General features: G+C 43.0%; 1 protein-coding gene across 1 annotated transcript; it reads right to left on the bottom strand.

The window, feature by feature from the left end:
• Window positions 1-47,238: 47,238 nt before the first annotated feature.
• LOC121003919 (CMP-N-acetylneuraminate-beta-galactosamide-alpha-2,3-sialyltransferase 4-like) lies at window positions 47,239-69,909 on the bottom strand. The gene is made up of 2 exons (XM_040435855.1): window positions 69,835-69,909; window positions 47,239-48,752 (listed from the first exon to the last, which is right to left on the bottom strand). Exon 2 carries the CDS (start codon window positions 48,676-48,678, stop codon window positions 47,668-47,670), a length of 1,011 nt encoding a protein of 336 aa, XP_040291789.1. The 5' UTR covers window positions 48,679-48,752; window positions 69,835-69,909; the 3' UTR covers window positions 47,239-47,667.
• Between the last annotated feature and the right edge of the window lie 2,180 nt (window positions 69,910-72,089).

Raw genomic sequence — 72,089 nt, 5'->3', positions numbered from 1 at the left:
CAGATACAAGTCTAATTCTGTGATTAAAGGTATATCTGTCACACAGCGCTTAAAAAATAGGCTTGACATTTCTATTCCTCCAAATCAGTACAGTTTTAGCTGGTCAAGTTATATTTAGTGACCGTAAAAGCACAGTTTTTGTTCTGGGTTGAAAAACTATTCCCAAATTTGCCATTCTCAAAATTAGTAGTTTCTGCTATATCAGGCCGACTTTAAATCTATCCCAAAAAGGATATCTTAGATTGAAGGTGCTGATAGTGTCATTCTGAAAAACTTAACACACACGCTACAGTGCAGATACAAGTCTAATTCTGTGATTAAAGGTATATCTGTCACACAGCGCGTAAAAAATAGGCCTGACATTTCTATTCAACCAAATCTGTACTGTTTTAGCTGGTCAAATTATTTGTAGTGACCGTAAAAGCACAGTTTTTGTTCTGGGTTGAAAAACTATTCCCAAATTTGCCATTCTCAAAATTAGTAGTTTCTGCTATATCAGGCCTACTTTAAATCTATCCCAAAAAGGATATCTTAGATTGAAGGTGCTGATAGTGTCATTCTAAAAAACTTAACACACACGCTACAATGCAGATACAAGTCTAATTCTGTGATTAAAGGTATATCTGTCACACAGCGCGTAAAAAATAGGCCTCACATTTATATTCAACCAAATCTGTACTGTTTTAGCTGGTCAAATTATTTGTAGTGACCGTAAAAGCACAGTTTTTGTTCTGGGTTGAAAAACTATTCCCAAATTTGCCATTCTCAAAATTAGTAGTTTCTGCTATATCAGGCCTACTTTAAATCTATCCCAAAAAGAATATCTTAGATTGAAGGTGCTGATAGTGTCATTCTGAAAAACTTAACACACATGCTACAGTGCAGATACAAGTCTAATTCTGTGATTAAAGGTATATCTGTCACACAGCGCGTAATAAATAGGCCTCACATTTATATTCATCCAAATCTGTACTGTTTTAGCTGGTCAAATTATTTGTAGTGACAGTAAAAGCACAGTTTTTGTTCTGGGTTGAAAAACTATTCCCAAATTTGCCATTCTCAAAATTAGTAGTTTCTGCTATATCAGGCCTACTTTAAATCTATCCCAAAAAGGATATCTTAGATTGAAGGTGCTGATAGTGTCATTCTGAAAAACTTAACACACACGCTACAGTGCAGATACAAGTCTAATTATGTGATTAAAGGTATATCTGTCACACAGCGCGTAAAAAATAGGCCTGACATTTTTATTCAACCAAATCTGTACTGTTTTAGCTGGTCAAATTATTTGTAGTGACCAAAAAAGCACAGTTTTTGTTCTGGGTTGAAAAACTATTCCCAAATTTGCTATTCTCAAAATTAGTAGTTTCTGCTATATCAGGCCTACTTTAAATCTATCCCAAAAAGGATATCTTAGATTGAAGATGCTGATAGTGTCATTCTGAAAAACCTAACACACACGCTACAGTGCAGATACAAGTCTAATTCTGTGATTAAAGGTATATCTGTCACACAGCGCTTAAAAAATAGGCTTGACATTTCTATTCCTCCAAATCAGTACAGTTTTAGCTGGTCAAGTTATATTTAGTGACCGTAAAAGCACAGTTTTTGTTCTGGGTTGAAAAACTATTCCCAAATTTGCCATTCTCAAAATTAGTAGTTTCTGCTATATCAGGCCTACTTTAAATCTATCCCAAAAAGGATATCTTAGATTGAAGGTGCTGATAGTGTCATTCTGAAAAACTTAACACACACGCTACAGTGCAGATACAAGTCTAATTCTGTGATTAAAGGTATATCTGTCACACAGCGAGTACAAAATAGGCCTGACATTTCTATTCAACCAAATCTGTACTGTTTTAGCTGGTCAAATTATTTGTAGTGACCGTAAAAGCACAGTTTTTGTTCTGGGTTGAAAAACTATTCCCAAATTTGCCATTCTCAAAATTAGTAGTTTCTGCTATTACAGGCCTACTTTAAATCTATCCCAAAAAGGATATCTTAGATTGAAGGTGCTGATAGTGTCATTCTAAAAAACTTAACACACACGCTACAATGCAGATACAAGTCTAATTCTGTGATTAAAGGTATATCTGTCACACAGCGCGTAAAAAATAGGCCTCACATTTATATTCAACCAAATCTGTACTGTTTTAGCTGGTCAAATTATTTGTAGTGACCGTAAAAGCACAGTTTTTGTTCTGGGTTGAAAAACTATTCCCAAATTTGCCATTCTCAAAATTAGTAGTTTCTGCTATATCAGGCCTACTTTAAATCTATCCCAAAAAGGATATCTTAGATTGAAGGTGCTGATAGTGTCATTCTGAAAAACTTAACACACACGCTACAGTGCAGATACAAGTCTAATTCTGTGATTAAAGGTATATCTGTCACACAGCGCGTAAAAAATAGGCTTGACATTTCTATTCCTCCAAATCAGTACAGTTTTAGCTGGTCAAGTTATATTTAGTGACCGTAAAAGCACAGTTTTTGTTCTGGGTTGAAAAACTATTCCCAAATTTGCCATTCTCAAAGTTAGTAGTTTCTGCTATATCAGGCCTACTTTAAATCTATCCCAAAAAGGATATCTTAGATTGAAGGTGCTGATAGTGTCATTCTGAAAAACTTAACACACACGCTACAGTGCAGATACAAGTCTAATTCTGTGATTAAAGGTATATCTGTCACACAGCGAGTAAAAAATAGGCCTGACATTTCTATTCAACCAAATCGGTACTGTTTTAGCTGGTCAAATTATTTGTAGTGACCGTAAAAGCACAGTTTTTGTTCTGGGTTGAAAAACTATTCCCAAATTTGCCATTCTCAAAATTAGTAGTTTCTGCTATATCAGGCCTACTTTAAATCTATCCCAAAAAGGATATCTTAGATTGAAGGTGCTGATAGTGTCATTGTAAAAAACTTAACACACACGCTACAATGCAGATACAAGTCTAATTCTGTGATTAAAGGTATATCTGTCACACAGCGCGTAAAAAATAGGCCTCACATTTATATTCAACCAAATCTGTACTGTTTTAGCTGGTCAAATTATTTGTAGTGACCGTAAAAGCACAGTTTTTGTTCTGGGTTGAAAAACTATTCCCAAATTTGCCATTCTCAAAATTAGTAGTTTCTGCTATATCAGGCCTACTTTAAATCTATCCCAAAAAGGATATCTTAGATTGAAGGTGCTGATAGTGTCATTCTGAAAAACTTAACACACACGCTACAGTGCAGATACAAGTCTAATTCTGTGATTAAAGGTATATCTGTCACACAGCGCGTAAAAAATAGGCTTGACATTTCTATTCCTCCAAATCAGTACAGTTTTAGCTGGTCAAGTTATATTTAGTGACCGTAAAAGCACAGTTTTTGTTCTGGGTTGAAAAACTATTCCCAAATTTGCCATTCTCAAAATTAGTAGTTTCTGCTATATCAGGCCTACTTTAAATCTATCCCAAAAAGGATATCTTAGATTGAAGGTGCTGATAGTGTCATTCTGAAAAACCTAACACACACGCTACAGTGCAGATACAAGTCTAATTCTGTGATTAAAGGTATATCTGTCACACAGCGCGTAAAAAATAGGCCTGACATTTCTATTTAACCAAATCTGTACTGTTTTTTTTTTTTTTTTTTTTATATTGACAATTTTTATTGTTTTTTTTTTGTAACAAACATACATAGCATTGGTCAGATAAATAGCACAGATGTTCACATTTGTTAGTTGTCGTTGGACCAAGTAATTAGACCTTTCAGTCTATGTTGAAATAGAGTAGAACAATTAAAGAACATAAAAGAAAATAAAATAACTCACACAGAGGACCAAAGGTCCTAAAGAATAGGTAGAACAAATTCAAGAACCTCTTTTTAGGTGAATTGCATAAGTGTCTCTGTATCGGAGGGCGTTGGTGTGTAAATAATTGCAAGTCAAGAGCTGTAAGTATATCATATAACTTATGTACCAATCGTGTGTGAACTAAGTATTGTGGAATGGATTTCAGTTTTTAAGTGAATTTTCTGTATTTTCTCCAGGGGGCCCAAATTTGGAGAAATACATTTCTAGTACGTAATTCCCAATGTGAAATCTCTTCCAAGCGATAGATTTGATCCAGTCTATTGATCCAATGTTCTAGACTAGGGACCTCTGTTGACAACCAGAGTTTGGGAATTAGTAGTCTGGCAGCTACTATCATGAAAGAGAAAAGTGTTGTTTTGCAGGATTTGGTTGTCTTCATACCAAGGCTAAGTAGTGACATTTCAGGGGTGCAGGGGAAGGAGGTTTGGCATATATGGTTACTGAGTTTAATGATCTCAGACCACCAGGGTTGAATTAATTCACACGTCCACCAAATGTGGAAGAAAGAGCCCCTCTCTTTACAACATCTCCAACAGGTGTCAGTGTAATGTGGATTGTAGAGGCAGGTTTTATCTGGGGTCTTGTACCAGCGCATCAGTATTTTGTAGCTGTTTTCTTGAATAAGAATACATCTAGATATCTTATGTGGCGCTATCAAGATCTTTAGTATGTCAGAGGGAGACAGTGTACGTTGCAAATCCCTTTCCCAGAGCCCAATTGCGGCAGGTTTAATAGCGGAGGGAGGAGATTTAAGTTGCTTGTAAATACTAGATATGGCCTTGGGGGGATAAAGAGAAGCTCCAATCATCTTGTCAAACCAAAGAAGATCTTGAGCTGGTGAGGTTTCTTTAGCAATAATGAGTGATTCCCTTCTAATAAAGCTTAAAAGAAAAGGGTTTTTGATTGTAACCTTAAGAAGGTCACAAATATCTTGATCCGAAAGGATACCTCCATCTTTGTCAAATAGTTTTGAAACCTTCAATTCTGTTTTTTCAAGAACAGAGGGGCAAGTGTCTCTTAGTTCTTTGGGAGCAAGGGTAATTATATCCTTTATGGAGATGAAAGGAGAAGGTAGTGTCAAAGCCCCCATGGTGGCCGAGAACCACCCCCAGACCTTTAGGGTGTTTCTGATCAAGGAATTCGGTATGGTGTTGAGGGCCGGGGGGGGTCTGTTAGCCAAAATGAGGGCTCTAATAGGGGAAGGTAAGAAAGCATCTTCTAGCATCAACCACAACTTATGAGGGGGGTTTCTAATCCAGTCCACTACTCTTGCGAGTTGAATAGCTTTCATATATATCTCCGGGTCAGGGAGTCCAATACCTCCCCCGGATCTCGGTCTAGTTAAAGTTTCATAAGAAATATGGGACTTCTTCCCCTGCCATATAAATTTACGTATATTCTTGTTAAGAGCGGAGAAATAAGATTTGGGGATTTCGATGGGAAGTACTTGCATCAAATATGTAAGTCTAGGTATTACCAGGGACATAAGTATGTTTTTCCTCCCGAACCAGGATAAATAAGGAAAGTTGAGGGAGTCAAGTTGTGTGATCATGGATGCTAAGAGAGGTTTATAATTAAGATTAAATAATTCTCCAAGACAAGGGGATAATTTTACTCCTAGATATGTCAATTGTTGGGTATGCCAATTAAAAGGGGATTTGTTCTGGAGAGATATGAGGGTATGTGGAGAGAGGCCCATGTAGATTATCTGGGATTTAGTTGCGTTAATTTTAAAGTTTGACAGGGAGCCGAAATAAGTGAGGCTGGATAAAATTACCGGTATGGATTTAAGTGGGTTGGTAGTGATTATTAAGAGATCATCCGCGAATGCGGCTAGTTTAAAGTCGTAACCATTAACCTGTAAACCTTTAATGTCAGGATCTTGTCTAAGGGATTGTAGTAGGGTCTCCATAACCAGGACAAAGAGAAGGGGAGAAAGTGGGCATCCCTGTCTTGTTCCATTGCTAATGGGAAAGCTAGAGGATAAGGTATCATTGACTGACACAGACGCCGAAGAGTGGGTATACATGGAAGAAACAGCATTAATGAATGGTATCGGTATTTGAAATTTTGATAGAGTCAGAGAGATGTAAGTCCAGTCCACTCTATCAAATGCTTTTTCGGCGTCTGTGCCAAGCAAAACCAAAGGAGAGGATCTATGAGAGGCATAATATAGGGCATTTAATACTTTAGTAGTATTGTCTTTGCCTTCTCTACCTCTGACAAATCCCACCTGATCTGGGTGGATCAGTTGGGGCAAAAAGCTCTGCAATCTAGTGGCTAGCATTTTTGAGAGTAGTTTAAGATCCACATTTAGGAGGGAAATGGGGCGAAAGTTCGAACATAAAGTGGGATCTTTGCCTTGTTTAGGGATAACTGTGATGGTGGCTTTTGTCATATCTGCGGTAAGTGGATTTTTGTCTAAGGCCTGATTGTAAATTGGGAGCAAAAAGGGGAGGAGAATTTCTTTAAATGTTGAGTAGTATGTTATGGGAAATCCATCCGGACCGGGGCATTTTCCTCTAGGAGTTGATTTGATGGCTATTAATAGTTCGGGGATAGTAAATGGTTTGGACAGAGACTCTCCCTGGGTTATAGATAATGTTGGCAGTTTTAGGGAAGATAGAAAGGTATTAATATTGGAATTTCTGTCTAATGAGGGGTCTGGAAGTATAGTAGAAGGGAGATTATATAGGGACTCGTAAAACTTCTTGAATTGGTCTGCAATTTCTTTTGCTTTAAACAGGAGGGTGTTTCCGGGTGACCTAATGCTCTGTATGTAACGGGAAGTCTTTCTCTGTTTAATTTTCTGCATTGCAAACTTAGATGCCTTATTTCCATGTGCAAAGACTTTTTGTTGTGCTGATAAATAGTATTTGGCAGACTTCTCATTGAGAAAGTTTTTTAGTTCTGTCCTGAGGGAGGTGAGTTCTGATAGTTGTTGGGCCAACAAGGATTGTTTGTGCGCTTTTTCTAGGGTATGGATTCTAGTTAATAAGTTGGAAAGTTTTTTCTCAGATTGTTTTTTAAGAAAAGAGCAAAGGCTAATTAGTCTGCCCCTTATAAAGGCCTTATGGGCGTCCCATAATATTTGGGGAGAAACATCTTTAGTGTTGTTAATTGAGAAGTATTCTTCTAGAAAGGAGGAAATTTGGGTTGTATGTTTCTCATTTCCCAGTAGAGATTCATTAAGTCTCCAATTAGATTTTTTATTGGATCTGTTGGGTGGGTGTATATCACAAAATATAGGAGAATGATCAGATAAAGTTATATCTCCTATTCTGGCGAGTGAACATAATTGTAGGTGCTCTTTTGAAATAAGGATATAATCTATCCTACTATAGGATCTGTTAGAAGAAGAATAGAAGGAATAGTCTAATTCCTGGGGATTTAGACAGCGCCAGATATCTGTAACTCCAAGGCTTAAAAGTTTAGTCTGGAGGAAGTTGAGGGCTTTTTGAGAAATAGCGGATTTCTTGGAGGTGGTGTCTAGTAGCGGGTTGAAGGCTATATTAAAATCCCCAGCCAGTATCAGTATGCCTTCTCTATGAATCTCTACTAGATCTATTAACGTGGAGAGCCAGGTGATTTGTTCCATATTTGGAGCATAAACATTCACTAAGGTATATAGTGAGCTTCCTATCAAACCTTTGAGTATGAGGAATCTGCCTTCTGGATCTTGTACATGTGAGTTGTATTGAAAGGGCAAGTTTCTATGGAAGCCAATACTGACTCCCCTCGAGGCGGCACCCCCAGCTCCACAGTGGTACCATGTGGGATATTTAGAAAAGGAGAGGTTGGGGTAATTTCCATGTTTAAAGTGTGTTTCCTGGAGGAAAACTAAGGAACATCTTTCTTTATTTAAAAGGGAAAAGATCTGGCATCTCTTTGATGGAGACCTTAACCCTTTAACATTATAAGATACTACTCTTAATTCTGACATACTTGTGAAGGTTGTAGGTAGTGGACACAGTTAAAGATCTGGGTGTTAAGTGTATATGTTTGACCAACCAGGATGGAGGGAGGGTACCGCCCCGAGGTAAGCGATGGCTCCGATGCAGGCAAGAGTCTTCACCGAATAGAAGATACATGTCAGTACATAGATAGTACAATCTAGAGTATTCCTGAGACCTATCAAAGGACACAAAGAGGTTATAAAGATAACAGAGTAAACAAAAACATAACAAAAAATAGCACCAGTATGCTAGTAAAAATTACGAGCAAACTAGCATTATAGGTAAAGGGGGGTATTGCATTACTTTCAGTAAAATGCAAACATGACGATTCCTCTTTAATGAAAAAAGTATTATGGGTTTATATTCCAGCTACTTATGAAGAAAAAGAACTAATTTCTTTTACTGGTCTGTCTGAGTGAACTTTGTAAAAATTAAACTATAGAGATATTAACAGCACGCAAATCAGACCAGGCAACTTTCTCACGGTAATGAGGTACATCCATCAGTCATCTGTAAGTGACAGTTGCTTAGAAGAAGGTGATCTGTAATTTCTTCTTATCTTACGAGACCTTTGGGCACGGGGGGTCTCCCATGGACCATCTGAAGTCAGAGTGGGTATATCAGAGGCGTCTCGGACAAATTCCCAGTTTTCAATTGGAAGTGGCAGAATTTGCAAGATGTCATATGCTTTGTCCAAATCTGTGTAAGATTGGATAGAGATTCTGCGTCCGTTATGAAAGAAGGACAAACCAAACGGGAATAACCATCTGTAGATGACTTTTTTATTTCTTAGCAGGTCAGTGAGGGGTTTCAAGAATTTTCGTTTTTTCAGAGTGGTTTGAGCTAAATCTTGATAAATGGAGATAGGATTGTCATCCCATGAAACCTGGGGAATACTTCTTGCGCCTTTTAGGATAGCTTCCTTGACAGGAAAGTGTAAAAATTTGCAGATTATGTCTCTAGGAGGTTCTGTGGATTGAGGCTTGGGGCGCAGGGCTCTGTGGGCTCTTTCTATAATCACTTCATGTGTGGAGTCAGGTCCCAGAAGTTTTAAACATATCTGCATCACCGTTTCAGGGATTTCATCTGGGCCTACCGTTTCTGGGACTCCTCTGAAGCGGAGGTTGTTCCTCCTGCCCCTGTTTTCTTGGTCCTCAAGCTGCATGTATAAGGTATTCAAGTGCTTTTGATGAACACTCAGGGTATCTGTGATCGCAAGCTGGTGGGTGGTAAGGGCAGTGTTCGCTTCTTCTAATGCTTCCACTCTTCTCCCTATATGCTTCACATCTTCCTTAATGAAGTTGAGGTCAGATTTAAGCGGTTCTAGGGCTTCAGCTAAGGCCTTCTTTAGGAAGGATCTGGAGAGCGAGAGTGTGTCCCTTTCAGGGGATTCGTCTCTCACCTTGTCAGCTGCGCATTCATCATGCCGCTTGTTCTTTGGTGTGCACGGAGGTTCCGGCGCCATTTTGGAATCTCTGGCGACGTAGGTTTGAGCCGCTTTCTTTATAAATTTCTCCATTCCGCCCGCCTGAGAAGTCGGTCTGGACGGCTCTGGGGCATCAGCAGGTCTTGGTCCACCAATCTTGACCATTATGGGTTTAATTAGCCGGGTTTAGGAGCTTCAGTAGGAATCGCTATCAGCAGAGCAGCACTTCACACAGCCATCCGGCTCAGACACTAGCTCCGCCCCCAAATCTGTACTGTTTTAGCTGGTCAAATTATTTGTAGTGACCGTAAAAGCACAGTTTTTGTTCTGGGTTGAAAAACTATTCCCAAATTTGCCATTCTCAAAATTAGTAGTTTCTGCTATATCAGGCCTACTTTAAATCTATCCCAAAAAGGATATCTTAGATTGAAGGTGCTGATAGTGTCATTCTGAAAAACTTAACACACACGCTACAATGCAGATACAAGTCTAATTCTGTGATTAAAGGTATATCTGTCACACAGCGCGTGAAAAATAGGCCTGACATTTATATTCAACCAAATCTGTACTGTTTTAGCTGGTCAAATTATTTGTAGTGACCGTAAAAGAACAGTTTTTTTCTGGGTTGAAAAACTATTCCCAAATTTGCCATTCTCAAAATTAGTAGTTTCTGCTATATCAGGCCTACTTTAAATCTAACCCAAAAAGGATATCTTAGATTGAAGGTGCTGATAGTGTCATTCTGAAAAACTTAACACACACGCTACAATGCAGATACAAGTCTAATTCTGTGATTAAAGGTATATCTGTCACACAGCGCGTGAAAAATAGGCCTGACATTTATATTCAACCAAATCTGTACTGTTTTAGCTGGTCAAATTATTTGTAGTGACCGTAAAAGCACAGTTTTTGTTCTGGGTTGAAAAACTATTCCCAAATTTGCCATTCTCAAAATTAGTAGTTTCTGCTATATCAGGCCTACTTTAAATCTATTCAAAAAAGGATATCTTAGATTGAAGGTGCTGATAGTGTCATTCTGAAAAACTTAACACACACGCTACTGTGCAGATACAAGTCTAATTCTGTGATTAAAGGTATATCTGTCACACAGCGCGTAAAAAATAGGCCTGACATTTCTATTCCTCCAAATCAGTACTGTTTTAGCTGGTCAAATTATTTGTAGTGACCGTAAAAGCACAGTTTTTGTTCTGGGTTGAAAAACTATTCCCAAATTTGCCATTCTCAAAATTAGTAGTTTCTGCTATATCAGGCCTACTTTAAATCTATCCCAAAAAGGATATCTTAGATTGAAGGTGCTGATAGTGTCATTCTGAAAAACTTAACACACACGCTACCGTGCAGATACAAGTCTAATTCTGTGATTAAAGGTATATCTGTCACACAGCGCGTAAAAAATAGGCCTGACATTTCTATTCAACCAAATCTGTACTGTTTTAGCTGGTCAAATTATTTGTAGTGACCGTAAAAGCACAGTTTTTGTTCTGGGTTGAAAAACTATTCCCAAATTTGCCATTCTCAAAATTAGTAGTTTCTGATATATCAGGCCTACTTTAAATCTATTCAAAAAAGGATATCTTAGATTGAAGGTGCTGATAGTGTCATTCTGAAAAACTTAACACACACGCTGCCGTGCAGATAAAATGCTAATTCTGTGATTAAAGGTATATCTGTCACACAGCGCGTAAAAAATAGGCCTGACATTTCTATTCCTCCAAATCAGTACTGTTTTAGCTGGTCAAATTATTTGTAGTGACCGTAAAAGCACAGTTTTTGTTCTGGGTTGAAAAACTATTCCCAAATTTGCCATTCTCAAAATTAGTAGTTTCTGCTATATCAGGCCTACTTTAAATCTATCCCAAAAAGGATATCTTAGATTGAAGGTGCTGATAGTGTCATTCTGAAAAACTTAACACACACGCTACAATGCAGATACAAGTCTAATTCTGTGATTAAAGGTATATCTGTCACACAGCGCGTAAAAAATAGGCCTGACATTTATATTCAACCAAATCTGTACTGTTTTAGCTGGTCAAATTATTTGTAGTGACCGTAAAAGCTCAGTTTTTGTTCTGGGTTAAAAAACTATTCCCAAATTTGCCATTCTCAAAATTAGTAGTTTCTGCTATATCAGGCCTACTTTAAATCTATTCAAAAAAGGATATCTTAGATTGAAGGTGCTGATAGTGTCATTCTGAAAAACTTAACACACACGCTACCGTGCAGATACAAGTCTAATTCTGTGATTAAAGGTATATCTGTCACACAGCGCGTAAAAAATAGGCCTGACATTTATATTCCTCCAAATCAGTACAGTTTTAGCTGGTCAAGTTATATTTAGTGACCGTAAAAGCACAGTTTTTGTTCTGGGTTGAAAAACTATTCCCAAATTTGCCATTCTCAAAATTAGTAGTTTCTGCTATATCAGGCCTACTTTAAATCTATCCCAAAAAGGATATCTTAGATTGAAGGTGCTGATAGTGTCATTCTGAAAAACTTAACACACACGCTACAGTGCAGATACAAGTCTAATTCTGTGATTAAAGGTATATCTGTCACACAGCGCGTAAAAAATAGGCCTCACATTTATATTCAACCAAATCTGTCATTACTTGTGTGCCTGTATTAGTGTAATACGGTACCTAAATAGAGAGCCAGACAGTGTTAGGTGTCTGTAAAAAAAGGCCTGAATTTTAATTCAATACATTGGCCCGAATAATATTTTTCTTATTGTGGTGAACGGTAACAATGAGGAAAACAACTAGTAAGGGACGCGGACGTGGACATGGTCGTGGTGGTGTTAAAGGACCCTCTGGTGCTGGGAGAGGACGTGGCCGTTCTGCCACAGCCACACGTCCTAGTGTACCAACTACCTCAGGTCCCAGTAGCTGCCAGAATTTACAGGGATATTTGGTGGGGCCCAATGCCGTTCTAAGGATGGTAAGGCCTGAGCAGGTGCAGGCATTAGTCAATTGGGTGGCCGACAGTGCACCCAGCAAGTTCACATTATCTCCCACCCAGTCTTCTGCAGAAAGCGCACAGATGGTGCATGAAAACCAAGCCCATCAGTCTGTCACATCACCCCCATGCATATCAGGGAAACTGTCTGAGACTCAAGTTATGCAGCAGTCTCTTATGCTGTTTGAAGACTCTGCTGCCAGGGTTTCCCAAGGGCATCCACCTAGCCCTTCCCCAGGGGTGGAAGAGATAGAATGCACTAACGCACAACCAATTATGTTTCCTGATGATGAGGACATGGGAATACCACCTCAGCACGTCTCTGATGATGACGAAACACAGGTGCCAACTGCTGTGTCTTTCTGCAGTGTGCAGACTGAACAGGAGGTCAGGGATCAAGACTGGGTGGAAGACGATTCACAAGACGATGAGGTCCTAGACCCCACATGGAATGAAGGTCGTGCCACTGACTTTCACAGTTCGGAGGAAGAGGCAGTGGTGAGACCGAGCCAACAGCGTAGCAAAAGACAAAGAGGGAGCAGTGGGCAAAATCAGAACACCCGCCGCCAAGAGACTCCGCCTGCTACTGACCGCCGCCATCTGGGACCGAGCACCCCAAAGGCAGCTTCAAGGAGTTCCCTTGCATTGCACTTCTTTAAACAATGTGCTGACGACAAGACCCGAGTGGTTTTCACGCTGTGCCATCAGAGCCTGAAGCGAGGCATTAACGTTCTGAACCTTAGCACAACCTGCATGACCAGGCACCTGCATGCAAAGCATGAACTGCAGTGGAGTAAACACCTTAAAAACAAAGAAGTCACTCAGGCTCCCCCTGCTACCTCTTCTGCTGCTGCCGCCTCGGCCTCTTCTGCTGCTGCCGCCGCCTCGGCCTCTTCCTCCGCCTCTGGAGGAACGTTGGCACCTGCCGCCCAGCAAACATGGGATGTACCACCAACACCACCACCTGCGTTACCAAGCATCTCAACCATGTCACACGGCAGCGTTCAGCTCTCCATCTCACAAACATTTGAGAGAAAGCGTAAATTCCCACCTAGCCACCCTCGATCCCTGGCCCTGAATGCCAGCATTTCTAAACTATTGGCCTATGAAATGCTGTCATTTAGGCTGGTGGACACAGACAGCTTCAAACAGCTCATGTCGCTTGCTGTTCCACAGTATGTTGTTCCCAGCCGGCACTACTTCTCCAAGAGAGCCGTGCCTTCCCTGCACAACCAAGTGTCCGATAAAATCAAGTGTGCACTGCGCATTGCCATCTGTGGCAAGGTCCACCTAACCACAGATACGTGGACCAGTAAGCACGGCCAGGGATGCTATATCTCCCTAACTGCACACTGGGTAAATGTAGTGGCGGCTGGGCCCCAGGCGGAGAGCTGTTTGGCGCACGTCCTTCCGCCGCCAAGGATCGCAGGGCAACATTCTTTGCCTCCTGTCTCCTCCTCCTCCTACTCAGCTTCCTCCTCCTCTTCTTCCACCTGCTCATCCAGTCAGCCACACACCTTCACCACCAACTTCAGCACAGCCCGGGGTAAACGTCAGCAGGCCATTCTGAAACTCATATGTTTGGGGGACAGGCCCCACACCGCACAGGAGTTGTGGCGGGGTATAGAACAACACACCGACGAGTGGTTGCTGCCGGTGAGCCTCAAGCCTGGCCGTTATCAGCGTTACAATACCACTTCTATGTCTCCTTGAGAAAACACTTAGGGCGATGATGGAAGAGGAGGTGGCCCAGGAGCAAGAGGAGGAAGAGGGGTCATTTTTAGCACTTTCAGGCCAGTCTCTTCGAAGTGACTCAGAGGGAGGTTTTTTGCAACAGCAGAGGCCAGGTACAAATGTGGCCAGACAGGGCCCACTACTGGAGGACGAGGAGGACGAGGATGAGGAAGAGGTGGAGGTGGAGGAGGATGAGGATGAAGCAGGTTCACAGCGGGCTGGCACCCAACGTAGCTCGGGCCCATCACTGGTACGTGGCTGGAGGGAAACACAGGACGATGACGATACGCCTCCCACAGAGGACAGCTTGTCCTTACCTCTGGGCAGCCTGGCACACATGAGCGACTACATGCTGCAGTGCCTGCGCAACGACAGCAGATTTGCCCACATTTTAACGTGTGCGGACTACTGGGTTGCCACCCTGCTGGATCCCCGGTACAAAGACAATGTGCCCACCTTACTTCCTACACTGGAGCGTGATAGGAAGATGCGCGAGTACAAGCGCACGTTGGTAGACGCGCTACTGAGAGAATTCCCAAATGTCACAGGGGAACCATTGGAAGCCCAAGGCGAAGGCATAGGAGGAGCAAGAGGTCGCCAACGCAGCTGTGTCGCGGCCAGCTCCTCTGAGGGCAGGGTTAGCATGGCAGAGATGTGGAAAAGTTTTGTCACCACGCCACAGCTAACTGCACCACCACCTGATACGGAACGTGTTAGCAGGAGGCAACATTTCACTAACATGGTGGAACAGTACCTGTGCACACCCCTCCACGTACTGACTGATGGTTCAGCCCCATTCAACTTCTGGCTCTCCAAATTGTCCACGTGGCCAGAGCTAGCCTTTTATGCCTTGGAGGTGCTGGCCTGCCCGGCGGCCAGCGTTTTGTCTGAACGTGTATTCAGCACGGCAGGAGGCGTCATTACAGACAAAAGCAGCCGCCTGTCTACAGCCAATGTGGACAAGCTGACGTTCATAAAAATGAACCAGGCATGGATCCCACAGGACCTGTCCATCCCTTGTGCAGATTAGACATTAACTACCTCCCCTTAACAATATATTAGGGAACTTCCTCATTCAATCCTTTTTTTATTTTCGTTTTCCCATTATATTGCTGGGCAACCCAAAGTTGAATGAACCTCTCCTCTGTCTGGGTGTCGGGGCCTAAATGTGTGACAGTGGCCTGTTCCAGTGGTGGGTGATGTGAAGCCTGATTCTCTGCTATGACATGAAGACTGATTCTGTGCTGACATGAAGCCAGATTCTTTGTTACGCGACCTCTCTCCTCTGCCTGGGTGCCTGGGCCTAAATATGTGACAGTAGCCTGTTCCAGTGGTGGGTGACGTGAAGCCTGATTCTCTGCTATGACATGAAGACTGATTCTGTGCTGACATGCAGCCAGATTCTCTGTTACGGGACCTCTCTCCTCTGTCTGGGTGCCGGGGCCTAAATATGTGACAGTGGCCTGTTCCAGTGGTGGGTGACGTGAAGCCTGATTCTCTGCTATGACATGAAGACTGATTCTCTGCTGACATGAAGCCTGAATCTCTGTTATGGGACCTCTCTCCTCTGCCTGGGTGCCTGGGCCTAAATATGTGACAGTGGCCTGTTCCAGTGGTGGGTGACGTGAAGCCTGATTCTCTGCTATGACATGAAGACTGATTCTCTGCTGACATGAAGCCTGAATCTCTGTTATGGGACCTCTCTCCTCTGCCTGGGTGCCTGGGCCTAAATATGTGACAGTGGCCTGTTCCAGTGGTGGGTGACGTGAAGCCTGATTCTCTGCTATGACATAAAGACTGATTCTCTGCTGACATGAAGCCCGAATCTCTGTTATGGGACCTCTCTCCTCTGCCTGGGTGCCTGGGCCTAAATATGTGACAGTGGCCTGTTCCAGTGGTGGGTGACGTGAAGCCTGATTCTCTGCTATGACATGAAGACTGATTCTCTGCTGAGATGAAGCCTGAATCTCTGTTATGGGACCTCTCTCCTCTGCCTGGGTGCCTGGGCCTAAATATGTGACAGTGGCCTGTTCCAGTGGTGGGTGACGTGAAGCCTGATTCTCTGCTATGACATGAAGACTGATTCTCTGCTGACATGAAGCCTGAATCTCTGTTATGGGACCTCTCTACTCTGCCTGGGTGCCTGGGCCTAAATATGTGACAGTGGCCTGTTCCAGTGGTGGGTGACGTGAAGCCTGATTCTCTGCTATGACATGAAGACTGATTCTCTGCTGACATGAAGCCTGAATCTCTGTTATGGGACCTCTCTCCTCTGCCTGGGTGCCTGGGCCTAAATATGTGACAGTGGCCTGTTCCAGTGGTGGGTGAAGTGAAGCCTGATTCTCTGCTATGACATGAAGATTGATTCTCTGCTGACATGAAGCCTGAATCTCTGTTATGGGACCTCTCTCCTCTGCCTGGGTGCCTGAGCCTAACTATGTGACAGTGACCTGTTCCAGTGGTGGGTGACGTGAAGCCTGATTCTCTGCTGAGATGAAGCCAGATTCTCTGTTACGGGACCTCTCTCCTCTGCCTGGGTGCCTGGGCCTAAATATCTGACAATGGACTGTTCCAGTGTTGGGTGACGTAAAGCCTGATTCTCTGCTATGACATGCAGACTGATTATCTGCTGACATGAAGCCTGAATCTCTGTTATGGGACCTCTCTCCTCTGCCTGGGTGCCGGGGCCTAAATATATGACAATGGACTGTTACAGTGGTGGGTGACGTGAAGCCAGATTCTCTGCTATGGCATGAAGACTGATTCTCTGCTGACGTGAAGCCAGATTCTCTGCTATGGGACCTCTCTCCAATTGATATTGGTTTATTTTTATATATTTTATTTTTATTTTTATTAATTTCCCTATCCACATTTGTTTGCAGGGGATTTACCTACATGTTGCTGCCTTTTGCAGCCCTCTAGCTCTTTCCTGGGCTGTTTTACAGCTTTTTTAGTGCCGAAAAGTTCGGGTCCCCATTGACTTCAATGGGGTTCGGGACGAAGTTCGGGTCGGGTTCGGATCCCGAACCCGAACATTTCCGGGATGTTCGGCCGAACTTCTCGAACCCGAACATCCAGGTGTTCGCTTAACTCTAATCAGGATCACGTGAGACAGGTTTTGTCGATCATTCGGGAGAATAAATTATATGCCAAATTGGACAAATGTGTGTTTTCTGTGCAGGAGCTTCCGTTTCTGGGATATCTGCTTTCTGACTCTGGTTTTCGTACAGACCCCGAAAAGGTCCGGGCGGTTCTGGAATGGGGCCAATCGGAGAATCAGAAAGCTTTGATGCGGTTTTTGGGGTTTACTAATTATTATAGAAAATTTATCTTGAACTATTCTACCATTGTAAAACCTCTGACCGATATGACTAAGAAGGGCGTCGACTTCTCTGTCTGGTCAGAGGAGGCATTGCAGGCCTTTTCGGCTATTAAGGAGTGTTTTGCGTCTGCTCCCATTCTGATGCATACACAATTAAGGATAAACTGAGACTAAAACGGGTATAGTAGCAAGATATAAATATAAAAGACCTATCCAATGCATATAAAAGACCTATCCAATAGTCTAAAAATGTCGCAAACATCAAGGACCATATTGGTATGTACCGATATGTCTTCACATAAATAAAAAATAATAATTCATGTGTTACAGTAGACAGGTAGTTTTTTATTTATGTGAAGACATATAGGTACATACCAATATGGTCCTTGATGTTTGCGACATTTTTAGACGCATTGGATAGGTCTTTTATATGCATATGTATGCTTGGAGAACTATATTTATATTGTCTCTGTGTCTTTATGAATTTTTTGGCTGCCTCCTTTATTCTTGTGTGACTACGTTATGTCCCCTCAGGTGTAGTCCACCTTTTTTATCTGATGTATTGCATTATGTTTAATTACTAATTTTTATGTATCACTTAATAAAGTATATTTATATTTTGCTACTATACCCGTTTTAGTCTCAGTTTATCCTTAGTTGTGTATGTTTATGTACACTGAGTGGGTACGTTATTACAGGGTACTCCTTATCACATAGGATCACTATTTGTGAACGCAAATCTATGTTAATTCTGTGACTGTTGTATTTTATCCCATTCTGATGCAGCCTGATGTGTCTCAGCCATTTGTGGTGGAGGTGGATGCATCAGAGGTGGGCGTTGGAGCAGTGTTGTCGCAGGGTTCATCTCCTGGCAAATGGGTTCTGTGTGCTTTTTTTTCCAAGAAGCTCTTTGTCGCCGAGAGGAATTATGATGTAGGAGATAGGGAATTGCTGGCCATCAAATTGGCCTTTGAGGAATGGCGTCACTGGTTAGAGGGGGCGTCTCATCCCGTTACGGTATATACTGATCATAAGAATTTGGCTTACCTGCAATCTGCCAAGCGTCTGAATCCTAGACAGGCTAGATGGTCACTGTTCTTTACTAGGTTCAATTTTGTGGTTGCTTTTTGCCCGGGGGTTAAAAACGTCAAGGCAGATGCATTGTCTCGTAGTTTTCCTGGGGGAGGTGATTCAGAGGATCCTGCTCCGATTTTGGCTGATGGGGTGGTGGTCTCTGCTCTGTACCCAGAAATTGGAGATGGAGGTGTTGGGAGCCCAGGAGGGGGCCCCTGATTCTTGTCCCCCAGGGAGGTTGTTTGTTCCTGATGGACTGCGATACAAGGTATTCAAGGAACATCACAATACTGTCCTTGCTGGACATCCTGGTGGCAAGTCCACCTTTGATCTTATTTCCCAGAGGTTCTGGTGGCCCGGGTTATGTAAGAATGTTTTAGGATTACGTAGCAGCTTGTGAGACCCGTGCACGGTCAAAGGTTTCTCACACTCGACCTTCTGGTTCACTTCTTCCTTTGCCTATTCCATCTCATCCTTGGACGCACTTGTCTATGGACTTTAGTACGGATCTGCCGAGTTCCTCCGGGAAAATGGTGATTCTGATGGTTGTTGACCGTTTTAGTAAAATGGCTCACTTTGTATCGTTAGCTAGTTTGCCCAATGCCAAGACTCTTGCTCAGGTTTTTGTTGATAACATCGTGAAATTACATGGCATTCCCTCGGATGTGGTTTCTGATAGGAGCACGCAGTTTGTTTCCAGGTTTTGGAGGGCATTCTGCTCTCGGCTTGGCATTCAACTTTCGGTCTCTTCGGCTTTTCATCCGCAGTCGAATGGGCAGACAGAGCGTACTAATCAAAACCTGGAGACCTACTTGAGGTGCTTTGTGGCTGAGAATAAGGAGGACTGGTCCTCATTCTTATCCCTAGCAGAGTTTGCTTTGAATAACCGTAGGCAGGAGTCCACGGGTAAGTCGCCATTTTTTGGTGCATATGGTTTTGATCCTCAGTTTGATACCTTTTCTGGGACTAGTTCCTCTGGGATGCCAGAGGAGGAGAGATTTTCTTCTGCCTTGTCTTCTATCTGGCGGAGGATCCAAGTGAATTTGGAGAAGATGGGTGAGAGGTATAAGCGAATGGCTGACAAGAGACGTATGACTGGTCCGTACCTGTGTGTGGGTGATCTGGTGTGGTTATCTACTAAAAATATTAAACTGAGAGTGCCATCTTGGAAACTGGGTCCAAGATTTATTGGACCTTACAAAATATCTGCGGTTGTCAATCCAGTGGCGTTTCGTCTGGATCTTCCGCAGATCTGGAGGATCCATGATGTGTTCCACAGGTCTTTACTGAAGAAATATGTGAAACCGGTGGAACCATCGCCATTGCCCCCTCCCCCTGTTCTGGTTGATGGAAATTTAGAGTTCGAGATCTCTAGGGTTCTCGACTCACGTGTTCTTCAGGGGTTCCCTTCAGTACCTGGTGCACTGGAGGGGATACGGCCCTGAGGAGAGGATGTGGGTTCCGGCTGTGGATGTTAGTGGCAGCCGACTGGTGAGGGCCTTTCACAGGGCCCACCCAGGTAAAGTTGGGCCGGGGGGTCCGGAGGTCACCCATAGAAGGGGGGGTACTGTCATGACCTGCTCAGGTTATGTGCGGAGGTCTGCCAGGCTAGCAGCACATGTATAGTTTGTTTTGGTTTGGATTTGAGCTGTATCCGCCTCCTTCCAGGTGCATTGGGTAGGGTCGTTTGTATGAGTTTAAATTACTCCCTTTCCCAGTGTTCTGTGTGGGTTATAGCTTCTATCTTGCTCTGAGGAAGGAAGGAAGGAAGGAAGGAATTGCTGTTTCTGCTCAGCTACAGATAAGTTGGTTTTGTTTCTCTCTTGTGTTCTGTCTAGGCTGTTAGTGAGACACCTGCTCCCTCCTTGCTTGAGGAAGCAGGCTGTCTCTTTTCCCCCTTTCCACTATCTTAGGGATCTTAGGGTTTCTTCAGCCTTAGGCACGGGGGCACGTTAATTCCCATCTTCAGGGTCTGAACGTGGGCACAGAAGTCCAGGGAGAGTTGGTAGGTATTTGCTAGGAGGTGACCTTTATCCACAGATTCTGGCCTAGACACTTGTTTCATGGTTTTCTGTGTTTCTATTGTATCTTGTATCCTACCCAGCGTGACACACGCATATGGAGTCTGCTTTGGTAGTGAAATAATACTGTGAGTCCGTATGAGATGCAGATGACAGGGGTCGCTCTTAGAATCACTGCACACTTCACTTATTTGGGCAGTCACGGGGAAAAAACTGACCAAATAACTCAAGTATGAACTCAGCCTTACAGATCGATATTAGCGCCAAGATGAAGCGCACTTCTTTTACACCTTCATTAGGTGATTCCACATAGATGTCTACAGAACCTGTTCTATTAAACGCTTATACAAGTAGAGTTCCCCGACAGAGTGGAGAGGGTGTCAGCAGTAAGTTTCTGTTGACATCACTGATTATTTTGCCCTTCCTCTGATCAGTCAGAACAATAACCCCCCAAAAAATGGATCCTGTCTGTGGAGTAAACGAGGTGAAGAACAGCGTGACACAGTGGGACAATTTATTATTATTAAAATAATGTTCTTGGCGAGACTTTTGATTGCTAGGGTTTGGTTTTCTCGAAATACTCCAAGTATTACCTCATCATGAGTTAACCTGGTTAATAAGATATAGAGATATGAAAACATTCTATATAAGTAGAGAAATACTGAGGAAAAATGGACAAAAATTTGGGGAGAATGGAAGTTTTAAGGTTTTCCTGCCTACACTACCTCATTATCCCCCTATTTTTTTGCTTATTGATGAGGGGGACGGAAGACGCATCACAAGGGAGAGGGTTGGTTGGGTATGAACAGGGGGGGTAGGTTTTATTAGGGGAAAAAGAATATATAATGTTTTGCTTTGGTTAATTGTATTCAAATTTCTAATATAATAATAAAAAAATTAAAAAAAAAGATGAGTAGCATATCACACACTGAGAGTGAAAGGAGCAGGATTCCTCAGCTGTCCAGAGTATTTCAGGAAATGAGTGTGCTGATCTTGTTAAAGATTGTGGACTAAGAGTTACAAGGTGGAAAGAGCAGGGTCCCCAGCAGCACAGAGTTTTTCAGGAGTGTGCCGGATGTGTTGAAAAGGACAGACAGGATTATTGGTTCTCAAAAAACATTGAAAAATATATGGCATCAGAAGTGTGTGAGGACGCCATTACGATAGGACGGGTATGTAGTGTTGATCGAGCATGCTCAGCCAAATACCAGTACGGCCGAATACCACATGCGCTCGAGTGCAATGCTCGAGTCTCCTCCCCACACGTTTCTTGGCTGCTACGCAGCCAAAAAACGTGTTGGTGAGTACTGCCCTAATGGTAATGCTGTAGCCTTGTTGGTTTCTGGCATTATAGTGATTGGCTGGCCGGAACGCATCATCGGGTGCTATATAGCACCCGATGACACGTGTTCGGCTCAGTCTTAGTCAGGGAGAGCTGTGCTGAGAAAGAAACAGACAGTGTAGGGAGTGATATAGGAATATTTTTATTAGAAAAACTTTTCAGAGACCCAAAAGTCCATTTAAGGACTATTGTGCGTGGCAGCAACAATATATATTTTTAACGCAACCTGCGCTAAATTGCTAAAACTTTACAGACCCAAAAGTCCTTTCAAGGACTATTGTGTGTGGCAGCATTATCTATTTTTAGCGCATCCTGTGCTACATAGCATACAATAGTTAGGCCGCTACAGACAGCGACATTAGCTGCGCCACATCACCTGTGTAAAGTGTGCGCATCCAAAAAATATCTGACATCCAGTGTACTTTTTCCGTAGACTGTGTACGCTGCGGACAGTGACATTAGCTGCATCACATCTCCTGTGTAAAGTGTGCGCATTCAAAAAATATCTGTGACATCCAGTGTACTTTTTCCGTAGACGGTGTCCTCTGCGGACAGTGACATTAGCTGTGCCACATCTCCTATGTAAAGTGTGTGCATTCCAAAAATATCTGTGACATCCAGTGTACTTTTTCCGTAGACGGTGTCCGCTGCGGACAGTGACATTAGCTGCACCACATCTCCTGTGTAAAGTGTGTGCATCCAAAAAATATCTGACATCCAGTGTACTTTTTTCGTAAACGGTGTCCGCTGCGGACAGTGACATTATGTCACGGTAGGTGATGGAAGGGAAGTAAACCAAATACAACAAAAGAAACAAAACACCAGGCTAGGCCCCAAAGCTAGGGAACAGGGAAAGGTCACCACCTGACAATCCCTGAGCCTTTCCCTGACTGCTGACAACATGAGCAAATCCTTAGGGTGGAAGTGCTCATGCGCTGGAACCTAAGCCTAGCTGAAACTGAAACAAACCCTCAGCTAGGGAGTTGGAGATAAGACAACTGGTTCCTATCGCAAGGTGCAGGAATCAGCATCTTCCTGAGGCCTAGTCAAAACACACAACAAAAGGAAAGGAGTAGGACTTAGCTTAAAACGGACGGGGAGCAGGAGATCGACCAAACACCAGCTGAGTACTCCAGAAACAAATATAAACTGGAAGGGCTATTGTGATAGGTGGGTATAAATAGCACCACTAAATAGCTAATGAGCAGAACCTGTGGGGAGGTGGAATCCTGCCCAAAACCACAACAAAGAGAAACAGAACAATCTATCAGATAGACTCACGTGTAGCAAGTTTGTCAGATCTTCTCAGGCCTCTCACTTGGCAGGGTGTGACACATTAGCTGCCCCACATCTCCTGTGTAAAGTGTGTGCATCTAAAAAAATATCTGTGACATCCAGTGTACTTTTTCCGTAGACGGTGTCCGCTGCGGACAGTGACATTAGCTGCACCACATCTCCTGTGTAAAGTATGTGCATCCAAAAAATATCTGACATCCAGTGTACTTTTTTCGTAAACGGTGTCCGCTGCGGACAGTGACATTATGTCACGGTAGGTGATGGAAGGGAAGTAAACCAAATACAACAAAAGAAACAAAACACCAGGCTAGGCCCCAAAGCTATGGAACAGGGAAAGGTCACCACCTGACAATCCCTGAGCCTTTCCCTGACTGCTGACAACATGAGCAAATCCTTAGGGTGGAAGTGCTCATGCGCTGGAACCTAAGCCTAGCTAAAACTGAAACAAACCCTTAGCTAGGGAGTTGGAGATAAGACAACCGGTTCCTATCGCAAGGTGCAGGAACCAGCATCTTCCTGAGGCCTGGTCAAAACACACAACAAAAGGAAAGGAGTAGGACTTAGCTTAAAACGGACGGGGAGCAGGAGATCGACCAAACACCAGCTGAGTACTCCAGAAACAAATATAAACTGGAAGGGCTATAGTGAGAGGTGGGTATAAATAGCACCACTAAATAGCTAATGAGCAGAACCTGTGGGGAGGTGGGATCCTACCCAAAACCACAACAAAGAGAAACAGAACAATCTATCAGATAGACTCACGTGTAGCAAGTTTGTCAGATCTTCTCAGGGCTCTCACTGGGCAGGGCGTGACACATTAGCTGCGCCACATCTCCTGTGTAAAGTGTGTGCATCTAAAAAAAATATCTGTGACATCCAGTGTACTTTTTCTGTAGACGGTGTCTGCTGCGGACAGTGACATTAGCTGTGCCACATCTCCTGTGTAAAGTGTGCGCATCCAAAATATATCTGCAACATCCATTGGACTATTTCCATAGACGGTGTCATTACTAGCGCCACATCTGCAGTGTAACGTGTGCACTTAAAAAATGTATCTGTGACATACAGTGTACTTTTTCAATAGAGGGTGTCCGCTTCTGACAGTCACATTACCAGTGCGACATCTAAAGTGTAACGTGTGCGAATCCAAAACATATCTGTGACATCCAGTGTACTTTTTCCGTAGACGGTGTCTGCTACGGACAGCGACTGTCAAGTGTTGCCGACTGTGCGGTCCGCTTCTGCTGTGCCGCCGGCGCCCTGTGAATAGTTTGGAGCGAGGATGCGCACAGCGTTGTCGTCTCCAGGGCAACGGGGAGTGGGGAGGACCCGCCCGCGCACTTTCTCTCAGCGTGGCCAGCGTCCTCCGCGCCCATGGGAACAATTGTAGGTCTGAGTGCCGAACTGATCACTCGGCGCTCAGCAGTAGGCAGGAGGATAGCTCATGTGACGCTGACCTTGTCACATGACCATTTCCCTCCTCTATTTAACCACCTCAGCCCCCAGTGCTTAAACACCCTGAAAGACCAGGCCACTTTTTACACTTCTGACCTACACTACTTTCACCGTTTATTGCTCGGTCATGCAACTTACCACCCAAATGAATTTTACCTCCTTTTCTTCTCACTAATAGAGCTTTCATTTGGTGGTATTTCATTGCTGCTGACATTTTTACTTTTTTTGTTATTAATCGAAATTTAACGATTTTTTTGCAAAAAAATGACATTTTTCACTTTCAGTTGTAAAATTTTGCAAAAAAAAACGACATCCATATAGAAATTTTGCTCTAAATTTATAGTTCTACATGTCTTTGATAAAAAAAAAATGTTTGGGTAAAAAAAAAATGGTTTGGGTAAAAGTTATAGCGTTTACAAACTATGGTACAAAAATGTGAATTTCCGCTTTTTGAAGCAGCTCTGACTTTCTGAGCACCTGTCATGTTTCCTGAGGTTCTACAATGCCCAGACAGTACAAACACCCCACAAATGACCCCATTTCTGAAAGTACACACCCTAAGGTATTCGCTGATGGGCATAGTGAGTTCATAGAACTTTTTATTTTTTGTCACAAGTTAGCGGAAAATGATGATTTTTTTTTTTTTTTTTTTTTTCCTTACAAAGTCTCATATTCCACTAACTTGTGACAAAAAATAAAAACTTCTATGAACTCACTATGCCCATCAGCGAATACCTTGGGGTCTCTTCTTTCCAAAATGGGGTCACTTGTGGGGTAGTTATACTGCCCTGGCATTCTAGGGGCCCAAATGTGTGGTAAGGAGTTTGAAATCAAATTCAGGAAAAAATGACCTGTGAAATCCGAAAGGTGCTCTTTGGAATATGGGCCCCTTTGCCCACCTAGGCTGCAAAAAAGTGTCACACATCTGGTATCTCCGTACTCAGGAGAAGGTGGGGAATGTGTTTTGGGGTGTCATTTTATATATACCCATGCTGGGTGAGAGAAATATCTTGGCAAAAGACAACTTTTCCCATTTTTTTATACAAAGTTGTCATTTGACCAAGATATTTATCTCACCCAGCATGGGTATATGTAAAAAGACACCCCAAAACACATTCCTCAACTTCTCCTGAGTACGGGGATACCAGATGTGTGACACTTTTTTGCAGCCTAGGTGGGCAAAGGGGCCCATATTCCAAAGAGCACCTTTCGGATTTCACTCCTCATTTTTTCCTGAATTTGATTTCAAACTCCTTACCACACATTTGGGCCCCTAGAATACCAGGGCAGTATAACTACCCCACAAGTGACCCCATTTTGGAAAGAAGACACCCCAAGGTATTCCGTGAGGGGCATGGCGAGTTCCTAGAATTTTTTATTTTTTGTCACAAGTTAGTGGAAAATGATGATTTTTTTTTTTTTTTTTTTTTTTTCATACAAAGTCTCATATTCCACAAACTTGTGACAAAAAATAAAAACTTCCATGAACTCACTATGCCCATCAGCGAATACCTTGGGGTCTCTTCTTTCCAAAATGGGGTCACTTGTGTGGTAGTTATACTGCCCTGGCATTCTAGGGGCCCAAATGTGTGGTAAGTAGGTAAATGACCTGTGAAATCCGAAAGGTGCTCTTTGGAATGTGGGCCCCTTTGCCCACCTAGGCTGCAAAAAAGTGTCACACATCTGGTATCTCTGTATTCAGGAGAAGTTGAGGAATGTGTTTTGGGGTGTCTTTTTACATATACCCATGCTGGGTGAGATAAATATCTTGGTCAAATGCCAACTTTGTATAAAAAAAATGGGAAAAGTTGTCTTTTGCCAAGATATTTCTCTCACCCAGCATGGGTATATGTAAAATGACACCCCAGAACACATTCCCCAACTTCTCCCGATTACGGAGATACCAGATGTGTGACACTTTTTTGCAGCCGAGGTGGGCAAAGGGGCCCATATTCAAAAGAGCACCTTTCGGATTTCACAGGTCATTTTTTACAGAATTTGATTTCAAACTCCTTACCACACATTTGGGCCCCTAGAATGCCAGGGCAGTATAACTACCCCACAAGTGACCCCATTTTGGAAAGAAGAGACCCCAAGGTATTCGCTGATGGGCAAAGTGAGTTCATGGAAGTTTTTATTTTTTGTCACAAGTTAGTGGAATATGAGACTTTGTATGAAAAAAAAAAAAAAAAAAAAAATAAGCATTTTCCACTAACTTGTGACAAAAAATAAAAAATTCTAGGAACTCGCCATGCCCCTCACAGAATACCTTGGGGTGTCTTCTTTCCAAAATGGGGTCACTTGTGGGGTAGTTATACTGCCCTGGCATTTTCCAGGGGCCCTAATGTGTGGTAAGTAGGTAAATGACCTGTGAAATCCTAAAGGTGCTCTTTGGAATATGGGCCCCTTTGCCCACCTAGGCTGCAAAAAAGTGTCACACATGTGGTATCGCCGTATTCAGGAGAAGTTGGGGAATGTGTTTTGGGGTGTCATTTTACATATACCCATGCTGGGTGAGAGAAATATCTTGGCAAAAGACAACTTTTCCCATTTTTTTATACAAAGTTGGCATTTGACCAAGATATTTCTCTCACCCAGCATGGGTATATGTAAAATGACACCCCAAAACACATTCCCCAACTTCTCCTGAGTACGGCGATACCAGATGTGTGACACTTTTTTGCAGCCTAGATGCGCAAAGGTGCCCAAATTCCTTTTAGGAGGGCATTTTTAGACATTTGGATACCAGACTTCTTCTCACGCTTTGGGGCCCCTAGAATGCCAGGGCAGTATAAATACCCCACATGTGACCCCATTTTGGAAAGAAGACACCCCAAGGTATTCAATGAGGGGCATGGCGAGTTCATAGAAATTTTTTTTTTTTGGCACAAGTTAGCGGAAATTGATATTTTTAATTTTTTTCTCACAAAGTCTCCCGTTCCGCTAACTTGGGACAAAAATTTCAATCTTTCATGGACTCAATATGCCCCTCACGGAATACCTGGGGGTGTCTTCTTTCCGAAATGGGGTCACATGTGGGGTATTTATACTGCCCTGGCATTCTAGGGGCCCTAAAGCGTGAGAAGAAGTCTGGAATATAAATGTCTAAAAAATTTTACGCATTTGGATTCCGTGAGGGGTATGGTGAGTTCATGTGAGATTTTATTTTTTGACACAAGTTAGTGGAATATGAGACTTTGTAAGAAAAAAAAAAAAAAATTCTGCTAACTTGGGCCAAAAAAATATCTGAATGGAGCCTTACAGAGGGGTGCTAAATGACAGGGGGGTGATAAATGACAGGGGGGTGATCAATGACAGGGGGGTGATCAATGACAGGGGGGTGATCAGGGAGTCTATATGGGGTGATAACCACAGTCATTGATCACGCCCGTGTAAGGCTTCATTCAGACGTCCGGATGCGTTTTGCGGATCCGATCCATCTATCAGTGCATCCGTAAAAATCATGCGGACATCTGAATGGAGCTTTACAGGGGGGTAATCAATGACAGGGGGGTGATCAATGACAGGGGGGTGATCAGGGAGTCTATATGGGGTGATCACCACAGTCATTGATCATGCCCCTGTAAGGCTTCATTCAGACGTCCGGATGCGTTTTGCGGATCGGATCCATCTATCAGTGCATCCGTAAAAATCATGCGGACATCTGAATGGAGCTTTACAGGGGGGTAATCAATGACAGGGGGGTGATCAATGACAGGGGGGTGATCAGGGAGTCTATATGGGGTGATCACCACAGTCATTGATCATGCCCCTGTAAGGCTTCATTCAGACGTCCGGATGCGTTTTGCGGATCGGATCCATCTATCAGTGCATCCGTAAAAATCATGCGGACATCTGAATGGAGCTTTACAGGGGGGTAATCAATGACAGGGGGGTGATCACCACAGTCATTGATCATGCCCCTGTAAGGCTTCATTCAGACGACCGGATGCGTTTTGCGGATCCGATCCATGTATCAGTGCATCCGTAAAAATCATGCGGACATCTGAATGGAGCTTTACAGGGGGGTGATCAGGGAGTCTATATGGGGTGATCACCACAGTCATTGATCATGCCCCTGTAAGGCTTCATTCAGACGTCCGGATGCGTTTTGCGGATCCGATCCATCTATCAGTGCATCCGTAAAAATCATGCGGACATCTGAATGGAGCTTTACAGGGGGGTAATCAATGACAGGGGGGTAATCAATGACAGGGGGGTGATCAGGGAGTCTATATGGGGTGATCACCACAGTCATTGATCATGCCCCTGTAAGGCTTCATTCAGACGTCCGGATGCGTTTTGCGGATCCGATCCATCTATCAGTGCATCCGTAAAAATCATGCGGACATCTGAATGGAGCTTTACAGGGGGGTAATCAATGACAGGGGGGTGATCACCACAGTCATTGATCATGCCCCTGTAAGGCTTCATTCAGACGACCGGATGCGTTTTGCGGATCCGATCCATGTATCAGTGCATCCGTAAAAATCATGCGGACATCTGAATGGAGCTTTACAGGGGGGTAATCAATGAAAGGGGGGTAATCAATGACAGGGGGGTGATCAGGGAGTCTATATGGGGTGATCACCACAGTCATTGATCACGCCCCTGTAAGGCTTCATTCAGACGTCCGGATGCGTTTTGCGGATCCGATCCATCTATCAGTGGATCCGTAAAAATCATGCGGACGTCTGAATGGAGCTTTACAGGGGGTTGATCAATGACAGGGGGGTAATCAATGACAGGGGGGTGATCAGGGAGTCTATATGGGGTGATCAGGGGTGATTAGGGGTGATCAGGGGCTAATAAGGGGTTAATAAGTGATGGGGGGGGGGTGTAGTGTAGTGTAGTGGTGCTTGGTGCTACTTTACTGAGCTACCTGTGTCCTCTGGTGGTCGATCCAAACAAAGGGGACCACCAGAGGACCAGGTAGCAGGTATATTAGACGCTGTTATCAAAACAGCGTCTAATATACCTGTTAGGGGTTAAAAAAAACACATCTCCAGCCTGCCAGCGAACGATCGCCGCTGGCAGGCTGGAGATCAACTCTCTTACCTTCCGTTCCTGTGAGCGCGCGCGCCTGTGTGCGCGCGTTCACAGGAAATCTCGCGTCTCGCGAGATGACGCGTATATGCGTGACTGTGCGCAGCGCTGCCACCTCCGGAACGCGATCCTGCGTTAGGCGGTCCGGAGGTGGTTAAACAGGCAACCTGCTGGACACAGGTTGCCTGTGATTTAGGTCCTCAGCTAGGTTATCATTTCTGTGGTCTCCTGGTCTAGGTATGGAATCTTGGCTTGTGTTTTAAATTCTGGTGACTCTGACCATTGGATCCGGCAGTGTCCCAAGGTTCCTCCTTCCGGAAAATCACTCAAAGCAGAGGGTCCTAAAGATAAGGTACTCCCCGGAGTAGTTAAGAAAAAAATATTAGTACCTGTTACTATTTCGTTAGGTTCTAACTAGTGTTGAGTGCGAATATTCGAATAACAAATATTTTTAGCGAATATCGCAACTATTTCGAATATAGTGCTATATATTCGCTATATCGAATATTCATGATTTTTAAACATCTGAAAACATGATTCCTCTCTGCTTCTTGCTTGTGGGCCAATGAGTCATTGGCCCACAAGCAAATTAAGCTGGAAGGAATTATTTTTTCATATTGAATTTTTTTTTACGAATATTCAAAATAACGAATATATTCGCTATATTGCTATATATTTGTTTTTTTGAATATTCTTTATATTCTAAAACAAGAATATAAAGCAATTTTGGGAATATTCATAAAACACAAACAGAGCAATTTAGCTAATATAGTGCTATAATCTTTTTTGATGTTCAGAAGAGGAAAAAGTTACAACTATTAGACAAAGAAGATTACCACTATATTAGCTAAATTGTAGATTGAGTGTTGCTAAATATTCGTGTATGCAAATAAGAACTACATTGATACAAATTACTACCAGTAAAAGACAAATGTAGGTTTTCTTGCTCCCCATCCACACCACCAATAGTAATTTGAGGATTAAAAGTTTTTTTTTCCTTTTTGTTTACACCTTGATGCTGCAGTACGGACAAATATTAACAAAATGTCCCTTCTTGCCACAATAAAAGCAGACTCCTTTCACATGACTCAAGCTTTTGCCAGTAGTAGCTCCTCCTAACTGCATAGGCTCATCACAAGGCACAACTACCAGTGTCTCTCCACCATAAGTGTCAAAGGAAGCAGTGCCCTTATTGGACAGTACGTCCTGAAGGTGAGGACCCCTAGATCTCTCCCTCAGGCGTCTATATAGACGTACAGCAAGGGACGTAGCTGCCTCCAATGACACAGGATTTTCATGAAAGGCCAATGAGTCCTGCAGTCTCTCAGAGAGACCCTGACAGAATTGGCTGCGGAGAGCAGGATCGTTCCACTCAGTATCGGTAGCCTATCTCTTAAATTCAGAGCAATAGGTCTCCGCGGAACGATCTCCCTGCCGCAAACTCTGTAACTTGGTCTCGGCCTGAGAGATCCGATCCGGGTCATCGTAGATGAGACCCAAGGCTCTGAAGAATTCATCTACCGACCGGAGGGACAGTGATCCGGTCAGCAGAGAAAAAGCCCAAGATTGGGCGTCCTCTTTAAGCAAAGAAATAATCATACCCAAACGTTGACAGTCATCCCCAGAAGAGTATGGACGCAGCTTAAAGTGTAATTTACATGACTCCCTGAACCGGATGAAATTGTCACTACTCCCGGAAAACCTGTCCGGGAGAGCCACCTTCGGTTTAGGACAGGCCTGGGACCCACCACCGGAACCAGCAGCCTGTGGACTCTGAATCTGCAAGACAGTTGCACGGAGGTCTGCTACCTCCAAAGTCAGATTCTGCATCTGTTCATCCAGTGCAGTCATAGCATCCATAGCTGAACAGATCAGAACAAAAAATGGCGGTATGGGCTTGGGATAATGTCACGGATGAAGTAGGGGAGAACACCAAAAGACAATCAAGAAGGAAGGGGAAAGACACTAGGCCTCACCGCTAGGAAAGGAAAAGGGTCACCACCTATAAAACCCTGCTCCTGGCCCTAACTCCTATCCGTATGGGCACCTCTCGATGGTAGAAATACCCATACACGGGAACCTAGATAACCCTGGTGACCCTCAGATGCCCTAAAGATATTGACTGGGCAGAGACCACCTGTTCCTTCCCTGGTGAAGGAACTAGCGTCTCACTGAGGCCTAGTAAACAACCGGGGGGGGGGGGGTACAAAACACGACAAGCGGAACACTTAACTTCAGAGGATGAAGGATGAACAGGAGTTCAACACGAACCACACTCCAGCTCTTCCAAGACCAAATGAAGCTATCCCAAGCAAGGAATGATGGGAAAAGTCAGACTAAATAGGGTGTGGTAGAGGTCACATAATCCACACATAAACAGGAGGTGTGGACATACCAGCAACATATATGTTAATTGGGACAATACCTGGGTAAGGTTTATTTGAAATACTTTTTTTTACAGATGCCTAAACAGGCGTTGAACCTATCTTGCCCCAGGTGTGAATTAATACTTTGCTCTTATTGATACTGCAAGTTAAAATCTGAATGTGAACGTGGTACACTTATTTAATTACAAACCGGATTCCAAAAAAGTTGGGACACTATACAAATCGTGAATAAAAACTGAATGCAATGATGTGGAGGTGCCAACTTCTAATATTTTATTCAGAATAGAAAATAAATCACGGAACAAAATGTACCATTTTAAGGGAAAAATATGTTGAATCAGAATTTCATGGTGTCAACAAATCCCCAAAAAGTTGGGACAAGGCCATTTTCACCACTGTGTGGCATCTCCCCTTCTTCTTACAACACTCAACAGACGTCTGGGGACTGAGGAGACCAGTTTCTCAAGTTTAGAAATAGGAATGCTCTCCCATTCTTGTCTAATACAGGCCTCTAACTGTTCAATCATCTTGGGCCTTCTTTGTTGCACCTTCCTCTTTATGATCCGCCAAATGTTCTCTATAGGTGAAAGATCTGGACTGCAGACTGGCCATTTCAGTACCCGGATCCTTCTCCTACGCAGCCATGATGTTGTGATTGATGCAGAATGTGGTCTGGCATTATCTTGTTGAAAAATGCAGGGTCTTCCCTGAAAGAGATGACGTCTGGATGGGAGCATATGTTGTTCTAGAACCTGAATATATTTTTCTGCATCGATGGTGCCTTTCCAGACATGCAAGCTGCCCATGCCACACGCACTCATGCAACCCCATACCATCAGAGATGCAGGTTTCTGAACTGAGCGTTGATAACAACTTGAGTTGTCCTTGTCCTCTTTTGTCCGGATGACATGGCATCCCAGATTTCCAAAAAGAGCTTCGAATCGTGACTCGTCTGACCACAGAACAGTCTTCCATTTTGCCACACTCCATTTTAAATGATCCCTGGCCCAGTGAAAATGCCTGAGCTTGTGGATCTTGCTTAGAAATGGCTTCTTCTTTGCACTGTAGAGTTTCAGCTGGCAACAGCGGATGGCACAGTGGATTGTGTTCACTGACAATGGTTTCTGGAAGTATTCCTGAGCCCATTCTGTGATTTCCTTTACAGTAGCATTCCTGTTTGTGGTGCAGTGTCGTTTAAGGGCCCGGAGATCACGGGCATCCAGTATGGTTTTACGGCCTTGACCCTTACGCACAGAGATTGTTCCAGATTCTCTGAATCTTCGGATGATGTTATGCACAGTTGATGATGATAGATGCAAAGTCTTTGCAATTTTTCGCTGGGTAACACCTTTCTGATATTGCTCCACTATCTTTCTGTGCAACATTGTGGGAATTGGTGATCCTCTACCCATCTTGGCTTCTGAGAGACACTGCCACTCTGAGAAGCTCTTTTTATACCCAATCATGTTGCCAATTGACCTAATTAGTGTTAATTGGTCTTCCAGCTCTTCGTTATGCTCAAATTTACTTTTTCCAGTCTCTTATTGCTACTTGTCCCAACTTTTTGGGGATTTGTTGACACCGTGAAATTTGGAATCAACGTATTTTTCCTTTAAAATGATACATTTACTCGGATTAAACGTTTGATCTGTCATCTACGTTCTATTACAAATAAAATATTGACATTTGCCATCTCCACATCATTGCATTCAGTTTTTATTCACAATTTGTTTAGTGTCCCAACTTTTTTGGAATCCGGTTTGTATAATTAACGAAACAAAATATCAAACATGGTTAAAAATCCAGTCACCACTCCACTGACAGATGGAAAGTATTCAGTGAATTTGAGGGGGGAGAGCATGTGCACTAACTCTCACCCTTATCACTTTACAGGCAATGTACTGCGCTCACTATGCTTGCGGTGCTGCTACCAGTGATGCAGGGTTGTCAATCCAACCAAGTAACTGCGGACACCGTGGTGCATGAGCCCACTATGTTATCAGCTCTTTGACTTATTAAGTGTGCCTAATACACAGCCACTGCAAATGCTTTTTATGCTGCTAGCAGTTCGAAAAGGTTGTCAATCCAACCATATTCTGTGGGAGCCGTGGTGCATGCACCCACTATGAAAGCCGCACTTGGAGTCATCAAATGAGCTTGATAACTAACAGAGCTTGATAACAGATGTCCTGGAGGCAGTGGTCTCTGCAAGCAAGAGTACAGCACAGTTTTGATGCCGTACCTGTAAGCTAGGTGAACCTAACATTGAAAGTAGGCCAGCCGGACTACTATGAACTAATTTCAGTGGAGTGGAGTACTGAGTTTAAAAACTAAAACTGCCCCTTGACATGTTTCGCCAGATCTCTGGCTTCTTCAGGGGTCAATGGGCAGCATTAAATAAGTGTACCACGTTCACATTCAGATTTTAACTTGCAGTGTCAATAAAAGCTAAGTATTAATTCACACCTGGGGCAAGATAGGGACATACCAGCAACACACAGACAAAGTGAAATTAAAAGAGGATGTCAGATTACTAATGCATAGATAATCTTTCAGACCTCTGGGACCTGTCACAGACGTGACAGTACCCCCCCTTCTACAGGTGACCTCCGGGCACCCAGGACTGACCTTATCAGGATGAGCTCTGTGGAATGCTCTCACCAGACGACTAGCATTAATATCGGTCGCTGGAACCCACATCCTCTCCTCTGGTCCGTACCCTCTCCAATGAATGAGATACTGGAGGGATCTCCGGAGAACTCGGGAGTCCACAATCCTGCTGATCTGAAATTCTAAATTGCCGTCCACCATGACAGGAGCGGGAGGCAAGGAGGACGGCTCAACAGGTTCGACACATTTCTTTAGCAACGATTTATGAAATACGTTATGGATTTTCAATGCCTGAGGAAGTTCAAGACGGAAGGCTACAGGGTTAACAATGGCAGTGATCCTATATGGACCAATAAGGTACCTTAACTTTAATGTTTATTGTAGACAACCACACATAATCACCCACTCTCAGGTCCGGACCACTCATACGTCTCCTGTCAGCCACACGCTTATACCTGTTGCCCATGTTTTTCAGGTTATCTTGGATTTTCCGCCAAATAGAAGACAAAGAAGAGGAAAATCGTTCCTCCTCAGGAATGCCGGAATTTTGAGCACCAGAAAATGTACCAAACTGTGGATGGAACCCATATGCCCCAAAAAACGGCGACTTATCAGTGGATTCCTGTCTACGGTTATTTATAGCAAACTCAGCTAACGACAAAAATGAAGACCACTTTTCCTGATTCTCTGAAACAAAACATCTCAAGTAAGTCTCCAGATTCTGATTAGTGCACTCCGTCTGTCCGTTCGACTGAGGATGAAAAGCCGAAGAGAAGGACAATTGTACACCCAGACAAGTACAGAACGCTTACCAGAATCTGGAAACAAACTGAGTCCCTCTATCGGACACCAAATCAGAGGGAATGCCATGTAGTTTCACGATGTTGTCGACAAACACCTGTGCAAAAGTTTTAGCATTGGGTAGACTAGGTAATGCAATAAAGTGTGCCATTTTACTAAAACGATCTACAACCACCAGAATCACAGTTTTTCCCGAAGAATTCGGTAAATCCGTGATAAAATCCATGGACAAATGGGTCCAAGGTCTGGACGGGATGGGAAATGGAAGCAGAGATCCGGAATGCCGAGTATGTGTCACCTTAGCACGTGCACAGGTACCACAGGCTGACACATAGTCCTCAACACACTTACGCAACCCCGGCCACCAAAATCTGCGAGAGATGAGATCGACAGTTGATCTGCTCCCAGGGTGCCCAGCAAGCACCGTACAGTGATGTTCCTCGAACACCTTGTGACGTAATTCGGAGGGAACAAACAACTTCCCCGGAGGACAAGAGTCCGGAGCATCCTCCTGTGCCTCCAACACCCTGGCCTCAAGATCAGGATAAAGAGCGGATATGACAACCCCTTCAGATAAAATGGGACTTAGGGTCATTAGACTCACCCCCCCCCAGGAGAACTATGCAACAAAGCATCCGCCTTGACGTTCTTCACCCCAGGGCAGTAAGTGACGATGAAGTTAAATCTGGCCTGCCCTGGGTTCAGTCGCTTAACCGACTCCAGGTAGGCCAGATTCTTGTGATCTGTAATTACTGTAATAGGGCGAATTGCTACTTCCAACTAATGCCGCCATTCCTCGAACGCCAACTTAATGGCCAGTAATTCCCTATTCCCCACATCATAATTCCTTTCAACAGTAGAGAGTTTTTTAGAGAAAAATGCACATAGGCGCCATTTACTAGGTGAAGGACCTTGCGACAAGATTGCTCCTACCCCTACCTCGGACGCGTCAACTTCAACAATAAATGGTCAAGTCCGGTTGCATCAGAATAGGGGCCGAAGCAAAACATTCTTTCACAGCAGAAAATGCTTGCAATGCTGCATCAGACCAGGCAGAAATATCCGCACCCTTCCTAGTCATGTCTGTTAAAGGTTTAACCACAGATGAATAGTTCAAGATAAATTTACGGTAGTAGTTGGTAAACCCCAAAAACCGCATAAGCGCTTTCAGATTTTCGGGTCGATCCCAGTCCAACACGGCACGGACCTTCTCGGGATCCATACGAAAACCTGAGGATGAGAGCAGGTAACCCAGAAATTGCACTTCCTGTACAGCAAATACACACTTTTCCATCTTAGCATACAACTATTATTCTCTCTTAGGATCTGTAACACCTGTCTCACATGATCCTGATGAGTCTCTATATCAGGCGAATAAATTTGTATGTCATCAAGGTATACAACGACAAACCTCCCCATCAGATAATGAAAGATGTCATTGACAAAGTGTTGAAAAACCGCAGGAGCATTGGTTAACCCAAAGGGCATGACCAGGTTTTCAAAATGACCCTCAGGGGTATTAAATGCAGTCTTCCACTCATCCCCCTCCTTGATCCTTACCAGATTATATGCCCCTCTCAGATCCAACTTAGAGAACACCTTGGCACCGACAATCTGACTAAACAAATCCGGAATCAAAGGAAGGGGGTAAGGATCACGGACGGTAATAAGATTGAGCTCACAGAAGTCCAGGCATGGTCTCAGGGTACCATCTTTTTTCTTTACAAAGAAAAACCCAGCAGCCACTGGGGACTTGGATGGTCTAATATGTCCCTTTGCCAAACTCTCGGTAATATACTCTCGCATGGCCTTTCTTTCGAGTTCCAAAAGATTATACAACCGAGATTTGGGCAATTTAGCTCCGGGAATAAGATTGATGGGACAGTCATACTCCCGGTGCGGAGGCAACTCCTGATTACCACTCTCAGAGAAAACATCAGAAAATTCTGAAATGAACGTGGGTACAGTTTTAGTGGTCACCATAGAGAATGATGCATTAACCGCCTCCGGACCGCCTAACGCAGGATCGCGTTCCGGAGGCGGCAGCCCTGCGCAGAGTCACGCATATATGCGTCATCTCGCGAGACGCGAGATTTCGCTCAAAGCCGGACCGCGCATGCGCATCGCGGGCCGGCAAAAGTTAGAGGGGGGTCGCGTCATCAGCTTGCCAGCCAATGATCGTGGCTCGCAACCTGATGATTTTTAAAAAATCTAATCAAAAGCCAGATAACACATTATATTTGTAAATATGATGTGTTAAATGGCTTGTCTGCTCCTCTGCTGGTCCTTTTCGTCGGTTGGTCCCAGCAGAGGAGCAGACATCACAGTGAGTAGCACCAAACATTTCACTTAGCCCCAGATCACCCCCCATCACCCGAATTAACCCCTTGATCACCCCTTGATCGCCCCTGTCAATCACCTAGTGAAAGGAAAAAAGTGATCAGTGTAAACTGTCACCTTTTTTTCCCACTGGTATTGACTGATAGGTTTTAGGTTAGTTTAGGCCCCTTGGTTAGGTAGATTAGCGATTGTTTAGCGCCCAGCCCACCGCACCGCAGTCACTTATTCGCTGATTAGCGTATCGCTAATCAGCATTTGTACTTTTATAGTATCTGTATGTGATCAAAATTGATCACAGTCAGATCTATAATTGTATTAGTGTCACCTTAGCTCGCCCTCCACCCAAAACTCAGTGTTTGCCCGATCAGGCCTGATCGGTCGCCCACACGTGCGTTCACTCACGCCCGCCCCGCCGTTGTGACAAAAAAATATATATTTTTTGATGACTGCACACTCACTTTACAAGCGCTGCGGCGATAAAAAAAAAATCAGTTTTGATATTTTTTATCAATCGCAGCGGCCTCCGGTACTTCGCTAGCCTCCCCTTTGTAAGACAGGCTTGCTTTTTTTCTTGGGTAGTCTCAGGGAATACCCCTAAATTTAGTAGTCCAAATGTCAAACAGGGGGTATTCTTCTGAAGAGGCCTACAGGATTCTGACCCAGTCGGATGAGGAATGGGAACCCTCATCTGACGAATCTAGCGGGTCAGAATATGAACCTGTAGAAAGCAGTGGCAGTCTGACCCAAAGTTCGGACGAGGAGGTTGAGGTCCCTGATAGCACCAGGCGTACCCGGCCCCGTGTCGTTAGACCACAGGTTGTGCAGGATCCGTTTCAAGAGCAGCAGAGTGGGGCTGGCGCTGTCGGATTACATGGTGAGGCATACACCAGCAGCGCAGCCCTCCCTGGACCTAGTACCAGCACTGCCATACAACATGGTGAAGTGGCGAGCACCAGAAGGGCAGTTGAAGCTGGTACGGTGGCACGTGCAGTAGTTACCCCGTCACAGCCACCGCGAAGACAGGCCCGTAGAGCCCCTAGAATCCCTGAGGTGCTGGCAAACCCTGATTGGCAGTCACCAACTTCAGTCGCACCTGTAGTTCCCCCTTTCACCGCCCAGTCTGGAGTTCGGGTTGAGACAGCTCAGATCGGTTCGGCCCTGGGATTTTTTGAGCTGTTCTGGACTGCGGAGCTCTTGGACTTAGTCGTGGCAGAAACAAATCGGTATGCCACTCAATTTATAGCCGCTTACCCGGGAAGCTATTATGCCCAGCCTTTCCGGTGGAAACCAGTCCAAGTTTCTGAAATTAAAAATTTTCTGGGCCTTCTCCTGAACATGGGTCTAACTAAAAAGCATGAATTGCGGTCATATTGGTCCACGAACCCGATTCATCACATGCCCATGTTCTCTGCTGCTATGTCCAGGGCACGTTTTGAGACCATCCTGCGTTTCCTGCACTTTAGCGACAACACCTCCCGTCCCAGATGCCACCCAGCTTTTGACCGGCTCCACAAAATTCGGCCCCTCATAGACCACTTCAACCAGAAATTAGCAGATTTGTATACCCTGAGCAAAACATCTGCGTAGACGAGTCCCTAATACATTTTACCGGGCGCCTTGGCTTCAAACAATACATCCCAAGCAAGCGTGCCCAGTATGGGGTAAAATTGTATAAGCTCTGTGAAAGGGCCACAGGCTATACCCACAAATTTCGGATCTATGAGGGAAAAGATCAGACCCTGGAGCCGGTCGGTTGCCCTGACTACCTGGGGAGCAGTGGGAAGACAGTCTGGGACTTGGTGTCACCCTTATTTGGCAAGGGGTACCATCTTTATGTGGACAATTTCAACACAAGTGTGCCCCTCTTCAGGCATTTGTTCCTAGAACAGATTGGCTGCTGTCGCACCGTGCGACCTAGTCGCCGGGGCTTCCCCCAATGGCTCGTTACCACCCGTCTTGCAAGAGGGGAGAGGGCTGCCTTGTGCAACCAAGAACTGCTCGCGGTGAAATGGAGAGACAAGCGTGACGTTTACATGCTCTCCTCCATTCACGCAGACACGACAATACAAATTGAAAGGGCAACCCGTGTCATTGAAAAGCCCCTCTCAGTCCACGACTATAATGCGCTCATGGGAGGGGTGGACTTCAATGACCAGATGTTGGCTCCCTATTTAGTTTCCCGACGCACCAGACGCTGGTATAAGAAGGTGTCTGTATATTTGATTCAATTGGCGATGTACAATAGTTTTGTTCTCTACAGTAATGCTGGGAGAACGGGATCCTTCCTCAAATTTCAGGAAGAGATCATCGTGAACCTCCTGTATCCAGGAGGTTCCATGGCCCCAACCACCAGTGTAGTTAGCCGTCTACACGAGCGACATTTCCCCAGTGTCGTTCCTGGTACCTCAACCCAACCGTCACCCCGAAAAAGATGTTGTGTCTGTAGCAGGAGTGGAATAAGGCGTGACACCCACTATTTATGTCCTGACTGCCCTGACCACCCTGCCCTATGCTTTGGAGAGTGTTTCCGGAAGTATCACACACAGGTACACTTAGCATAGGGATTACATCTCACAGGACAGGCACACAGGGCTATTAGGGCCCTTACACTCACAGCTACTGCAAACCTCTCCTTTCACCTGGGATAAAGTGCATAATGTACTTCGCCACATCTTTGGGCGATTTGCGCTTTGCACATTGTCCCATGGGGAAGGAGAGGTTTGTCCTTTAACCCCTTAAGGACACAGCCTTTTTACACCTTAGGACCAGGCCATTTTTTGAAAATCTGACCAGAGTCCCTTTAAGTGCTGATAACTTTAAAACGGTTTGACTTATCCAGGCCGTTCTGAGATTGTTTTTTCGTCACATATTGTACTTCATGACACTGGTAAAATGGAGTCAAAAAAAAATTTTTTTTGCACCAAAAAATACCTAATTTAACAAAAATTTGAAAAAAATTTGCAAATTTCAAAGTTTCAGTTTCTCTACTTCTGTAATACATAGTAATACCCCCAAAAATTGTGATGACTTTACATTCCCCATATGTCTACTTCATGTTTGAATTGTTTTGGGAATGATATTTTATTTTTTGGGGATGTTATAAGGCTTAGAAGTTTAGAAGCAAATCTTGAAATTTTTCCGAAATTTACAAAAACTCAATTTTTAGGGACCAGTTCAGGTCTCAAGTCACTTTGCGAGGCTTACATTATAGAAACCACCCAAAAATGACCCCATCTAAGAAACTACACCCCTCAAGGTATTCAAAACTGATTTTGCATACGTTGTTAACCCTTTAGGTGTTGCACAAGAGTTATTGGCAAATAGGGAGGAAATTTGAGAATTTCATTTTTTTGTCTAATTTTTCATTTTAACACATTATTTCCACTAACAAACCAAGGGTTAACAGCCAAACAAGACTGTATCTTTATTGCCCTGACTCTGCCATTTACAGAAACACCCAATATGTGGCCGTAAACTACTGTACGGCCACACAGCGGGGCGTAGAGGGAAAGGTGCGCCGTTTGGTTTTTGGAAGGCTGATTTTTATGGACTGGTTTATTTACACCATGTCCCATTTGAAGCCCCCTGATGCACCCCTAGAGGAGAAATTCCCATTTTTTCCACTAACAAAGAAAGGGTTAACAGCCAAACAAGACTGTATCTTTATTGCCCTGACTCTGCTGTTTCCAGAAACACCCCATATGTGGCTGTAAACTACTGTACGGGCACACAGTGGGGCGTAGAGTGAAAGGTGCGCCGTTTGGTTTTTGGAGGGCTGATTTTGCTGGACTGTTTTTTTGGCACCATGTCCCATTTGAAGCCCCCCTGATGCACCCCTAGATTATAAACTCCATAAAAGTGACCCCATCTAAGAAACTACACCCCTCAAGGTATTCAAAACTGATTTTACAAACGTTTGTTAACCCTTTAGGTGTTGCACAAGATTTAATGGAAAATAGAGATACAATTTCAAAATTTCACTTTTTTGGCAGATTTTCCATTTTAATATTTTTTTTCCAGTTACAAAGCAAGGGTTAACAGCCAAACAAAACTCATTATTTATGGCCCTAATTCTGTAGTTTACAGAAACACCCCATATGTGGTCGTAAACAGCTGTACGGGCACACGGCAGGGCGCAGAAGGAAAGGAACACCATATGGTTTTTGGAAGGCATATTTTGCTGGACTGGTTTTTTTGACACCATGTCCCATTTGAAGCCCCCCTGATGCACCCCTAGAGTAGAAACTCCAAAAAAGTGACCCCATTTTAGAAACTACGGGATAGGGTGGCAGTTTTGTTGGTACTAGTTTAGGGTACATATGATTTTTGGTTGCTCTATATTACACTTTTTGTGCGGCAAGGTAACAAGAAATAGCTTTTTTGGCACCGTTTTTTTTTTTTGTTATTTACAACATTCATCTGACAGGTTAGATCATGTGGTAATTTTATAGAGCAGGTTGTCACGGATGCGGAGATACCTAATATGTATACAATTTTTTTTATTTATGTAAGTTTTACACAATGATTTCATTTTTAAAACCAAAAAAATGTTTTAGTGTCTCCATAGTCTAAGAGCCATAGTTTTTTCAGTTTTTGGGCGATTATCTTAAGTAGGGTGTCATTTTTTGCGGGATGAGATGACGGTTTGATTGGCATCTATTGTGGGGTGCATATGACTTTTTGATTGCTTGCTATTACACTTTTTGTGACTTAAGATGACAAAAAATGGCTTTTTTTACACCGTTTTTATTTTTATTTTTTTACGGTGGTCATCTGAGGGGTTAGATCATGTGATATTTTTATAGAGCCGGGCGATACGGACGCGGCGATACCTAATATGTATACTTTTTTTTTATTTATGTAAGTTTTACACAATGATTTCATTTTTGAAACAAAAAAAATCATGTTTTAGTGTTTCCATAGTCTAAGAGCCATAGTTTTTTCAGTTTTTGGGCGATTATCTAGGATATGATTTTTGCGGGATGAGATGACGGTTTGATTGTTACAATTTTGGCGTACATGCGACTTTTTTGATCACTTTTATTACCTTTTTTGGGAAGTAAGGTGGGCAAAATTTCAATTTCATCATAGTTTTTTATTTTTTATTTTTATGGTGTTCACCGTTCGGGTAAAGTAACATGACCGTTTTATAGATCAGGTCGTTACGGACGCGGCGATACCAAACATGTGTAGGGAATTTTATTTTTTTCATTTTTTATCAGTGATAAATGTGTTTTTTGATTTTTACTTTTTTTTTACTTTTATTCACTTTTTTTTGACCCAGACCCACTTGGTTCTTGAAGATCCAGTGGGTCTGATGTCTGTATAATACAGTACAATATATATTGTTCTGTACTGTATTTTACTTACACTGAACAGATCTATGCCTTTCAGCACAGAACTGTTCAGCACCATGGACAGCAGGACGCCTGAGAGGCGTCCTGTTCCCATGGGAACCTTCCCCGTCTGCTCAGAACTTCGCAGACGGGGAAGGGTAAGGAGGGGATCTCTCGGGGGGCTCTCTGGGGGCTCTCTCCCTCTCCATCGGGGGGCTGCAAAGGCACAGCAGCCCCCCGATGGGAGAGGGAGGGAGCTCCCTGCGCTGTTAACCTTTTCCATACAGCGGTCCGTACGGACCGATGTATGGAAAGGGTTAAACGGCTGACATCGCATCGCAGATGTCAGCCGTTTATACCAGGGTGCCAGCAATGTGCTGGCACCCTGGTATCCCCACTAGACACCAACGATTATACAAGGGGAGGCGGGCGGGGGATCGCGATCCCGCCTGCTGCACCGCCCGCCTCCCGCACCGCCCACAACCCTCCCCCTGCACCTCCCGCCACCATAAAAATCATTCGGGGGTGCAGGGGGGGGTGAATAAAACTTTTTTTAGGCATATAAAGTTTCTGATCCCCGCGGTCAGGGACCACGGGGACCAGAAACTGCAGAAATCGCAGCAAACCGCAGGTCTGAATTGACCTGCGGTTTGCCGCGATCGCCGACATGGGGGGGTCACGGGACCCCCCCGCGCATTTAGCCTAGGTGCCTGCTCAATGATTTGCCGCACGGCAGTGATCGAAAATACACAGGGCGTACATGTACGCCCTGTGTCCTTAAGTACCAGGGCACAAGGGCGTACCTGTACGCCCTATGTCCTTAAGAGGTTAAAGGTAAAAAACAAAAAAAAAAAAAAAAAAATCACCGGTAAGACAAAAAGTTAACGTTCAGTTCAAAAGTTTATATGTTCAGTTCAAAAGTTATTATAAAGTTAATAAATTTATTGTGTTGCGGCCTGGTTTTTTCTTTTTTGTTTTGTTTTTTTTACCTTCCAGGTGGGACAATGTGCAAAGCGCAAATCGCCCAAATCGCGCAAATCGCCCAAAGATGTGGCGAAGTACATTATGCACTTTATCCCAGGTGAAAGGAGCTGCAGATCGACTAGCTGCAGCACTGATGTGCATTCTGACAAAAGCATTGTGCTGCTGTCAGATTACACAAAAGTCAGTGTATGCGGCGCTGCAAGACGAGATTTCTCCTCTGCAGTAAAAGATACGTTTGCCGAGGCATATGAGCTGAGGAGGCGGCGGTGTTCATATGCTTTGGCAAACACTTTGTATATATAAAAAAAAATTCCCGGCAATGATTTATTCATCCACATCGATTGATGTGAATGGAGAAATCGGGTTTGCCAGGGCATACGAGCTAAGTGGGTATGGATGTTGGGCGGAGCTCCTATGTCCTGGCAGACGCCTTTCCCCTCCTTTTTTTTTTTTTTTTTTGCAGAGATTTTTTCATCCACATTGATCGATGCGAATGAAGAATCTGTGCCGTTCATTTTTTCTTTCAGCCCAGAGGCTGAACGGAAAAAAAATCACATTACCCGTATGCTCAATATAAGGAGAATAGCAGAAACTCCTAATGCTGGCCATACATGTAATGATTGCGGAGATCCTCAAATGCCAGGGCAGTACAAACACCACACAAATGACCCCATTTTGGAAAGAAGACACCCCAAGGTATTCCGTGAGGGGCATATTGAGTCCATGAAAGATTGAAATTGTTGTCCCAAGTTAGCAGAAAGGGAGACTTTGTGAGAAAAAAACAACAAAAAAAAAATTTACGCTAACTTGTGGCAAAAAAAAAAAAACTTCTATAAACTCATCATGCCCCTCATTGAATACCTTGGGGTGTCTTCTTTCCAAAATGGGGTTACATGTGGGGTATTTATACTGCCCTGGCATTTTTTACAGATTTTGATTTCAAACTACTTACCACACATTAGGGCCCCTAGAATGCCAGGGCAGTATAACTACCCCACAAGTGACCCCATTTTGAAAAGAAGACACCCCAAGGTACTCCGTGAGGGGCATGGCGAGTTCCTAGAATTTTTAATTTTTTGTCACAAGTTAGCGGAACATGATGATTTTTTATTTATTCATTTTTTTCTTACAAAGTCTCATATTCCGCTAACTTGTGACAAAAAATAAAAACTTCCATGAACTCACTATGCCCATCAGCGAATACCTTGGGATGTCTTCTTTCCAAAATGGCGTCACTTGTGGGGTAGTTATACTGCCCTGGCATTCTAGGGGCCCTAATGTGTGGTAAGTAGTTTGAAATCAAAATCTGTAAAATATGGCTGGTGAAATCCGAAAGGTGCTCTTTGGAATGTGGGCCCCTTTGCCCACCTAGACTGCAAAAAAAGTGTCACACATGTGGTATCTCCGTACTCAGGAGAAGTTGGGGAATGTGTTTTGGGGTGTCATTTTACATATACCCATGCTGGGTGAGAGAAATATCTCGGTCAAATGCCAACTTTGTATAAAAAAATGGGAAAAGTTGTCTTTTGCCGAGATATTTCTCTCACCCAGCAGGGGTATATGTAAAATGACACCCCAAAACACATTCCCCAACTTCTCCTGAGTACGGTGATACCACATGTGTGACACTTTTTTGCAGCCTAGGTGGGCAAAGGGGCCTACATTCCAAAGAGCACCTTTCGGATTTCACCGGCCATTTTTTACAGATTTTGATTTCAAACTACTTACCACACATTAGGGCCCCTAGAATGCCAGGGCAGTATAACTACCCCACAAGTGACCCCATTTTGGAAAGAAGACACCCCAAGGTATTCCGTGAGGGGCATGGCGAGTTCCTAGAATTTTTTATTTTTTGTCACAAGTTAGCGGAAAATGATAATTTATAAAAAAAAAATTCTTACAAAGTCTCATATTCCACTAACTTGTGACAAAAAATAAAAACTTCCATGAACTCACTATGCCCATCAGCGAATACCTTGGGATGTCTTCTTTCCAAAATGGGGTCACTTGTGGGGTAGTTATACTGCCCTGGCATTCTAGGGGCCCTAATGTGTGGTAAGTAGTTTGAAATCAAAATCTGTAAAAAATGGCCGGTGAAATCCGAAAGGTGCTCTTTGGAATGTAGGCCCCTTTGCCCACCTAGGCTGCAAAAAAGTGTCACACATGTGGTATCTCCGTACTCAGGAGAAGTTGGGGAATGTATTTTGGGGTGTCATTTTACATATACCCATGCTCGGTGAGAGAAATATTTCGGCAAAAGACAACTTTTCCTATTTTTTTATACAAAGTTGGAATTTGACCGAGATATTTCTCTCACCCAGCATGGGTATATGTAAAATGACACCCCAAAACACATTCCCCAACTTCTCCTGAGTACGGCGATACCACATGTGTGACACTTTTTTGCAGCCTAGGTGGGCAAAGGGGCCCACATTCCAAAGAGCACCTTTCAGATTTCACCGGCCATTTTTTACACATTTTGATTTCAAACTACTTACCAAACATTAGGGCCCCTAGAATGCCAGGGCAGTATAACTACCCCACAAGTGACCCCATTTTGGAAAGAAGACACCCCAAGGTATTTCGTGATGGGCATAGTGAGTTCAAAGAAGTTTTTATTTTTTGTCACAAGTTAGTGGAATATGAGACTTTGCAAGAAAAAAAAAAAAATCATCATTTTCCGCTAACTTGTGACAAAAAATAAAAAGTTCTATGAACTCACTATGCCCATCAGCGAATGCCTTAGGGTGTCTACTTTCCGAAATGGGGTCATTTGTGGGGTTTTTCTACTGTCTGGCCATTGTAGAACCTCAGGAAACATGACAGGTGCTCAGAAAGTCAGAGCTGCTTCAAAAAGCGGAAATTTACATTTTTGTACCATAGTTTGTAAACGCTCTAACTTTTACCCAAACCATTTTTTTTTACCCAAACATTTTTTTTTTATTAAAGACATGTAGAACAATAAATTTTGAGAAAAATTTATATATGGATGTCGTTTTTTTCGCTAAATTTTACAACTGAAAGTGAAAAATTTCATTTTTTTGCAAAAAAATCTTAAAATTTTGATAAATAACAAAAAAAGTAAAAATGTCAGCAGCAATGAAATACCACCAAATGAGAGCTCTATTAGTGAGAAGAAAAGGAGGTAAAATTCATTTGGGTGGTAAGTTGCATGACCGAGCATTAAAACTGTGAAAGTAGTGTAGTGCAGAAGTGTAAAAAGTGGCCTGGTCATTAAGGGTGTTTAAGGTAGGGGGGCTGAAGTGGTTAATAAGGCCTAAATGTATGAAATTTGCAATGGTGGATCAATACATTTGGGTGTTGTTACAGCAGACATTCAGAGAGCAAACACTAGCCTTCGGTATCTAAACAGCATATGCACAGTCAAAGCTCAGCTCTGATTGGTTGGGAGAGGGCCCCCGCGCCAATCCCAGAGGCATCCTCTTTTGTCACTTTCTTAAAAACTCTGTTATCTGAGCCTAGGAAAGCTGTGTGATTATTAACATGGCTGTTGTTGCTGTTCAGATACAGTTGGTGTCCCAAATTTCAGAATGGACAAGCCACCGTCCATTATAAAGAAAACTGAATGTGGCTGAATCAGTGGATTTTCAGACCTTTTGAACATGGAATGCTTTTCAGCGTGGTTCATGAATGAGTTATGATATGTGTGGTATTGTTGAATCAATCCCTTTATCCACAACCTCAGAAGTAAGTCAGATTTTTAATGATGTTGTGTCGAAGAAGATTTTTTATTGCAAGGGCTTCAAGGGGAACCTTATGTCCTGATTTTTTCAAGAGCTTTATGGTGCTTTTATCGTAGTAGTGTATGAAAGGTGTTTTATTACTTGGTGCTGGATATCCAAATCCTGCGATGTGAACCAGGTCACAAAAGTGAATGGCAAAAGAAATGGCCATCAGGCCAGTGGTAGGTTTTATAGAAATCTTCTTGGTTTTGTCACTGTGCATCAAGAGTTTTGTAGCGGCAACGTTCATGAAGTACGGGTTCAGGATTCGGATGTTCTCAGGCTTCACTTTCCAGATTAGTGGTGGGCTTCTCCAGAAACCTGTTTTATTCCTCTTGTCATCATTTAGGATTGTTTTCAGCCATTTCAGATCTAGACCCTTGAATGGCACCAGCACCATTAGTGTCTCTGGATTATTGTCCAATAGCAAGTTGAAGTGCGCAGATTCTGGGTAAAACAAGCGTAGTGTGGTCTTACTGCCCACATCTTTCTTATAATTATGAACCGGGCCATTGTTCAACCGGATGACTATGTCATATTTATCAATGATCTCGCCCAAGGAGCTGTTTTTCATGCGGTATCCATTCCCCACCACAACACAGCGACGACACTGCAGTCTATCAATCTCCTGGGGTATGTCATAATAATTGGAGCAAGCTAGCGCCTGCATTATCAGCTCCTCACTTCCTTTGGTGCCAAATGGCAAAGCATACAAAGATGAAGTCTGTGTCCAGAAATAGTCACTGAGCTGCAGGAAGATGCTGTGATTTCTTGAGTAATTGGGGAATATGGCAGCTGCTTTGATAGCGACGTCTCCTGGCGTGCATGCAGCTCGGATATGCTCATATGACATACTGTACGTGTAATAATCTGTTCTTCTATATAAAGTAATTCCGATAAATATTATGACAGAAGCAAAAAGCTCCATGATCATCAATCTAGAAACATGTTTTCTTGCAGAGTTTTTCATGGTTGCTGGTTGAACTTTCTCATTGATAGAATTAATACCTCATTGAAACAAAATGATGTAATCATCTACAAAACCTAAATGAAAAAGAAATGAAAAACAGGTAAAAACCGAGGAAACATATAAAATGTAATAGTGTAACATCATAAGTTTTCTGTATTAGATCTATTAAAAGGCTTGTTAAATCTGAAGTAAAGAAAGCAGAATAAAAAAGTACTATCAATACACGTTTTATTTTATTTTTTTCTTCTTTTTCCTTTTATTAAGCAATAATATTTCCATACAAAATGAAACATCATAGTTATTTCCATTTCTTTAAACCCTACCCCCCCTATTCCCTCCCAAAAGGTGGAGTCAGGAAAAATTACAAATTCCATTCTCCCCATACCTTACACCATTTATCCTCAGAATTTCTTTGTTTATATAAGATATTTTCATACCTTTTAATCTTGTTAATAAAATGTAACCATATATTTATACTTGGAGTATTAGATGAGAACCAAGCCCGTGAAATCAGAAGCCTTGCCAAAAAACATTATTTTAACCAAAATAATCTTTTTGTATTTATGGCACCCAACCTTGGAAAGATCACTCAAAATCCAAGACTCTACTGTAAATGGAATAGCCACTTTCAATTTTTGTGTAGTATAATTATGTATTCCCTTCTCAGTATTCTTTGAGTTCTGTGCAAGTCCAAAACATATGTAAATGATCGGCCTCTGGTGAATCACACCAAGGACAGTTAGAAGTGTTTCTCAAATCCCATTTATTAAGCCATACATGTGTAATATAGATTCTGTGTAAAATATTAGATTGAACCAATATTTTATTAAAATTATGAGAAACTAATCCCACATTCACCAGTATTTTATCCCAATCATCCAATTAAATCATTGGGCAATCACTTCTCCAGGCCTTTTGCCCCAGAGAGTGTACATTAATAAATTGTGCTTTATGTAGATATTTATAACATTGAGAAATCTTAACCCTCTGTGCTGGCTTTACTATCAAATCATGCAAAAATGTCGAAGTGTCTATATCAAAAAGCAATTTTTTTTTTTATACTAGAAAGTGCAGAACGTAGCTAAAAATACCGAAACCAAGATAAATTAGATATATTTTCTCTTTGTGCTAACTCCAAAAAATAAAAAATGTGGCCATTTCCAACCACCTGTGCAAGATAACAAATATTATTATGTTGCCAATACTGATCCCCAACAAATTCATCTAAGGCCTGCAAATAATAATTATGCCAAAGGGGAGTGTAACAAAGGGATCCCATTATTCCCAACCAATCTCTAACAGTACTCCAGTACTTGATAAGTAGCTTCACTGCAACTCTATAATCCTGTTGGGGATTAATTAATTGGCCAGATTGAATAAAGCAAAGATATTATCATCTGAAGAAGTCTTCACCAAAATTCTACAAAGTCGGCTTTTCTCCCATTCATATTACAGCCATAACTGTGATTCTATAAAATAGCCCTTGAAACAGGGAAGATTTAATCCTCCCTACTCCATCGGCTTATAAAAATACTCCAATTTAAGCCTTACTCGCTTTCTCCCCCAAAGTAAATCATTAATGATTCTCTCAATCAGTTTTAAAAAATTATCATCAATCCATACTGGGAAGTTCCTGAGGATATACAATAGTTGGGGCAAAATCTCCATTTTCACCAGGGATATTCTATCGGCACTAGATAGCGGGAGTCGGAGCCATATCTTTATTTTAGATCTCAATTTAGTTATCAATGGGATCAAATTAAGCTGTAAGAAATCTTCAATCTCAGAAGAAATAGTAATACCCAAATATTCAAGTGAATCAGAGATCCTCAAATTGCTGGACATCTCCTCAGTAAGAGGTTCTAGTCTATCTAAAGGCATAAGAATAGTTTTAGACGAGTTTACATCAAAACCCAAAACTTCACCAAAGGAATTACCAACTCGAATAACCCTCAAGAGAGTAGTATTAGTATGTTGTATGTAAAATAAAACATCATCAGTATATAGGGAAAAATGATCTTCTGTGCCCAATGTCCCAAACCCTTCAATCCTGGGATCCTGCCTGACCCTAACAGCAAGGGGCTCAATATAAATATCAAATAATAATAGACAAAGTATACATTCTTGCCGAGTATCTCTCCAAAAGGAAATACACCTTGTAAGCATCTTATTAATATTCAACCTCTCCTTGGATTTGTACAGAAGCTTAACCATAATTACAAACTTAATACCAAATCCCATCTTCTTTAGCACCCTCCAGAGGAATATCCCCTCCACCCTGTCAAAGGCCTAAGAAGCATCCAAAGACAGGATGGAGCGAGAGACCCCCCGGGAGGGCTGAATATTGCCAAAAAGGCAGTGCAAATGAGTACTATTATTAGGAATAAACCCATTTTTGGTCAGGATGTATAATAGATTAAATAACTTTAGACAACCAAGTAGTAAGAATCCTTAAGAGAAGCTTAACATCTGTATTAAGTAAAGAAATCGGCCTACATGAACCCATGTCTAAGGGATCTTTGCCTTTTTTCAATATTTGTACTATTACCGCCCCTGTCATTCATTCCGGAAGACTACCATCCTCTATTGCCTCAATAAATAACTTCAGAAGACGGGGACGAACCACCTCCCTATATTTACAATAAAATTCATATGGGAGTCCATCAGATCCTGGAGAAGAGTTTCCCACACACGCTTTTAAGGTGGCCTCTAACTCTTGCAAGGAGAGTTCCACATCAAGGGACTCTCTTTGGATATCTGTAGGACTGGAAGAGAGATAGAATCCAAATATGAATGAATCACATCATCTGAAACACTATTTTCTGATTTATGCAATTCAAGAAAATATTTCATGAATGCCTCTTTAATGCATTCCTGATCTTAAATAATTTTGCCTTCAGAAGAACAAATGCTAATTATCTCTTTTTTTATCCTGATTAGAGATCACCCTAGCTAGCATTTTCCCTGGGCGACCTAATTCAGAAAAATATTTTTGTCCCCTAAAAAAAAGCCTTTGCTGGGCCTTATCCAGAAGAACGTCAGAAAAGGCCCGACTTGTCCTCTGCATAATTTCATAATTTCTTAGTTTGTTCTGTGTTCTTACTGCAAAACTCATCCATACCGGCAGCCGCTGCTTCTTGCAAGTCTCTTTTTTAGCATAGCTTTTCCAAAATTAGAGATATTACTAATAAACACCCCCCTCGTGAAGGCCTTAAATGCACCCCATACCAAATGGGTCCTTGATGAGTTATAATTGCTATCCCAAAATAATTCTATCTCCTGTTTAATCAATTCATGGTTGTCCATTATACAAATTCAATGAGGATTCAATCTAAATGGAGGTCTAACACTGTATTTATCATCCACCATACATAACTCAATAAAGAGAGGTAAATGATCGGATAGAGACCTAGCCTCATATTTCATACATTTTATATATTTCAAATATTTTTTATTTATCAGAGCTAAATCTACCCTAGACATCGACCTCCCAGATTTACTAACACAGGAACATGCTCGCTTCCCCTTTCCTAAATATCCCAATATTTCCACACAGCCAGATTCCTGGAAAAAACAGGACAAAGGAGACCCTTATCGCGGGATATACATGTCTCTCTCCATAGAAACCCTCTCCTTTTCTGGATCAATAACACAATTAAAGTCCCCCGTCACAATGACAGGGCATTCAGGCCACTGATCCATAAAAGTTAGTAAGTAGTTAAGTACAAGAGAAAAGGGGGGAGTAATATAAATAAAAGCCAAAATACATACTTTCCCAGATAAGTTTCTATAGAGGAAAACAAATCTCCCCTGCTTATCGATGGAGGAGGCCCGGCAGACAAAATCAATCCCTTTGTGAATTAATACTGTTATTTCTCTTGACCAACTAGTAAAAGTGGAATGATAGGTCTGCATGGCCCAACCCCCATCGAGTTGAGGGATCTCCCCCTCAGTAAAGTGGGTCTCCACTAAGCTGAAAATCGCTGGAAGATGTCTCCGAACCCGATCAAAAACTGTCTTTTTAATTTATCACCAAGATCCCGAACATTCCAGGTTAGGATTCTAACTAACATCAATCAGCCCCCCAAAAATGACAGTTTCTACCTCCCCCCCAACCTGGGAGACGCATTGCAACCCACCCCACAGACTATATACTTCCCACTGACCCTACCCCTACCCCTCCAGCTCTTGATCCGCCACTGTCTTAGGACAGATCTCTCAACTGAGACCACCTCTCCTCATTTCCCTCCCCACCCGCCACAATGAAAAAAAAAAAAAAGGATCAGATGTTATTCTGATCAAGCTAGTCTACCACAAGGTCAGGAGTATCATAAAAGTAAGTCCCACTATTAAAGATTATCCACAGTTTCGCCGGATAGACAAATTAATATTTAATGTTCTTTTCACAAAGTCGTCTCTTAACCTCAGTATAGCTACGTCTCTTTTCTTGACTATCCTTAAAAAAATCTGGAAAAAAGGACAATCTATTTCCATTGTATAGAATAGGGGGGCACTCTCTTGCCCTTCTCAAGATCATGTCCCTATCTCGTGAAACAAGTATCTTCACAGGAAGTATCCGCGGATACCTTCCAGGAGTTGGTTTACCCCCTGGAACTTGATGGGCCCTTTCCACAAAAAATAATGGAGAGAAATGCTCCCTTCCAAACTTCTCCAGAATTAAATTGTGTATCATATCACCAGAATTGTCCCCTTCTCTGCCTTCTGGTAGACCCACAATTTTCACATTACATCGCCTAGACCTGTCTTCCAGATCCACCATCTTTTCTTTTAAAGGCGTTATCCTCAGCTCTCAACATTGGGAATTCCGTTTAAGCATTTTAACTTCTCCAGAACCTCCACAGTTTTTTCTATGGTAGTTACTCTGTCCCGTATTTTGGAGACATCATCTTTCATCAAAACCACATCGGTCTGAAGGCGAGTTGAGATGTCTTTTATTAACTCTCCATTTTTTTTAACTGCACCCAAAATTTCATTCAGTGGTGAGGATTCATCTTTGGATTCTTTTCTTTTTATTCTCCTCTCCTTTCTCCTCCCTCTTTTCTCCTCCCCTCCCTCTCCTTTTTTTTTTTCCTTTTTCCTTTCCCTTCTTTCCCCCTTCCCTCCCCTCTCTACCTTCTTATATTAAATACTAGAGGGGAAATACCACAAACAATCAGATCAAAACTTGCTGTGGTAAAAAGTAAAAAAAAGCAAAGAAGAAAAAAAAGGAGAAAAAAATTGTTCATCCAAATAGTTCATCCAAAGTACAACCAGTAGTATTCCAATAATATATTCTGAAGAAAAATAAATAAATGAGACCTTTGATATGACGAAGCAAACACAGAAGAGTCAGAGGATATACACAAGAAGACAAAAGGCAGGGTGGATCAAACAAACCAAGGAAGACAAAGAACAGCATCTCTTCAAACTTTGATCCTAGGACCGGTGGGGAACGGAGAATGAGGAGGCGGAGGAGCAAGGAGCGGAGTAGCAAAAGAGAGCAGGCAGGAACCAGAGACAGGAGTTCTCCACGGAACACCAGATAGGAGCGGGCAATCATGGCACGGAGATGGGGAGAGTGTTGAGGAGATCTGGACATGTATCAAAGGTCGAAAGCGGTGGGGCCCTCAGGTCATCTAGGGTAGTGCATAGGTTACACGGCGTGGCAGGTGGAGGGGGAGGAGGGATGCGCAACGTAGTGTGACTACATCATCACGTAAGCCCATCAGAATTGTAAAATATATATATATATATATATATATATATTTATTTATTTTTTTAATTAAAATAATGCTCCCTTTATCAGCTCTATAGTAAATACAATTTAGCATGTTTGTTATACAGTGCTGCCCATAATTATTCATACAAATTTTGACTTAAAGGGAACCTGTCATGTGGATATTTGATTATAATCTAACTAATTATATACAATCATTAACTACTAAAAAGTACCTTAGATGTATACACTTACTGGTGTGACAGATGGTTATCTCATAATATACACACAAAGATGCCACATGCCGCATGCTAATGAGCTGATTGGAGTCCAGCGTGATGTCATTGAGTCCAGCGTATATTTAATTCAGAGCTATAGCCACTCCCCTGCCCACCTGCTGCTGGTTCATATGGAAACAAACTGTCACTCAGCAGCAGGTGGGCGGGGAGAGTCAGGAGCTCATGAATATTCATGACTCATCATTATCAGCTGGAGCTTTTCAATACAAGATGTTGGCAGATTGACTGGGTCAATTAAAGAAAGTGACCCAGCATTGTGCTAAGAGAATCAGTCACTTATTTATGTTGCCCTTAGTTAGGACACCATAAAACTGGTGACAGGTTCTCTTTAAAGTTACTTTTATTCAACCAGCAAGTAATTTTTTGACGGTAAATGACATAGGTGTCTCCCAAAAGATAATAAGACGATGTACAAGAGGCATTGTTGTGGAAAAAAATAACATTTCTCAGCTTTTATTTACATATGAGGAAAAAGTGTCCAGTCCAAAAATTATTCATACCCTTCTCAATAATCAATAGAAAAGCCTTTATTGGTTATTACAGCAATCAAACACAATGAGCTTCAAATCTTTCAGGTTGGAGGGTCTTCTTGCCATTACCCTGATCTTAAGCTCCCTCCACAGATTCTCAATTGGATTCAAGTCTGGACTCTGGCTGGGCCACTCCAAAACGTTAATGTTGTTGTCTGCTAACAATTTCTTCACCACTTTTGCTGTGTGTTTTGGGTCATTGTCATGCTGAAATGTCCACTTGTGCCCAAGGCCAAGTTTCTCTGCAGACTGCCTGATGTTGTCGTTGAGAATCCTCATGTATTGCTCTTTTTTCATGGTGCCGTTTACTGTGATTCGTTCCCTGGTCCATTGGCTGAAAAACACCCCCAAAGCATTAGGTTCACACCACCATGTTTGACAGTGGGGATGGTGTTCTTTGGGTTGAAGGCTTCTCCTTTTTTACGCAAAATGAAGGAAACATCATTGTGACCAAACAATTAAATTTTTGTTTCATCTGACCATAACACAGAAGACCAGAAGTCTTCTTCTTTGTCTTTCTTTGAGCTTTTGCAAAAGCCAAGCGAGCTTTTGTGTGCCTTACCAGGGGTATGAATAATTATGGGCAGCACTGTATATTTGCAATGCCTTTTTGCTGTTTTTATGATGAACTTTGCGTTCATATGTTGATGCAGCTGTACACTATTATGTACTCAAATTAGCAAAAAAAGACACATAAAATAAAGGATTAGTTAAAAGCAGCTTGCTGATGAATTGTCTCCTTTCGGACTGTGAGGCAAGCTTAGAATTTTAAATGTTCATGATAATTTGCTGTAAAAGGCACAATGCGTGATATTTGGTTATTTTATGAGTAATCATTTTTATTGATTTTGCATAGCGTATGATTACAGAAGGAATTCAGTATGCAAACAGAGTGTATATATGAAAAAACATTTGGCATTACACCAATAATAATAATACGGTACAATACAGTTGAGGGTGAGGAACAAACCCTCAGTTTGCCTCATAAAAATAACAGGAAATCAGGAAACAAAGCAATTATTCAATTCAAACTTACTTCCTTTAATAGAAACTAAACTCTAAGTTCTTCACTTTAGCAACGAAATAAAATAAAACTAAGACTGGAAAATATAAGGTCTATCGAGCAGAGCAGCGGCCTATCCTAGATGAAAATATGCTATTTATGGTACATAGTAGGAACTCAACATCCAGGGTGACCAGGTCTTTTTCTTTAACCACCTCAGCTCCCCTAGCTTAAACACCCTTAATGACCAGACCACTTTTTACAATTCTGCACTACACTACTTTCACCGTTTATTGCTCGGTCATGCAACTTACCACTCAAATGAATTGTACCTCCTTTTCTTCTCACTAATAGAGCTTTCATTTGGTGGTATTTAATTGCTGCTGACATTTTTACTTTTTTTGTTATTAATCAAAATTTACCGAAATGTTTGCAAAAAAATGACATTTTTCACTTTCAGTTGTAATTTTGTTTTAAAAAAAATGACATTTCTATATAAATTTTTCTCTAAATTTATTGTTTTACATGTCATTGATAAAAAAAAATGTTTGGGTAAAAAAAAATGGTTTGGGTAAAAGTTATAGCGTTTACAAACTATGGTACAAAAATGTGAATTTCAGCTTTTTGAAGCAGCTGTGACTTTCTGAGCACCTGTCATGTTTACTGAGGTTCTACAATGCCCAGACAGTAGAAAAAACCCACAAATGACCCCATTTCAGAAAGTAGACACCCTAGGGTATTCGCTGATGGGCATAGTGAGTTCATAGAACTTTTTATTTTTTGTCACAAGTTAGCGGAAAATGATGTGTTGTCTTTTTGTTTTTTTTCTTACAAAGTTTCATATTCCACTAACTTGTGACAAAAAATAAAAACTTCCATGAACTCACTATGCCCATCACGAAATACCTTGGGGTGTCTTCTTTCCAAAACGGGGTTACTTGTGGGGTATTTAAACTGCCCTGGCATTTTAGGGGACCTAATGCGTGAGAAGTAGTTTGAAATCAAAATGTGTAAAAAATGCCCTGTGAAATCCTAAAGGTGCTCTTTGGAATGTGGGCCCCTTTGCCCACCTAGACTGCAAAAAAGTGTCACACATGTGGTACTCAGGAGAAGTTGGGCAATGTGTTTTGGGGTGTCTTTTTACATATACCCATGCTGGCATTAGCCCTTCTATTCCTTTGTATAGATAATCTTCCGTTTGATGAAAGACATGTCATAGGGCATATTTTACTTAGTGCTAAATTGGTTATCACTAGACATTGGAAAGAAGTGAATCCTCCAGCAATTTCCGAAGTGATCCATACTCTTAATGCCACATGTAGACTTGAGAGACTTCTCCCAGACTCAATGTTAAGCCAACCTTTAACTGCTTCCCGACTGCCTAACGCAGGATTGCGTCCTAGACGCATATAGACGCTTATACGTGTCATCTCGTGAGACGCAAGATTTCCTGTGAAAGCGCGCACACAGGCGCGCGCGTTCACAGGAACTGCAGGTAAGCGAGTGGATCTACAGCCTGCCAGCGGCGATCGTTCGCTGGCAGGCTGTAGATGCGATTTTCTTTAACCCCTAACAGGTATATTAGACGCTGTTTTGATAACAGCGTCTAATATACCTGCTACCTTGGGGTGTCTTCTTTCCAAAATGGGGTCACTTGTGGGGTAGTTATACTGCCCTGGCATTTTATGGGCCCTAATGCGTGAGAAGTAGTTTGAAATCAAAATGTGTAAAAAATGCCCTGTGAAATCCTAAAGGTGCTCTTTGGAATGTGGGCCACTTTGCCCACCTAGGCTGCAAAAAATTTTTTTATACAAAGTTGGCATTTGACCGAGATATTTATCTCACCCAGCATGGCTATATGTAAAATGACACCCCAAAACGCATTGCCCAACTTCTCCTGAGTACGGCGATACCACATCTGTGACACTTTTTTGCAGCCTAGATGCGCAAAGGGGCCCACATTCCTTTTAGGAGGGCATTTTTAGACATTTGGATCCCAGACTTCTTCTCACGCTTTAGGGCCCTTAAAATGCCAGGGCAGTATAAATACCCCACAAGTGACCCCATTTTGGAAAGAAGAGACCTCAAGGTATTCAATGAGGGGCATGGCGAGTTCATAGAAGATTTTATTTTTCTGTCACAAGTTAGCAGAAATTGATTTATTTTATTTTTTCTCACAAAGTCTCCCTTTCCGCTGACTTGGGACAAAAAGTTCAATCTTTCATGGACTCAATATGCCCCTCAGCTAATACCTTTGGGTGTCTTTTTTCCGAAATGGGGTCACATGTGGGGTATTTATACTGCCCTGGCATTTTAGGGGCCCTAAAGCGTGAGAAGAAGTCTGGAATATAAATGTCAAAAAATTTTTACGCATTTGGATTCCGTGAGGGGTATGGTGAGTTCATGTGAGATTTTATTTTTTGTCACAAGTTAGTGGAATATGAGACTTTGTAAGAAAAAAAAATAAAAATCTATTTCCGCTAACTTTTGCCAAAAAAATGTCTGAATGGAGCCTTACAGAGGGGTGATCAATGACAGGGGGGTGATCAGGGAGTCTATATGGGGTGATCACCCCCCTGTCTTTGATCACCCACCTGTAAGGCTCCATTCAGACGTCCGTATGTGTTTTGCGGATCCGATCCATGGATCCGTGGATCCGTAAAACACATACCAACGTCTTAATGGAGCCTTACAGGGGGGTGATCAATGACAGGGGGCTGATCAGGGAGTCTATATGGGGTGATGACCCCCCGTCATTGATCACCCCCCCTGTAAGGCTCCATTCAGACGTCTGTATGTGTTTTGCGGATCCGATTCATGGATCTGTTGATCCGTAAAACACATACGGACGTCTGAATGGAGCCTTACAGGGGGGTGATCAATGACAAAGGGGTGATCAATGACAGGGGGGTGATCAGGGAGTCTATATGGGGTGATCATCCCCCTGTCATTGATCACCCCCCCTGTAAGGCTCCATTCAGACGTCCGTATGTGTTTTGCGGATACGATCCATGGATCCGTGGATCCATAAAACACTTACGGACATCTGAATGGAGCCTTACTGGGGGGTGATCAATGACAGGGGGTGATCAATGACAGGAGGATGATCAGGGAGTCTATATGGGGTGATCAGGGGTTAATAAGGGGTTAATAAGTGACAGGGGGGTGTAGTGTAGTGTGGTGCTTGGTGCTACTTATTACAGAGCTGCCTGTGTCCTCTGGTGGTCGATCCAAGCAAAAGGGACCACCAGAGGACCAGGTAGCAGATATATTAGACGCTGTTATCAAAACAGCGTCTAATATACCTGTTAGGGGTTAAAAAAATCGCATCTACATTCTGCCAGCGAACGATCGCCGCTGGCAAGCTGTAGATCCACTCGCTTACCTGCAGTTCCTGTGAACGCGCGCGCCTGTGTGCGCGCTTTCACAGGAAATCTTGCGTCTCACGAGATGACGCGTATATGCGTCTAGGAGGAATGAATCGACCGCCGCCAGGACGCAATCCTGCGTTAGGTGGTCGGGAAGCAGTTAAAGGTTGGCTTAACATTGAGTCTGGGAGAAGTCTCTCAAGTCTACATGTGGCATTAAGAGTATGGATCACTTCGGAAATTGCTGGAGGATTCACTTCTTTCCAATGTCTAGTGATAACCAATTTAGCACTAAGTAAAATATGCCCTATGACACGTCTTTCATCAAACTGAAGATTATCTATACAAAGGAATAGAAGGGCTAATTCGGGGGATGGAGATACCCAGATACCAGTGGTTTGTGCTATCAGATCGAATATCGAACACCAAAAGGGAATACGTTTAGGACATGCCCAGAGGATGTGAATAAGAGAACCGATATTACCACATTCACGCCAGCAACAAGCCGAAGTACCAGGGTATATGATGCTTAAGCGATGAGGCGTATAGTACCACCTAAGGGCTCTTTCACACCTGCATTCTTTTCTTCCGGCATAGAGTTCCGTCGTCGGGGCTCTATGCCGGAAGAATCCTGATCAGTTTTATCCTAATGCATCCTGAATGGAGTGAAATCCGTTCAGGATGCATCAGGATGTCTTCAGTTCCGGAACGGTACGTTTTTTGGCCAGAGAAAATACCGCAGCATGCTGCGCTTTTTGCTCCGGCCAAAAATCCTGAAGACTTGCCTCAAGGCCGGATCCGGAATTAATGCCCATTGAAAGGCATTGATCCGGATCCGGCCTTAAGCTAAACGTCGTTTCGGCGCATTGCCGGATCCGACGTTTAGCTTTTTCTGAATGGTTACCGAGGCTGCCGGGACGCTAAGTCCTGGCAGCCATGGTAAAGTGTAGCGGGGAGCGGGGGAGCAGCATACTTACCGTCCATGCGGCTCCCGGGGCGCTCCAGAGTGACGTCAGGGCGCCCCAAGCGCATGGATCACGTGATCGCATGGCATGTCATCCATGCGCATGGGGCGCTCTGACGTCATTCTGGAGCGCCTCGGGAGCCGCGCGGACTGTAAGTATACCACTCCCCCGCTCCCCGCTCCTACTATGGCAACCAGGACTTTAATAGCGTCCTGGCTGCCAAAACGGATCCGTCTTCAAATGCTTTCAGTACACTTGCGTTTTTCCGGATCCGGCGTGTAATTCCGGCAAGTGGAGTACACGCCGGATCCGGACAACGCAAGTGTGAAAGAGGCCTAAGAAGGGTTTTAATCCCGGCCTCATAATGTGTAACGCATTTAAATGTAGCCCCAATAAAACAGACTGCCTCAGCCCATCTCTCCTCTGAAAATGACAATTGAAGATCGCTTTCCCATTTTAATAAGGGAGGAGATTTGCTAAATTTAGACTTGTCATTTAATACATTATATAAATGATGAGTTGTATGCTGTTTAAATAGAGAGGGTGACTGGAAAATCCTAACCACCTCTGGGTGAGATTTAGGAGGGGAGAGGAGAAGACTGCTGAGGCAGTGGCTAATTCTCATATAAGAGAGAAATTGGGAGGAAGGTAAGCAGTATGTTTGGCATATTTTATCAAAAGAAATCATAGCTGAGTTTTCCACTATTTGGGCAGACGATAAAATGCCGGCCGCGGACCAGGATGAGAGATCAATGTTATTTATACACAAACTTAGGGTATTCATCGATACATGTGGTAATATGTTGAGATTGGCTATGCCTTGAGATAAGTGAAACTTAGACCAAAGTATGATGGCATGTTTCACCATAATCAGAGGATGGTCAACACTCTTAGATTTTAGTAGAGATAGGCAGAGTAGATCCTTAAACGATCCATTAGGGGTAAGAATGGATTCCATATTAACCCATGGTTTTGTTGAAAATGGATTCCACCACTCTCTAGTAAAAGAGAGATTAATAGAGTGAAAATAGTCTTTGATGGAGGGAAGGCCTAGTCCACCAGCCTGTTTCCTTCTGAACATAATGGATTGGGCTACTCTAGGACGACTAGATTTCCATATATAGCTATTTTTTTGAGCTTCTTTGAAAAAGGAATCAGGAACTGGAATAGGTAGTGTCCGGAAAATATAGATAAGCTTAGGTAAAGTCATCATTTGAAATGATGCTATTCTACCAACCCATGAGATCTCTTGCATGCTAAAGGTTGCGAAATTCTTTGTCATAGTGGCAAGGAGTGGTACATAATTGTGTTGGTATGCGAGTGAGCAAGGGTAGGACAATTTGATTCCCAAATAAGGGAGGTGTGATGTTTGCCAGTCAAGCGGGAACATATTTTTTAGGATTCAAAGCTCTGTCAGAGGAATGTTAATAGGGAGTACTTGGGATTTGGAGTTATTAATTTTGTAATATGAAAGACAGCCATAGTGAGAAATGATGGAAAATGCATGGGTTAATGATTGGTTAGGATTAGTCATTGTTAAAATAATGTCGTCAGCATATAGTGATATTACATGTGACTTTGATCCTATTCGTAATCTGTGTATATCGGGAGAGAGGCGAATATGTTGAGTTAGGGGTTCTAGGGCTAAAATAAATAAAATGGGGGAGAGAGGGCATCCCTGCCGGGAACCATTCGTGATGTGGAAACTTTTGGAGAGAACACCATTGACAAAAATCTTTGCTAAAGGGTCTGAATATAGTTCACATTTAGTTGAAAGTATTCTTGTAAGGCCTCATGCACACGACCGTTGTGTGCATCCATGGCCGTTGTGCCATTTTCCGTATTTTTTCGCGGATCCATTGACTTTCAATGGGTTCGTGGAAAAATCGGAAAATGCACCGTTTTGCAGCCGCATCCGTGATCCGTGTTTCCTGTCCGTCAAAAAAATATGACCTGTCCTATTTTTTTGACGGACAACGGTTCACGGACCCATTCAAGTCAATGGGTCCGTGAAAGAACACGGATGCACACAAGATTGGCATCCGCGTCCGTGATCCGTGGCCGTAGGTTACTTTCATACAGACGGATCCAAAGATCCGTCTGCATAAAGGCTTTTTCAGAGATGAGTTTTCACTTCGTGAAAACTCATATCCGACAGTATATTCTAACACAGAGGCGTTCCCATAGTGATGGGGATGCTTCTAGTTAGAATATACTACGAACTGTGTACATGACTGCCCCCTGCTGCCTGGCAGCACCCGATCTCTTACAAGGGGCTGTGATCCACACAATTAACCCCTCAGGTGCTGCACCTGAGGGGTTAATTGTGCATATCATAGCCCCCTATAAGAGATCAGGGGCTGCCAGGCAGCAGGGGGAAGACCCCCCTCCCCAGTTTGAATATCATTGGTGGCCAGCGTGCGGCCCCCCCTCCCTCTATTGCAATATCATTGGTGGCCAGTGTGCGGCCTCCCCCGACCCCCCTCCCTCCCTCTATTGTAATATCATTGGTGGCCAGTGTGCGGCCTCCGTCGGCCCCCCCTCCCTCCCTTTATTGTAATATCATTGGTGGCCAGCGTGCGCCCCCCCCTCCCTCTATTGTAATATCATTGGTGGCCAGTGTGCGCCCCCCCGGGCCTCCCCTCTATTGTATTAATATCAATGGTGGCCAGTGTGCGGCCTCCCCTCTCCCCCCCGATCATTGATGGCAGCGGAGAGTTCCGATCGGAGTCCCAGTTTAATCACTGGGGCTCCGATCGGTAACCATGGCAACCAGGACGCTACTGCAGGCCTGGTTGCCATGGTTACTTAGCAATATTACAATATTAGAAGCATCATACTTACCTGCTGCGCTGTCTGTGACCGGCCGGGAGCTCCTCCTACTGGTAAGTGACAGATCATTAAGAAATGCGCCGCACAGACCTGTCACTTACCAGTAGGAGGAGCTCCCGGCCGGTCACAGACAGCGCAGCAGGTAAGTATGATGCTTCTAATATTGTAATATTGCTAAGTAACCATGGCAACCAGGCCTGCAGTAGCGTCCTGGTTGCCATGGTTACCGATCGGAGCCCCAGCGATTAAACTGTGACTCCGATCGGAACTCTCCGCTGCCACCAATGATCGGGCAGGGAAGGGGGGAGAGGGGAGGCCGCACACTGGCCACCAATGATATTACAATAGAGGGAGGGGGGGGCGACGGAGGCCGCACACTGGCCACCAATGATATTACAATAGAGGGAGGGGGGGCCGATGGAGGCCGCACACTGGCCACCAATGATATTACAATAGAGGGGTGGCCGGGGGGGGCGCACACTGGCCACCAATGATATTCAAACTGGGGAGGGAGGGGGGTCTGCCCCCTGCTGCCTGGCAGCCCCTGATCTCTTACAGGGGGCTATGGTACGCACAATTAACCCCTTCAGGTGCGGCACCTGAAGGGTTAATTGTGCTGATCACAGCCCCCTGTAAAAGATCCGGTGCTGCCAGGCAGCAGGGGGCAGTCATGTACACAGTTCATAGTATATTCTAACTAGAAGCATCCCCATCACTATGGGAACGCCTCTGTGTTAGAATATACTGTCGGATCTAAGTTTCACGATGTAACTCAAATCCGATGGTATATTCTAACATAGAGGCGTTCCCATGGTGATGGGGACGCTTCAAGTTAAAATATACCATCGGATTGGAGAAAACTCTGATCCTATGGTATATTAACTCCTGACTTTACATTGAAAGTCAATGGGGGACGGATCCGTTTGCAATTGCACCATATTGTGTCAACGTCAAACGGATCCGTCCACATTGACTTGCATTGTAAGTCAGGACGGATCCGTTTGGCTCCGCACGGCCAGGCGGACACCAAAACGACTTTTTTTTTCATGTCCGTGGATCCTCCAAAAATCAAGGAAGACCCACGGATGAAAAAACGGTCACGGATCACGGAAAAACGGAACCCGTTTTTGCGGACCGCAAAAAAAAACGGTCGTGTGCATGAGGCCTGAGGCTTTAGTAATAACAGGTCTGTGATTGGGATGGGAAAGGATAAATGGGTTGTTCCTCCAAACTGGAGGGGGAGAGGATTGGAATTGTTCTGCCAGCTGAAGGGGCATGGTCAGACCATTTGATAACACCAATGGATGAGTTTAAAGTGTGGAAAAGGGTTGTTTGGTCTACTAGAAACATGTCGATTCTAGAGTAAGAGAGGTGTGAGGCGGATAAGAAGGTGTAGTCCCTTTCCTGGCTGTGCTGAGCCCTCCAGACGTCTATGAGGCCTTCGGAGTGGAAAAAAGCTGCTAAGCCTATAGGGGAGTGTCTGAAGGGATTAGTTGAGTCAAGAGAGGGATCCACTATTGCAGGCATGGCCAACCTGTGGCTCTCCAGCTGTTGTAAAACTACAATTCCAACCATGCCCTACTGTAGGCTTATAGCTGTAGGCAGTCTGGGCATGCTGGGAGTTGTAGTTTTGCAACATCTGGAGAGCCTCAGGTTGGCCATCTCTGCACTATTGAGTTGAAATCTCCACAGATGATTAGTTTACCTTGCTTCATTTTGTGGACTTTCTTCATAACTCTATTGTCACGGGGTTCCGAAGGTGCACTCGGTCCCCCATTGCCCGCAGAACTGTTGCTTAGCTTTTGGAATGAGGTTCTGTGTTTGACCTCATTCCCAGGGCGGCTTTACTAGCTGGGTGGCTCCCTGCTCCTAGTCTGCCTTGAGCGCCGAGCTGATCACTCGGTGCTCGACTGGTTGGTCTGTCGGTCATGTGACGCTGGCCACGTCACATGACCCTCACTCCCCACTATAAATACAGGCAGCCTGCTGGCTACAGGTTGCCTGTTAATTTCTAGGTTCCTGGCTATTTGTTGGACTGCTGTATACTTACCTGATCCTGTTCCCTGACCATCCTTTTGCCTGCTCCGCCTGTACTGCGCATCCGTCCTGGTATTGTGACCTCGGCTCCCACCTGACTACTCTCTTAGGACTCCTCTTGTACTTCTCTGCTCTCCTGGTATTTATGACCCCGGCTTCTCCTGACAATTCTCTGCTTGCTCCATTTGTACTTTGCAGCTTTCCTGGTATTGACTCGGTCCGTTCACGTCCTGTTGTTTGTCTGTCTGTCATCCCTGCACTTATTCCAAGTTAGGGATTGCCGTCCAGTTGTCCCCTGTCATTAGGACTCGCGAGGCAAGTAGGCAGGGCCAGGGGTAAGGGTGGAGCACAGTGGTCACTTCCCTACCCCTGTGTGTACGCGACCGTTACATCTATGTAGAAAAGAAATCTGGTGTTCATTTGGAGCGTAAATGTTCACTAGTGTATATTTGATATTATTCACCAAACATACCAAGACAACGTATCTGCCCCGAGGATCTATCACCTGTGAGAGTAGAGAAAAGGACACTGAGTTTTTGACAGCGATAAATACTCCTCTGTTTTTCTGCACATTGTGAGAATGAATTATAGTTGGGAACAAGCGGTGTCTAATCCTGTAAGCATCTTTCTGCAACAGGTGAGATTCCTGAATACACAGTATATCAGCTTTACCAGACATCGCCTCTTTCCAAAGATAAGCCCTCTTCTGTGGACAGTTTAATCCCCTGGAGTTGAGAGAAAGAATGGTCAGTCCCATGGTCTTGTTCCATGGCGCTGAAAGTGACCGCTGCACTGCTCAAAACGACCTGAGGGAGATATAAGCAAAATTAAGTACAATACAAAGTGAAGCATTGTTGGGAAATAAAAGAAAAAGATAATAAAAACTGAAGTAGACAGAACGATGTGTCTACTGAAAGGGGCAACAGTTCCATATTGAAGCCAAGTATAGGAACCAATTTAAACTTGGTGGAGTGTAATATAACCGGATATGCACCAGTAATGGCTATAAATGTAAATGTGGCTGGAATACGTGTTACACCACCTGTGGTAACTAGATAAGTATCAGGAATAAACATGTAGTGTGTAGCAGTCACTTGTTAAATCCGTTGAAGTAAGAAAAGGAGGTAACTGCTTCATTTTCTTCTGAAATCTTCATGGCTTGCCCACGTAGAGTCTGCAAACGGCATTTCAGTGTGAGGGTATGACTAGTGACTGTAACTTGTAAGTGAACAGGAAAAGTCCTTGAGAAGACAGATATGGAGATCACTTTTGATGTTGAGGAGTATATGGAGTATTGTGAACTGGGGTAGCGATGGTAATTTGCCAACCTTTCAAGAGATTTTTCCCTTCTTCAAGGGACCGAACTAGGTGAGAACGTCCATCTTTAGATATAAGTAGCTTCATAGGATATCCCCATTTATAAACAATTTCATGTTTGCGTAGGGAAAGTGTAATAAGTAGAAGCTCACGGCGTTGTCTCAAAGTGGCTGCAGAGAGATCTGTATACAATCGAATAGATTGGTAAAGAGCCGGGAGAGTGCCTAATTTTCTGGCTGCCATCATCACTGCCTCTTTTGTTGGAAAAAAGTGGATACGCGCTAATGCGTCTCTAGGGATATCTGGTCCCAGATGTTTCGGTTTCGGAACCCTGTGGGGTCGGTCAACAATTAATTCTTGAGGAGAGAGCTTAGGGATAAGAGACACAAAAAGCTTCTGAATATAAGAAGGCAGTTCTATATTAGTAATATCTTCTGGGATGCCGCGAAACTTAATGTTGTTCCGTCGCAAGCGATCCTCTAGGTCTGCCATTTTTTGCTTGATATTTTCCATTTCGTCCGCCATTTCATTATGAGCATCAATTACTTCATTTTGGGATGTTGCAAAGTCCGACATTTTAGACTCAATATGCGTCACCCTTTGCTCAATGTTGTGCAATTTAGCAGACATGGGAGCTAATAAGGCTGCTAGATTGTGCTGCATTGCTGATTTCAAAGCTAGCAGCATTTGTTTTAAAGAGTCTTCTGACACTAGTTTATCAGAGGCAGGATAGTTAGTGAATAATTCTGACTCTTGTGATGCCAGATTTTGAGGAGAGGTAACCAGACTAACCTGGAGATCATCAGATAGCTCTATTTTCGGTCTCCTCTTCTGTGGGCTAGAGGAAGGCGAGCTGGAAGTGCCTGCAGCGCCATCTTGTATGTCCTGATGTCCCAATCCTACCGCTCTAATGTCTTCTGGGGTAGCGGGAAACGGTGGCGTTTTTAGGTGAGAGGGATCCAGGAGGATAGGGGGAGAGATGGAGGTAAAATGTTCTGAGACCAGTGTTGGAGACGGAGCGCTCAGCGGTGGTGTGGCGGGAGCAGAAGCGGCTCCAGGGCTCCGGGCGCCATCTTGGATTTTCCCTTTCTCAAAATATTTCTCCAAGTTTTCGCTATTAAGCCTTGGGAGCAGTCGTTTAGATTTCCCCATCTTTACAGAGCAGGGTGGACCTCTTTTCGGGCTGTTTCAGGTGGAATTGGAGGTATTGTGCTTGTTGTAAGTCGCTATGGTGCAGGAGCTGCTGGGCTATGCGTCCATCAGACTCGGCAGCCAAGCCACCATATTTGGTTATTTTAACCATCAGAAGCACTTGATGTGTAACCCTGCAGGAGGATTCATGTGGGGTAATTTTACGCCATAGTACAATCTGCTACAAAATCCTAGTATTTCACATGCAGATTTTGATATGCATTTGTAATGGATATGCTATGGATTTCACATTTTGCAGTGTATATAGTAAAATCTGCATCAAAAGAGACATGTAGATTTTAAAGTGTTTAAAGGGTTTGTTCATGGCATAAAAGTATGTCATGTGTGAATCCTCCCTAATATGGTCCCAGTTAATTAAGCATATTCAAAATTATTAATGTACAAATCGTCTATTAAGTAGCATTTCCTACACATTTTTAAATAGTACATCATACAAACTAAGCAACAAGACATGTAGCTCCTAAGAAATCTAAAAGAGAAGGGAAAACAAACAGCAGCACTCTAGGTATGCCAGGTGCAAATTCCAGACCAGGAACAGTAAACTAGAAATGATGAAAAGAGGGCAGCACTCTGATCTTGTGATGAAAATAAGGTGATGTTTATTACACCCAAAAGCAATGCAAAGCTTGAAATCTACCAACAGAAAAAGTAACTGATCAATAATAATAGTGGTAGGTTGTGGTGGCTCACTAGCAAGTAGTTAAGGTATGGTGCTGTAAGCTCATATAGAGGGAATCACCCCACCCTCTCTTAAAAGGCAAATGTAGTAATAGGAAAATGAGCGAGCACTCATACACTTGGCAACCAAATTGACATGTGCAGAAAATATTTATTAAATCCCCATAAAATACAAGTGATAAAATTTATAAGAACAATGTAGCAATAATATACAACATTACAGTCACATAAATTGTGGTAGATATGATCGATACTATATTCGATAAAAATATATTCGATAGAAATATTCGATAAATTGAATGGTAGAAAATTCAATGTTGAAATATTCGATAGAATATTCGATACCACTCAATAGCGTCGATAAATTCAATAATATATATCACACCAAAAAACTTAAAGTATATGCTGTTATTTGGGAAAGAGGGGGTATTATCTTCTAGAGCTCTATCCCAATTTAGGAAACTGAATTGACATGTGCAGAAAATATTCCTGTGGACACTTTATGAACATATTGCGCTCCCAGTGAATACACCTACAACATTTTCAGTGACATTCAGTTTCCCAAATTGGGATAGAGCTCTAGAAGATAATACCCCCTCTTTCCCAAATAACAGCATATACTTGGAGTTTTTTGGTGTGATATATATTATTGAATTTATCGACACTATTGAGTGGTATCGAATATTCTATAGAATATTTCAACATTGAATTTTCTACCATTCAATTTATCGAATATTTCTATCGAATATATTTTTATCGAATATAGTATCGATCATATCTACCACAATTTATGTGACTGTAATGTTGTATATTATTGCTACATTGTTCTTATAAATTTTATCACTTGTATTTTATGGGGATTTAATAAATATTTTCTGCACATGTCAATTTGGTTGCCAAGTGTATGAGTGCTCGCTCATTTTCTTATTACTGATCAATAATAATGTCCAAAATTATACTACAGATGTTACCTGTTTATATGTGCATTACAAATTGTTCACCTCACTCTTACTCATTTGTCAGAAGCTCAGAGTAAACATTTGATGTGCTGCAGACAAATGGATATATATGGCTACAAATAATTTTAATACCGATCGTTAGTCCCCATATGGGGTCACTACCGAGCAGAATATCTTGCCTGCGTATAAAGACCCTAGTCCCAAGTGTGTATCATAATAATACATTATAATTTAACATACCTCTTCATGTTGTGTCACGCTAGGAGTGAACTTGACTTTGAGAACTCAATGACAGAAGATATAGTTTTAAGTTGAAGACAAAGTTCAACTCAACACTGCATTTAAAGAACTTTGAACTATTTGATAAGAAGTAAATAATTTACCACATACATTCCATTGGTTTATGTGAAAATGGTTTATCTACTGAGATTTATTGCACCATATATATATATATATATATATATATATATAAGTGATTTCAAAAGAGGCACAAGTCATTAGCTTTGTATTCATTTTTATTTTCATATTCTTAAAAAGGAATCACAGAATCAGTTTGTATCAGAAAGAATTTAATGAAAGGGATCTTAGGAATAAAACTGTGGAACTAACATATTTATTTTGTTTAAGTTAGGGCTCTTTCACACTTGCGTTCTTGTCTTCCGGCATAGAGTTCCGGCGTCGGGGCTCTATGCCGGAAGAATCCTGATCAGGATTATCCTAATGCATTCTGAATGGAGAGAAATCCGTTCAGGATGCATCAGGATGTCTTCAGTTCCGGAACGGAACGTTTTTTGGCCGGAGAAAATACCGCAGCATGCTGCGCTTTTTGCTCCGGCCAAAAATCCGGAACACTTGCCGCAAGGCCGGATCCGGAATTAATGCCCATTGAAAGGCATTGATCCGGATCCGGCCTTAAGCTAAACGTCGTTTCGGCGCATTGCCGGAGCCGACATTTAGCTTTTTCAGAGTGGTTACCATGGCTGCCGGGACGCTAAAGTCCTGGCAGCCATGGTAAAGTGTAGCGGGGAGCGGGGGAGCAGTATACTTACCGTCCGTGCGGCTCCCCGGGCGCTCCAGAGTGACGTCAGGGCGCCCCAAGCGCATGGATCATGTGATCACATGGATCACGTCATCCATGCGCATGGGGCGCTCTGACGTCATTCTGGAGCGCCCCGGGAGCCGCACGGACTGTAAGTATACTGCTCCCCCGCTCCCCGCTCCTACTATGGCAACCAGGACTTTAATAGCGTCCTGGGTGCCATAGTAACACTGAACGCATTTGGAAGACGGTTCCGTCTTCAAATGCTTTCAGTACACTTGCGTTTTTCCGGATCCGGCGTGTAATTCCGGCAAGTGGAGTACACGCCGGATCCGGACAACGCAAGTGTGAAAGAGGCCTTAGTGGTAATCAACCAATTATTTTACATGAAACTATATCTCTCCCTATGATTTGCAAATAATGTTCATATGTACATTAGAGATGTCGCGAACATAAAATTTTCCGTTCGCGAACGGTGAACGCGAATTTCCGCAAATGTTCGCGAACGGGTGAACCGCCATAGACTTCAATAGACAGGCGAATTTTAAAATCCACAGGGACTCTTTCTGGCCACAATAGTGATGGAAAAGTTGTTTCAAGGGGACTAACACCTGAACTGTGGCATGCCGGAGGGGGATCCATGGCAAAACTCCCATGGAAAATTACGTAGTTGACGCAGAGTGTGGTAAGTTAAATTCGCAATGCGATTAATATAACCTGTATTAATCGCATTGTGATTACAACTTAGATCTGAGTTCCTAATGGTTGTATTGCTAGAATATAACGAAGATTAAGAATATAGTGCTATATTCGTCAATTCTAGCAATACAACCATTAGGAACTCAGATCTAAGTTGTAATCGCAATGCGATTATTACAGGTTATATTAATCGCATTGCGATTACAACTTAGATCTGAGTTCCTAATGGTTGTATTGCTAGAATATAACGAAGATTGAGAATATAGTGCTATATTCGTCAATTCTAGCAATTCTAGCAATACAACATAAAGTAACACAGTACTGTGTGTTAAGTAGTACTGTTTAATCCCTGTTACGTTCACTAGTATTATTATTATTATTATAAGGTGTGTTAAGTAGTACTATTCCTATCAGTTTAATCCCTGTTACGTCCCCTATCAGGGGACGTGTATATGGAATCGATTTTAGGAACCGGGAGATGGAAAAAGATGCTTGGTCGGTCCTCCTACTTCAAATTTGGGGCACTGCGCGTGCAATCTAATGTGCCACCAGATATGAGTGGTGTGTTAAGTAGTACTATTCATATCAGTTTAATCCCTGTTACGTCCCCTATCAGGGGACGTGTATATGGAATCGATTTTAAGAACCGGGAGATGGAAAAAGATGCTTGGTCGGTCCTCCTACTTCAAATTTGGGGCACTGCGCGTGCAATCTAATGTGCCACCAGATATGAGTGGTGTGTTAAGTAGTACTATTC

The sequence above is a fragment of the Bufo bufo genome, chromosome 6 (genome assembly GCF_905171765.1).
Source record: "Bufo bufo chromosome 6, aBufBuf1.1, whole genome shotgun sequence".
Lineage (NCBI taxonomy): Eukaryota > Metazoa > Chordata > Amphibia > Anura > Bufonidae > Bufo > Bufo bufo.
Note: the sequence above shows the minus strand (reverse complement) of the source record. Positions and strands in the feature narration are given on the sequence as shown.

What these genes read in the sequence shown, in the direction of transcription:
- LOC121003919 (XM_040435855.1), bottom strand. Translation starts at nt 48,678, where the DNA reads ATGAAAAACTCTGCAAGAAAACATGTTTCTAGATTGATGATCATGGAG.